Source organism: Fundulus heteroclitus, chromosome 7 (assembly GCF_011125445.2).
Source record: "Fundulus heteroclitus isolate FHET01 chromosome 7, MU-UCD_Fhet_4.1, whole genome shotgun sequence".
In the NCBI taxonomy this organism is placed as follows: domain Eukaryota; kingdom Metazoa; phylum Chordata; class Actinopteri; order Cyprinodontiformes; family Fundulidae; genus Fundulus; species Fundulus heteroclitus.
In genome coordinates this window covers 14,568,675-14,640,763 of record NC_046367.1, presented here as the reverse complement: position 1 = coordinate 14,640,763, position 72,089 = coordinate 14,568,675, and the positions used below count along the sequence as shown (strand labels likewise).

Sequence of the window (72,089 nt, the reverse complement as noted above, 5' to 3'; positions counted from 1 at the left end):
GATTAAAAGTTATTTTTTTAAACAATTCAGGTTGAAAAGCGAAGGTCCAAACTTTAAAATAATCTCCAAAATAAGCCCATACAAACCATAATAAAATAATTACTATGCCAACAAATTAAGCAAAACGTTTAATGTTAAAACAAAGAAAGGTTTCATAAATTATAGAGCGTTATAAAGGGCGTTGCATTCAATGTTTTAATTTTTAACAATATATTTGTTGTTTTGAGGAAAACTTCAGATTATTTGGTTGGTGAAGGAAAACTGCAAAAGCTTAGACTACAAGCCTTAAGAGTCGGACTTGTTCACAGCTAGTGCATTTACTTTGAAATCACAGACAAACAAAATTCCTAATAGCTCGCTCGCAATGCCCTATTTCGACCTTGTCTATGGTAAAAAAAAAAGAAAAAAGGTAGGAATAATTCTTGTCCATGCCAGGCATGCCATGTTTTTCACTGTACCACAAACAAAAGCTTCCTCTCGGAGAACAGGCTCTGCGCTGGGTGCAGCTGCCACCGTAGCCTCGTCAGTTGTATCAGCTTCGCAACAAAACCCCAATCATGTCAACAACGCTGATTTTAATACAGAAGACATACTCTATTTTTTTTTCTCCAGAAGACCCTCTCCCACTTCCCCCGTGCCCTCGGTAACGTTTTCAGCTTCGTAGCTCAGTTTCTTTTGGCTCTGGCACAGTAGCAGAGGCTGGCAGCTGCCTATACTCTCTCTTTGAATTGTTTTTCTTTCATTTTTCTCTCCTTTCAGCGATCTTTAGAGCTGCTGCTGCTGATTGCACAAACATCACGGGTGAACCAGCAGTTCTGCTCACTTTCTGTTTTTCTTTGTGAATAAAGGTGAAATTTGTTCACACAAGGCTTCCAACGGAGCAGATGGCTTAAAAAAAAAAAAAAAAAAAAACAGACAAAAGGGTCGTATGGTGAAAAAAAAAAAAAGTTGAATGCTTGGGTGATGTCGTTAATGCAGACGGGGATGGATCAACAGGTTTTTACTCCTAAACAACTGGAGCTGATTGAAAATGATGCAAAGTTGGAACAATCTAAGTTAATGTTTTCCATTCTGATGCTCTGGGTTAAAAGTAGGTTTTACTGTCAATATGTATTGCTGAATGTAGAAAACTAAGCATATCAGGAAAAATGCCAGTTGAGGTGGATTGTCCTTCTTATCAGGATACCCTGATACCCTGGCCGCCTCGCTTTAGGGATTTCCAGACATGTTGCACTGGGAGGAGACCCAGGGGAAGATCCAGAACTTGCTGGTGGGACTATATATCTTGTGTGGCCTGGGAAAGGCTTTCAACCCCCCAGAATGAGGTTGAAGACGTTGTCTGGCCTTCTCACCTGAATCTGTTCCCCCTGTGATCCAACCTTGGATAAGCGGAAGTCAGTGAATGGATGGATGAATCAGGATTTCCATGTCCAAATCACTCAGTATGTGAGTAGTCTGATGGAGTAACTCATATATTGTAAATGTCTTGCTCGACATCTGTGTGAATCAGAATGCCTTTTATTGTCATTATACAGATGCCATTATACACACGTGCAAGGAGATTAAAGCCATGCAGAAATATCAAAATATCAATATCAAATATATATTAAAAAAAATACATACAGTGTAAACATTAAGACTTATGGTGTGCAGTCCTGGGTGTTATTTATGTTGCAGAAATAAAATATATTTCTGCATTCAGTTCAATAAAGCTGAGTGGGCTCCTCCCTTAGAGCCACTGCCTCATATGGAGCTGTCTCACCTGCCTTGTGTAAAATATAACAATCTCCTTGGTCTGTTGGCGTTAATTTTAGTGGATGGTGGAAAATGAAGTTGTGGTGTGTTGCTGACCAACTTCGTTTTTTTCTGTGTTTCTTGGTGCAGTGCCACCACAGGCGAGGGCTTGAACAGGTTGGTCGAAAGGTTTGGTTCGTTTGACAAAGTGGAGCGTGGAAACAAACTACACCAGCTGAAAATTAACAATTTGGTCCCTGATCAAACCTAGTCTACAAGACCATCAAGTGTGAAAACTGGAGTGGAGACTGAGGTGTAGAACCCCACTGACCCTGAAAAGTGAGGCATTTAGGACAGGTTCTGAGTGAATGAATGATGAATAATTTGTATTCCTGTCACTGGGTCCTATTTCGGGCTGGACCAACTGCAGACATGATTAACATGGACACTGTATTTATCAAATTAGAAGTGATACAAGCTTACAGAAAAACACAACAAAAACAGGATGAGGAATACAGGCAGATTAATATGAAGTATATGAGGAGGATTCAGCGTGAAACAACGGCCAACAGTGAACTAAAGTACTCAGAGAAGTAAAGAAAATGGCATCCATTGCTGCCGTGTTGATGTGAGGATAATGAGGAGCAGCTGAGACAGAAGGTAAGCTCAGAGGCTGAGGGAAGGAGACTAATTAACAGAGCTGCTGAATTATAACACAGGGAAACTTCTCACAAAAGTAAAAACGTTATCACTGAAAAGAGAGAAATAAATCCAATAACATAAAATAACAAAACACAAGAATGAAATAGGAACCTAAACACAAAAGCGAGAGCTAATATGGTAAGACTAAAATGAAGATAAATAAACAAAAAAGGAAATACTGAAAACATAAAAGAAAACAAAAACCCAAACACCAGGAGAATGTGACATATTAATCAAAGATGCTAACTTGGTTGGTTTTAGCCAATCACAATATCAAATGAAAACATAAGAAGCAGACGTCATGATACACCACGAGAAGGTAAGCTAGTCATGCACTTCTTACTGTTCTCTCAAAGAAGTAATCATGGATTCTTAAAAATCAGATGTGATATTTTCAGCTATATGTGCGTCCTCTTGTGCTGCCATGTTTATATTGGTTCGGCTGTGGGCTCAGTCGCTCCTGGTTTCACAGCATCAGTATGTCCCGACTTTAACCATAACACTGCGGTATGATTGGCCCAGACCGTTTTTTGGTTCGGACGCAAACAGTTGAAGCCGGAGCGGTACAAAATTGATTCTCCTGTGTTTGTGAACGCACAAACACCACGAGAACTCATCTTGCAGGCAAGGTTACAGAGATGCAGCCAAAAGACCCACGGTAACTCTGGACTAGCCGCAGAGATCCATAGCTCAGGTTGGAGATCTGTGGAGAGAACAACTATAGGCCGTGTACACCACAAATCTGACTTTTCTGGATTAGCGCCTATGTAAGTCGTTGTTGAAAGAAATGCATATAAAGTCCTGTTTCCTGGGTTGAAATGTGGTGGTGGCAGCCCCATTCTATGAGGACACTAATCGTAACATGGATAGAGCTAAATACAGGACAATCCAGGAAGCAAACCTGTTAGAATTATTTTTTTTAGCAAAGTTCAAGCAATATGAACACATTTGCAGTACACCGTAGTAGCTTCTGATCAGTGTTAGCTGGAATTATCTTCATTTAGTCATTAAAATAATCCAATCCAAAGTTAATGAACGCTATAGAAAATATGTATTGTGCATTAAATGAATACAGAGAAACATTCAAATGACTCCAACTTTGACTCTTACCCTTAGTGAAAATCATCCACCTTGAAGCACTTACTAGTCTCTTGTGTAATTAGAGAAGAAAGGGGCATGATCTCATCACCTGCCGCAACAACAGGTTTCTCCCACAAGAATCTCTCAGGTTTTACCAAAAGGGTGTGTGCTGTTTTAAGGTGGTTGTGTGGCATTCAAAATACAAGCGTATGCGTGTTTGTGTGCTTCCACTCCAGAGTGCTCCTAACTGTGAGGACAGCCCCTCCAGAAAACACAGGCCGGGCTCTCCAAACTCAAAGGACAAGACCCATTCACCGCCTGGCAACGCCGCTGAGAAATGGAGAAGAGATGGGCAGAGCGGAATGGGTGGGCAGTAAATTATCCGCTTTCACAAAAGAAGACAAGATATTTATTTATAGCATTCAATCGGGGCACTCGGGAAGGGCTGAAATGGGGTGGGGGTTACGTCTTTTGCTTGGGGCATCTTAGGTGGTCAGCTCTGACCTGCACTAACCTCTTGTATCCTGTCTTATTCTCCCGCCCTTCCACTTGTCTTGTACCCGAAGCGCCCGAGACCTCCTTGGCAATTAGGGAACGAGTCACACCCACTCCCTGCCCCCAAAAGGTAGTAAATTTTCCCCATTTGGCCGGCCCTATGACACACACACTCAAACATCCCTAGAATTGAGGCTTCAAGACACCATTCAGCCCAATGCCTGCTTGCTTTATTCCCCACTCTACATTTTATCACCACCCCTTGTTTTGTTTTGCTGTCTCAATCCATCAATCTTCCCATTAGCCCTCCATATTACAGAAACCATTGGGGAACGCCCCCTTTACACCAGCCCTCCATACCCTTCTTCCTCTCTGCACCTCCCTCAGCCTCCTCCACTTGCTTCTGACTCTCCTTTTCCTCCACCTTAAGAGTTTGCTCTCCCTCTTACACCTGCCTGTTGCTTTCACATAATCACACAGCGTCTCTGCCAGTTGTCGCCAAGCGATCCGAGAGTTAACGCCAGACAGAGAAAGTACAAAAATGGAGAAGATGCACAGAAAAAGTACGGGATCGGGGATGGTGAGGGTGGAGAGTGGAGGGGGGGTAGTAGCACTTTGGGTGGTATGTTTCCTGCGAGGGTGGGACACAATCCCCCAGTGTTCAGGCGGGCCCGTAGGAGCTTGTTTTACAACAGGGGAGGGGCGGCCATCAATGGCCAGATGATGTGAAACACCCTGAGCCGATTCACAGTGACAAACAGCACCCTCCCGCCCCCCCCTCATGCAGACCCCCACCTCCTACTTGTCCTTTCTGCCTTCTCCCATCACCTCCCTCCTTCTCTCCCCACATTCTGTTCTGTTGGACCAAAACCAGGACAGCCACAGAGGGCAACAACACCACAGCTGAATGGATGGGAAGTGAGGGGTACACACAGCCATACGTGCTCAAAATTTCTCACATACATAATGTACACACTCATCTTCACGCGGGAAGACTGCCTCCTTGGAGACGCTTCAAGCATCTTTCTATAAGATGAACTGTAGCCGAATTAGATGGGAGCAGACCCGCGTTTATTTTCAGCTCTGCGTCCATTAAAATGCAAAATGGCTTGACAAAAGGATAATTGGTAAAGAAACTAGAGCAAGTGTGTTGGACTGCCAACTGGATGCAAAACCTTGCCTTTGTTTTAGAGTCCTTTTCATCTGGAGACCAGTTCCCCCCTCTGAGATGTTGAAGTTCGTTGAAGCTGAGGTTCGTCTTGCTCGGTACATGTTATTCAAGAAAATGTTTCCTCCCTATAACCTCTTTGCATGAAAAGGACAATCCTTTTTTTTTGACGAAGTTGGAGCGAACGGCTAGTTTTAAAGGGGTAAAGACCAGAGCAGAAATGTATCCTCGTAAAACAACTCTAATCTAAAAAAACTTTGTAGTTTATGTAAACTCTATTTTAATTTAATTCAATTTCAATTCAATTTATTTATATAGCGCCAATTCATGAAACATATAATCTCATGGCACTTTACAAAGTCAAATTCAATTATATTATACAGATGGGGTCAGATCATACAGATTGGTCAAAAATTTCCTATATAAGGGAACCAGTTGATTGCATCAAAGTCCCGACAAGCAGCATTCACTCCTGGAGAAGCGTAGAGCTACAGGGAGAGTCGTCTGCATTGTCCACGGCTTTGCAGCAATCCCTCTCAGCAAGCATGATAGTTAATAGTAATAGTTTTTCAAACCCAATACTACTTGCAAAGCAAATAAATTGAGTGGGTGCCACCAATGATCTTGTGTTCAACGCGTACTGAGAATAAAAAGTTTGCATAATTTGTTACCAGTTTGAATGATTTGCCTGATATAAAAATAAAGCAATCTAAAAATCTATAAAATAGCATTATCTTAACTTCCCTATCTTGGAATTGGTCAGAAAGGGTTACTTGTGTATGTGTATGTAAGTGTTATAAATAGAAGTACCATTGGTGGTGCACTGCTTCCAACCTTTATTTTCTGTGATAATATTTTCAGAAATTAGGGTTAGCATAAACCGTTTTTATGGTTTTGAGATCAGAACTGTTTGTATAACTACTTCTATTCAATAATCTAAATTTAATGCATTGACTTTGAGATGAATCCAAATAGGGTGAACGTGTTATCATACAAAGACCTTTTGCTGAATAAAACAGCCTACATTACAGAGTTTGCCCTGAACACATCGTTGGAACGGTGAGCAGTTTTTGCTATTCAAAACGGAATAATCGTGGCTGAAAACACAATGAATCAATCTGTGATAGGTGTCCAACCTATAGATCGTAAAACTCACAGATGTTGACTCCTCTTCCTGGATGGAAAGCTCATTTTGTCTCTCAGAGTGCATGCGTGCCTGTGCTGTGGGTGTGACAGCTGGTTAGCAGTGAGGTGGTAGTAAAGCAGTCCGCCCCCTTGTTAAGGATGATGAGCCTGTGCATGTGACGGGATCAGGCGGCCCGTAGTGAGAGTGAAGGAATGTAACCCAGCCTCCTCTGTTCCTCCGTATGAAGCTAATTGCGGCAGAACGGAGATGCCCTCGGCTGCCTGTGTACGCCATTGTTATTCCTCAGCCTATTGTTTTCTGGTTTCTGACAATAACCATCTGAATGAAAGCCTGTTAAGTCTGGCAGATCCCCGTCATTATTAGAAGCTTCTACGGCCATTGTGATGCAGGAGTGTGAAGATACTGTTGGGCTAACACCGGCTTTGAGCCGGCTCCATCCACAGCAACCTCACATGTTCTCTTTGGGTTTAAACCAAATGACTCATTTGTTTTAAAAAAGGGTCTTTTTAATTTGAGAAACTTGACGTTGTTGCTCAGGAAATAATTTATTAGACGTTACATGAAAATTGCAGGAGGATAAATTGATTTGTGTTTATTATTGTTTTTGCTTGGGAGAGCAAGAGGTCCCAAAAATCCCCCAAATTGAAGGCCCTCTAAAGTTATTATCTCTATCGGCCTAATGACAGGCCAAACTTTTCTATTAAAAGAATGAAAATGAAAATGTAAAATCTTATTCATTAAAGAAAATATACGTTAAGCTGCTGCAAAATAGCTTCAAAACAACTTTGCTCAAGACACCTTTGGGGTTCAAATACTTTGCATGCTAATTAAAAAAGAAGAATTAAATACGAGGAGACTGAGTTATGTGCCGTGACATTTCTGAGCAACACAAATCATGGGATCTGTTTCATTTTTAAATCCGCATGCAGGACAGAAGACCTCTGATAAAAGAATGCTTTCATGTATACTTTATTTAAAAAATAATGGTATCTATTGCATGAAATAAGCAGTAAATTACTCTTTTTTGCTGCAGCTGATTTCGAAGACAATTGTTTGAAATTTAGCCTACATGTGCCAAGTTAGCTTGTCGTTTTGTAGCTTAAGATATCGTTGTTTAGAGCTTTTATTTATAATGGAAATGCATGTTGTATACTTTCTGGACAGCTGTAAATGAAACTAGTAAACTACTTTGGTACAAAAATATATTCAAAGTGGACAATGCCTGCTTCATTCCAAACCTGAAAAAAATCAAGGATGTCAATCCAAACCTATTCTGAATTTATGTAATGACATCATATGTATTTCAATATTTTTTAAGGAATTATGGAATCTGAGGTTAATTTTTTTTTTTTAATACAGCGGATTACTATAAACAGTTAATGGCTGAAAATTGAAGTGATTGCCACTTTTTGTAATATTTCACTGCAGCCATTTGTCCGTTAGCTTAACAATAAAATTATGGGGAAAGATTTGGTACTTACAAATATGATTATCCCTGTTTTGTCTTTGTGGTGTGTGCAGCTCTGTTGTCCTATTAAACAACTACAAAGTGTTTAGTGAAACTGATGTGTTCGTTCAATGCAATCCAAGATACATTTTAAAAACAAAATGCCCCGATAACATTTAACTGCACAATAAACATGAACCATTTTTGTCCACATAAGGACGTTGTGGAGGTGCCTTGTATGGATTCACGCTAACAGCTGGCCTGTTTTGGGCAAAGTGAGACTGAGTCTAGTCTTCGTCTCCTTGAAACAATCATCTGGAGGGCCCGGGGAGTGAATGTGGGTGTGAATATATTCATCCCCATGTTAAACCTCTGAGCGTAAAGCTGTTGTACCCCCATGCCCTCCCGGGTGACCCCAAAGGATCAGAGACCAGGTTGTCGAAACATTTGTAACATTTGGCCAAAGCAAATCTCAGGCTGCCTGTTGAATTGAAGCTCAGACCCCCAAAAAAGAGAAGAAAATCCCCCTGGAACCCTCAAAACACTCCCCACGGTGGACCAGGACCCCCCCCTTTTTTTTGCTTATCCTTCATGCGCTCACATTCACCAACCGAGCATGGAGGCTCAACCCCTCACAACCTCCAGCAAATCCCCTTTATCTTTTCCCAGCCAGATGGGGCCGCTGGAATAATGGCCGAAGCCAATGAGTTCCATTCAATTTGTCATGCCGTCTAAAGGAGCTTGTAAGCTTCCCATTTGCAGTTATGTTATAGTAACCATGGGAGGCACTGCAGTGTTAGGACTTAATTACCTCCTAATAGCTGTTGTGGAGATAAAGCCCCTGGCCAGCAGAACCCAATCCGTCCAGCCCCTGAGACAAGTAAATCTGAAGCCTCTGGAAGCAGCTGAGATCCACATGTCCCCTCATGTGTTAGATGTCCTGCACCTGAATGTGCTGGTGACCTCCTGCCCTCACATGCCCTTGTAGACAGAGCACTTGCCGCTTGCGGCGACATACTAGAGAGTTTAGCGGTGAGGGACCTCACCGATATAACTCTTTTGAAATGCACATGGCTCACGTGGCTCAAGAGGTTCGTATTTGGATTTTGCTAGACTCCCGTTAAGAAGTTGCCAGTTGACAGGTGTTGACCTGCATCTTGAGATGTTCAGGGTCAGATATGTGAAGATGCTTTCCCCCATTACGCCATGTGTACTGGAGGGTGGAAAAACGTGCTGCCTGGGTCTAAACGTGAGTAAAGGACATTTTTTTGGAGCATTAAGTCCTGTCATGCCTTTAAAATACGTGCGTCGAATGGGATGTATTCTTGTGCTGAAGAGCACATACATATTTGGATCAGCGATGTGACATTTACAGCGTTCTGATGGATCATGACCAGGTATGCCAATTTTCTGTGACATACCTTTTTATTTATTTATTTTATTTATATTTTCACATTTTTTCCTCATATAAACTCACCCTCTCTGAATAGAGTTAGTTCAAATGCTCTATGATTGTCCGCTCCGCCACTTCCAAATGACCTGATAAAAATGAGCTGCAATAATTGGCATGTCATGTACCAGCAGTCTAAGTCTCCTATAAGTTGAGATGAGTAAAACATTTCCATATTGGTGCATGAGAATAAATAATATTATCAGGTCATTGCTTTATCTCAGTTGTAGTAGCATTGATTCTGTAGCGTTGGCAGGCATGTGGGGTGTATGCGACGTGTGGGAGCTGCAGGCTCTTTAGTCAGATTTTTCAATATTCCCCAGCCTGACTTAGCTGGTGATCAAAATGTTTACGCAATAGTGTTAAATGCATAGAAGAAGTAGCCTGGAGTAATATTTTGCAATGGCATTGTGTTTTCCTACCAAAGGTGATACTAAATGGTGTGACAAAAATTTAAACACCGTCACTCCACTTGAACACGTCCGAATCCTACTACCTTTGGAGAGTCACTGAGCTTTTCTGGTGGGTTGGGACAATTAGTATTGACTTAATGAAAAAAAAAAGAGGAACGATAAACAACGACAGCAATAAAAGAATACACCCCGAACCTCTAACCTTTTGTTGCCTTTGGACCATATTTGTTATGCAAGCGAACTCTATATTGAAAATCCCTATCTTGTTGTTGCTAGGGTGAATATTTTCTGTTGGCGGACAATTTAACCCAATATTGCACACTTTGTTTGAAAGTGGTTGCTTTGGGCTTGAAATCATGACGTTTCTGTGTTTTAGGCTTTGAAGGGAGATAGGAGCTAATTCTTGTGTTGACTGAATTGTTGGAGGTCGATAATTGGTTAAATAAAGCATTGCTACAAATGCTGAATTGCAACATTTTGGGTACTCTGAAAATGGAGCAGTCACAAGGTGACAGAAATGTTTCTGAGCAATGTGAAATTCACCTGGCTAACCATAAGCCACTAACTTGGCAAAGGTTGGCATGTCTTTCAGAGTTTCCTATCGCCACAAAATCAAAGGGCTATTTCAAGGTTTCTAATGGGTTATACTTAGACTAGCCATCCTGGGGTCCGTTCTTCGAACGTTGCTTAAAACATCCGAGATCAAATGACACATCCAAGATGATTTCATCCGGCTAATCATGATCCGGCTAATTGGGTTCTTCGAACACACCTGTTGTTTATGATTAGTATGGCTGGATTGAGTTATCTGAGACAACTGCGAGTTGATGCGTTTGTTTAAAAGGGGAAATGTATCGATAGTAGAAACAATGATCAGCAGCGCTGCTATTGGCTGTTCAGCATGGCCAAAGAACGCCCACAGTTTTTCTCCCAAGCAGAACAAGAGCTTGGAAGGTTATGCTGAATTTGAGTCATTAATTAAAACAACAGGGAACACCTCAAAGTCTGTTAAAGCCAGGAGAGAGGGCTGGCAATAAGTAGCCGACAAATTAATGCGTAAATACTGTCCATGGTAGATGTTTCTATCACTTTCTACAGTATTAATTTTTGCATTTTAATAATTTCATATTTACTTTGTTTCTTTATGTCAGAGCCTCCACGGGACCCACTAGAACATGGGGACAAGTAAAAGTGAAGTACAAGAATATTCTACAAAATGGTAGCCTTTAATTACTTTATTTTAAAAATCCACTTGTTATGGCAACAGATCCAATATCGGTATCATTCCTTAGGCACTGGAATTAAAGAACACGTGCAAACTGGGAATTTTAACAAAGAATTTCTTTATCTATAAAAAATGAAGTTCTTCCTTTTCCAAGTCATCCACAGTTTACACGGTAAAACTGTATTGCTCCGTGTCTAGATAATCCATCCATAGTTTTTTCTAATACGGCTCGACAGGAAGCAAGCCTTTCAAAGTAAAACTAAACTTCACAATAAAATGGCCCGAACAAATCTTCTTACTGAATATGATAAAAATAAAAAGCAAACCATCATACAAATAACTTAAATATTTTCTATTTATGACTTTAACACCACTTTTTCCTCTTTAAAAGCCACTGTTAAATGATGTGTTTGTCTGTTTATAACAGCCACCAAGAAAAATCTCTCTACAATTTCACTGTCGCGCTGCGCTAAAGGATCCTGTCTATTGCGCAATACGTGATTATTTATTCTTGCACCTTCCGCAACAGGTTGCAGTCGTAAAACTAAAACTTGTAAAAACTCTGTGATGGCTTTTTGGTTCTGCCCCCCCCCCCCCCCCCCCCCCCCCCCCCCCCCCCACCCCCTACCCCACAACTAATAGTGACCTGCATCTGGGCACCTCTTTGAAAACTTTGGAGCCACCCCTGTATACTGTATTTCTAGGTCCATTGTATGAATGTTTATCTTCAGTTAACCCACAGCTGTACATTAGATGGTTTGTTGTCTGTGATGCTAATTGTTGCTGTGTGACAGCGGTAACAATCAGGCCTCTATCCTGTTGGGTCTCTGGGAACTGTCACTTGGATTACTGTTAATTCTCCTCAAGCACTTTCAGAAATGACAGCTTTAGGCACAGCACTTGTGTAAAACAGGTAAATAGCAGATTTATTGCCTCAATCAGGCTAATGCACTTCTCCCAAAAGGTGCACCTGCTCACGAACATCAGGCTGAAGCTGGCAATTCAGTGACACGTTTCTGTGCAGTGAAACCAGCTAGCTGAGTCTGACTTTAAACACACTGACTTGGTGAAGCATCTAATAAAAAGTTAAATGGTTAATGTTTTTATCTTTTTAGGAAAAAAAATACGTCTTGACTGAACATGTCATTTATATGTTTTTTTTAATGTCACCTAATAAGTCAGTGAAAAAGTATGAGCAAGCTCACTTGCCTTTGTCTAAAACCTGACTGAGCATTTTCAATAAAAAGTTAATGTCTGCAGTTTGGGAATCACATTAAAACAAAATTAAATTGAATTGAGAGTTGACATAAAAAAATTGTAAGCAAAAGTTTTTTTTCAGCAGCTCTTGAATTTTTTAAAATATACTACTGTATTGTTCTGGCTCATATATGTCTCCTTAATCCATCATCTAAATAATGAAAGTAAGTTTATTCTCTCTCAGGTTTTCTTTGTAGAACCTATTTTACTGCTAAATGTTGGATCTGATATTACACATCGGATCATTTCTAAACTTAATAGGCTGCTATTCTAAAGATGGAAATTAAATCAAAAACTATATTATATTTACATTTAATTTGAGGGTTTAAAGTTAAAATGTTTTTTTGTTAATTCAAAGTTGCTCTAATAAACCCTAGCATTGATATTCAGACTTTTGACTCTTCATCCTCTGGTGGCTCTTTACATTACATGTACAGTTGGAGAGCTGCATGTGCGTTTCGGAGGAAGACAAAGGGCTCCATCAAAAAACTGCAGCAACTGTAGTGCTCGTGGAAGGCGCCGTCTCACGTTCCTCACTTCAAAAATGTTACAAAAGCGAGAATTTTGCTTTATTTTGTTCCAAGATCTTGCACAGAAAAGGACCCTGGGGGACTGCCAGGACGTTATTCATGTCTTTCAGTTCATTTGGCCCAACTGGTCAGCTTTCCAGACAGAAAGAGAAACCTTCTCTCGTTTTCACACCCACCTCTCCTCTCTTTTTTCCTTTTTTTTGTTCCCTTTCTTTTTTTTATTCTGGAGGAAGATTAGCAGGATTAAGTATGGCTCACATATGCTCCTCCTCACTTGTGGCGTTCACCACTACTCTGGGCTTACTGCCACCCAGACTGATGGACAGGGCGGGATGACTGAGGTGGTAGCCACCGATAAAATAAAAAAAGTAAAAAAACGTCATAGGTGATGGAAAATAGGAAATGAAAATAAAGTTCAAACTGTTTCTTTTTTTTGTTTTTGTGTAGCTTTAGGGTGAGTTTTGATTGAAAGTACACTGGACTTCCAAATCTGAGAGGGTTCTGCTTTGCTTCAGTAAGTTGTTGATTGCTCATCCAAGTCCCTAGAGAAATGTTTATGTGGAGAAGAACTTCAGCAGAAAAGCTTTGTTGAGGCTGGAGCAGGTTGGGACCAAGGCACAAGCAAACTAAGCTGTTGCTTATATGGCCAGCAGGGGGCTCTAAACTTCCCACACCGAAAACAAATGTTCAAATCTGTAGTCATACTTTGAATTTGCTTCAAAGATTTATAAAATAATGTTTTTTTTCCCTATTTTTCCAAATTTGACATTATAATTTTTTCCAGGATGATAAAGAAACATACTGTTTTTTTTTTTTACTTTTTTAAAGCAATAATGCCACCAAAACAAACCTAATTATCGCCAGTCCCAGAGGCAAGAACTTAAACCTCTGCTGCTTCTACCGTCACCTGTAAGCCGCCCATACTGAAATATTTAGGGAACTTTCTCAATTTTTTATTTTTTTATATATTTTTTTTTTATGTGGACAACACCTGAACACTTTGATACTGACGTGTGGTCTACCTGTCAATCTCATGTACCAATGCGCAGGCCGAATTGGCTCTAACCAAGCATCCTCCCGCCTACATCCGATCCTGATTATGACGTCTTCACTGGCTACCATAACCTGAGTATACAGAAGCAACAAAAAAATTGTTAAAATAATCCCCCCCCCCCCCTTTTTTTCCCCCCTTAGGACAAACATGGAGACGAAAAACAGAAACAGATGCGGTGATTCGGCAAACCTGGAAATGGTGACAACTTGTTTATGTAATTATTTTTCCATTAAGATATCTGCACGGCACAAATGTTCTGCCCTTTTTATATATATTTTAACCGATTTAAATAAAAAAAATCGTCTCACTAAATTTGAAAACGTCATAGACCTAATTAACATAAAAAATTGAAAATGTTTCAAGTCTGATTTTAGGGGGAACGGTCCATAAAACCCATTTTTCGGGTTTTATGGATAAGGGTTCTCCCACCTCGCTCTTATGAAAACACATAAACTTGTCGAGGCAATTAGCGCTGATTGCGTCCGACCGCGCACTACTTGCCGCATTTTGGGGACAATGCCGCTGTCAGTTGCAGTTAGTGTGTCTGAGAGCACAGCACCGGCCCGGGCCCTTCTGTCGGCCAGAGCCAGGCTGAGCGCCAGCAGCACCGGCGGCGGGCCGCACTCCGCTGTGGCTCACAGAGCTCTAATTGAAATCTTACGGATCATGACGGTTAAAGACAGTTTTGCACACTTCATTAATTAACGTTTAAAGATGCTCCCAAACAGCAGCTGCCGGCCCGACAGCGGGTGGAAAAAAAAAAAACACACAACAACGGAAAACTGGTCTGCAAGCTGGAAACATGTTATGATGATTATTAGACTTTGGTCGATAAAAAAAAAAAAAACGCACGCATTACAAGAACACTTCTTGCAAAAGACACAACAAATATTGTACTTTTATTAAGATTACAATTCATGGCATAGCTACTAAAATGCATATTAAAGTTACATTTTAGAAGAAATAAATATATAATTAAGTGTTAAATAAATACGATTTTTCAAAAATTAAATAGCATACATTATTATAGCTTGAAATTGTTGTTTCTGGAATAAATGTTTTATTTTAACTTTCCCCCCTACTCTCTAAAGCGGTCTGAGTTAATTTTTTCACCATTTTTTTTCCCGCTTATTGGGTCTTATTCTGAGTTTTTTTTTTTTTTTTTTTTTTTTTTTTTTTAAATCATGAAGACATTTTAACAGTAGCGTGCCATGTGTTGGCAGGAGTGTGTCAGATTTCACTTAATACTGGCTCTGTGTTGGTAATTACATCAGGCTAAAGCGCCCCCTCATCACCTCCTCCTCCCCCGTGCCTTTCCCACCCTCCTCCCCTATCCAGGCTCTGATTGGTCGCGGGGAGGCCGCCGGGACAGAAGCGGCGTTGTCCCGGTGACCCGGCCTCTGCTCGTCCCGGCCGCGCTATAAAAGCCTGCGGCCGCTCGAATGCGCGCCTGATGGGCTGTCAGATGCGATTTGGAGTAACAGGTGGATTTGACTGCAGACACTCCCCATCATTGCGCTTGGATAAACTTGGTAGGTGTTTTTTTTATTGATTTATTTGTATCTTGTAACGTGATCACGCGAAGTATTATTGATATGCGCGTGAGTTGCAAGCAACTTTAATTTATTCCGTGCACCCGTATGATGGAACAGCGTGCAGATTGGCTATTTAGGCACAATGTAAGTCTACCTAACAGGGAATAATGTGCAATTGATTTAAATATTTAATTAAACCCCTCGTTGTTATATAAAGGCTTTATGCAGTTTTATTTGAAATGAGGTTTCAGAAATAATCGGCAACATCCTCTTCTGTTTTGGAGCGCAGTAACCTAAAAGTTTCTCTCGTCGCAGAGTACCGCGCAGGAGCAGGACCATGGATTCAGACACGAGCCGGGTCTCAAGCAGACCGTCGTCCCCGGAGGTGGACGACATCTTCCTGTCCACCCTAAAGAAGTCCGTGCACGGCTTCTCGGGCGCCGTGTCCTCCACGCAGAGCGACTCCCCGTCAGACATCCCCGGTCTGCGCGGCCTCTCCGCCGCCGACGAGGAGGCGCTGGCGCTGCGCATGGCTTCCAAGAAGGACCGCAAGCTGCTGTCGGAGAACGAGCTCCAGGCCATCCGTCTGAAGATCAACAGCCGCGAGAGGAAACGGATGCACGACCTGAACGTGGCCATGGACGGGCTGCGGGAGGTCATGCCGTACGCGCACGGACCGTCGGTGCGCAAGCTCTCCAAAATCGCCACTCTGCTGCTGGCGAGAAACTACATCCTGATGCTCAGCAACTCCCTGGAAGAGATGAAGCGGCTGGTGAGCGAGATCTACGGCAGCAGCGGGCACCACGGCGGCTTCCACCCGTCGGCGTGTGGGACTATGACGCACGCGGGGCCCGTGCCGGGACACCCGGGGGCTTCCCACGCCTCGCACCCCGCAGTGCATCACCCGCTCCTCCCCCCGCCGCCCTCCACCACCTCCCTCTCCGCTCCCGGCATTTCCGCCGTCACATCGGTCAGACCCCATCACGGACTTCTCAAAGCGCCCGCTGCAGGCGCAGGGCCCCTGGGCAGCAGTTTCCAGCACTGGGGCGTCGGCACCGGGATGCCCTGTCCGTGCAGCATGTGCCAAGTCCCGCCTCCGCATGTGTCCAGCATGAGCTCCGTGACCATGCCGAGGCTGGCGGGCGACTCCAAGTGACTCTGAACTCAAACGAACTTTTTTTCCCCCCCTCAATGGGTTGTACAGACTATGTTCCACATTTTTATTTATCTCCGTCTGCCGAATCCGCTGCATAACCGAGAGCTCATACCAATGCATTGAATTTCCTCCACGGGATTTGCAAATTTTGATACTAACTTAGTGTTTTATTGTGATTAATCTCTAATGTGACAGGTATTTATGCACAAGCAGCTCCGAAAGCACAAAAAAAAAAAACAAACAAAAAAAACACCTTTGGGCCCAGGATTTGTCTTTAGATATTTTGCCGTCCAGAAGAAGAAGAAAAAGAAGTCTCAAGTTAAAGCAACAAGTCCCAGTTTTTAATTGTAAATATGTAGATGGATTATTGTCTTTAAATAGTTGCAGATGTTATATATTAGAGTCTTGTTAAGATCCTCCTGTCTGTTCCTTACATTTTGCACCTGCTTCATTCATCTTATCCGTCTTTGTTCAATGTTTTTATTTTTATTTTTTATTTTGTTTTGCTTCTTCTCGCTCCACTGCCTGACTCAAACAATGACCACTTGTTTATTTTTTTAAATGTAAAACAAACAAAAAAAATCAATAAATGAAAAATGATATTTATTTACTTATTTGGGTGGAAATTTCAAATCAATCCCTTGTTCTGTTGGGGACTTGAAATGTAAAAAATAAAGACGATTAATAAAAAAAGAGAAAAGAAAACGTGTTGTTGGTATTTTTTCTCCTTTCTCCCTAATTTGTTCAGCTATTATTATTATTATTATTATTATTATTATTATTATTATTATTATTATTATTATTATTATTATTATAATTATTATTATTATTATTATTATTATTATTATCTTTTAAAATATATATTTTTTACATATTATTTGATGCAAACTACGGAATTTGGAAAATAATAAATTAGACACTGGCAATAATATAATATATTATTGTTAATAATTAATTTCTTTTGAGAAAGCATATACCATCGACAAACAATCTTACTGAAGTCAAACGGTATTTTGGTGTCAAATATATATTTTTTAACAAACAAATAATAATGCTAAAACAACAACAGAAAAACAACTACGTGGCTTATAAGGGGTGCAGACATTTATTGAAGCCATATAAACTAAATTAAAAACATAAAAAGCTCAAAATAATTTTTTCTCTTTCACACAAAGAAAAATCTCCTATTTTTAGAAACTGTTAGCGAATATTTAAAATTTGACTAGGAAAATGAAAAATTATAAATAAATAAACAAATATCTGTATGTAGGCTGCTCATATTGGTGTAGCGGATCAAGTCTTTGACTTTGATCCGGGGGATCGGTTGCGTCTGGAAGGCCATCGGGCTTAACAACTACAAAGTCTGTGAGCAAGTTGCATTGATTTGCTGTGGCAGCCCCTGAATCAGGGAGCAGCCGAAATGACGCTCACTCATCTGTATATACATATTTAAATATACTTATTTTTGAGAAAGCCTGTTAAGAATATAATACATTTTAATGGATGCAGATATAACATTTGTATGAGTTTATTGGTGATATATCAAACTCCCATATTTGTCCATATTAGCCCAAGCTAGTATGCTTTCAGATACAGACGCTGCTCAAACAAACTTGTGTTGCAGCAGTGAACATTGCACCATTAAAAAAAATAAATAAAAAATAACTCATCTGTTGCAAAGATTTTCACAGCAAGCAATAAAACTGTCAAAGAAAAACAATTATCCTGGTTTCAAAGAGCGGGAAAACAGCTCCCAGGATTGTCCTCTTTACAAATTACAAAGGCGCAGAAAGCTTCTGCTGCCACAGACAGGCCAGTAATAAGCAAAGGCCGTAAGACTTTAGGAAAACCAAGCAGCTGCAGAGCAGATTGTGCATGCTGTAGCAATATTTTCCAAAAGCTTTTGAAGCTGGAACGATACTCTCAAGATCCCTGAATATTCATGCAAGGATTTGTTTATTTGTTTCATTAGTGGACTTGAATTATACAGCCCTTCATTGTTTTTGTAGGACGTTTGCGAAAGGGAGAGGTCATTTTGGTGAGATCCAACAAACACTGTTTGTCTGTGAATAAGCTGCAAGAACTCATCCCCTCCAAAGTATGCAAAACAAAAGGAGCAGGTTAAGAAACACTGTCCTTATTTCTCACTTTAATAACCTTTCAAAATAAGAGCCAATGGCAGCAGAAACTATGCATAAAGAAATCCATTTGCGTTCTACCCAGTCTACAGCCTCCATGCTCATCCCACACTGAGTTAGATGTCATTGAAAAGGACAAGCAGGCCCGAAGACATTGGATGGCTTGCTCTGTGAAAGACTCTCAATGAGCCATCAGGAAAATATAGCTAAAGGGGAGGCCGACGGCTATTTGAGTATTTCCTTTTATCATTTCTCCTGCAGCACTTGCCAACAGTTTAATGTTCTAAGCCTTCTTGTGCTTACAGTGTAAAATGCTTTTCAAAATCTAAACCAAAATCACATTTTCTACTCGGTATGGCTTACACAAAATTATCATATTATACATTTTTTCCAGAAGAAATACGGACCCTTTTCTCTCCCCTTCTCTTTACTGAAAGTAATAATGCAATTTACATTAACTGATCTGGTGTTGGTTTTAAGATGCATTTACACCATTATCATCAATTAAACCTTAAATCCACATCCTGAGTGTCACCTTACAAAAGATCAAGAAGTACAATTTACCGTGCGAGTGCAGCCAGTTGAATTCCTCAACCTGAAACATCACCCGATGAATGTTAGATGTGGATGGAAAACTGGACCAGTCAGAGAGCTGGATCTGACTGGTCAGAAACTGCAAACGTCAGGGTTGGAGATAAACGTTTTTTGACTCATGCTGTAAAACCGCTGAGCACAAGAAAAAGCAGCTTCAAAAGGTTTATTGAGGAGATGATGGTTGTTCTCTGTAGGAAGGATAGTGTGAGTTAGCTCCAAAGAGTTATGAAGAAACATGAAACGTGGAGAACAGAAAAACGTTGGAGAGCTTGGAGGAAGATTGAGAATGTCGGCATTTGTCTTGAAATCTAGCCAGCAAGGTCGGTCATCGGTCAGTGAGTGATCGGGAGACAGCTCCTGAAGCACTAAGGGGGGGGGGTAGAAGATCTGCAACTCAGACAAACGCCTCAAGCATTGGCATTGCCACTGGGCAGACTGATGGGTAACATAGGGATGATGTAGCATTGTGAACAATTTTAAATCTGGCTCATTCTTTAGTGGTTGGTATTCATCATAGCTTTAGATTGAGCTGAACAAATCTTTTACGCTGAATATGATCTTTGATAGAACACCATATATTATCAAACTACCTGCAGCTGTTTATTAAGAGGACTCGTAATCCATGCCAAAGTATTTCTGGAAACGGGTTATCTTATTTGTCAGTTTAGAACTACATAAACAGGGATACGTGCTCGTGCTAAAGACTGAACCCAGTTCATGTGTCAGGATCACCTTTAATGCTGTCTCTACAATTTGGTTCCCAGGTCTAGCCAGGAACCTTCTGGGACATTCAGACACAAGTTCAAGGAGAGACCTTCCCAACAACTGTCACAATGAACCCCTCTTCCAGTGTTAGAGACAGGTGTGGTGAGGTCCATATTCAGTCCCCTGAGAGAACCGCCACAAGAGGTTAGGATTTTGGATCAGAGTAAGGAGCCTTCAGTTTTATCGTGGTGGTCAAGCTAATGATGGTTGAGTTGGAGTTTGTTTCCTTCTTCTTTCCTTTCCGGACCACCCAAATGTGTGTGTGTGTGTATGAGAGAGAGAGACTGATACAATGTTATCACACAAACATAATTAAGTAGCTTTATATGAGGAGATAATCATGATGTGTTAAACAGCACATCTATAATTAAAACAATGATATCAATACTGGCAACTGAAGCAGCAGTGGGAAGAGTCTTGGAAAATGATACAGTTTTCCTTGTTTTGTATGTAGATATCCTGGGTAAAAATTATACAATCAATTAGTTCAGAGTAAATTAGCAAGCTAAAAACCTCACAACCCTATTAATTACTACTACCTAAAGGAGATGTGGCGCAAGTTCCAGAGTTTATGCAGACGTCTGCTAACCTGACCCTAGCCAGATCGATATCGCTTAGCTTTGCCTAGCTTCACTCACATCCATCAGGGACCTCTCCCATAGAGAGTGATTTCTCCAACCAATTTTATTGTCCAGCCCATCAGGATGCAGGGCTGGAGTTTTATAGATGTGACGTAGTGGAGAAGCGACTGTGACGTGAGACTGTTTTGATTCAACAATGGCGGCTCGCATCGAGGAAGCAAGCGTTAACATTGATGCTGCTATTTCTTCCGTGTTGTCCAATCTACCTAATATTGTTTCATTAAAAGAACATCAGAGAACGGCTCTGAAGGCTATTGTTGGTGGAAACCATGTTTTCGCCCTTCTCCCGACCGGATTTGGCAAGTTTTGTTTTCAGGGGCGCGCCCGTGGCGGAGCGGTTAGCACGAACCATGTTAGGAGGCCTTTAGTCCTCAACGCGGTCGGCCCGGGATCGACTCCAACCCGCGGCGCTTTGCCGCCTGTCTTCCCCCTCTTCCTGTCAGCTCACTGTCAATAAAACGCGTGCCAATACAGCCGCAAACACATTTAAAAAAAAAAAAAAAGTTTTGCTTTTTCCTGCGTCGCTCTCACAGCATCACGGGTTAGCCTCAGCATGAGTGGTTGAAATAGCACGTCGATAAAGATGACAGACAAGTGGCTTATCCAATCATATGCTACTTGTCTGTCATTTTTGATAAGGCCCAGCCTTTAAAAAACGCCATTCCTATGGATCTGTCCCAGATGGATGAGTGGAGCTAGGTGGAGCGAAATACATCTGGCTAGGGTCAGGTTAGACGTCTGCCCCCTCTGGTGACAAGTTGTAATGACACCAGTGTTGTGGAAGCGCATGGAAGAAGAGGAAAACCTGCCGCTGCTACTGCACAGGTCTTTTTGTCTTTTGTCTTAGACTTCTGCAGAGAAAAAAAACTACAATTGTTGAAGTTGGCGGCAGACATTAAAAAAAGTAGGGCACATGCACGACCAGAGAATTCATCCCAAATTACTCTCTCATGAACTGACTAATGGAGCGTATAGAGGCTGCTGCAGAAAATGGAGGAAAACTCATTTTACACGTCAGGCAATGGTAAGGGCATGTATGGGATAAAAATGTAACCTTTAAACTTGCGCAATGCTCCTTTAACCCGTGGACTGTGCTCCTCACCACGCGTATTCAGAACAAATTGAAACCTTTTAATAATTTCTCTGCATTTTTGTAACTTTCCAGGATAAGAGAACAAACACCTTTCTTCAAATCTATGGAATGCATCAATAGAGATAGATTCTGGGCTTTTAAAAGTATTTGTTCTCTTCAACCTTTCCACCATTTTTTTTCATGTTACAACCACAAATATCAATGTCTTTTACTGGGATTTCGTGTAATTGACCTAAACAAAGTAGTGCGTAATCAAAAAATAGAAGGAAATAACCATGAAAAGTGTGGCATGCATTAGCATTCAGTCCCCCCCCCCCCCACTTGTGGCAAAAGAACCATCTTTTGCCACAACAGCAAGTGTTTTGCAGCTTGTCGCCAACAGGTGACTGAACTTTTTTCTGATTCTTTTGAGTGAAATAGATCATAGTCAGATATTTACGTCTTGCCAGTGATTGTTGAATGACTTGGCTGTTCTAATGCATTATTATAGCCCCATTTACACTACTCTTGTTAAACCGATCCATGCCGAGCTCGGACCGAGCTTGGTTCTGACGACCATTTACACATCACGCTATCTCGGTTCCTCACCTCCTAGTTACGATCTACGGTACTACTGCTCTCTAGGATTGAAGGAGGGACTCAAGCAAATGAAAATGGCGGTACCCGTAACATTCAGGAAGTTATTCTTGGTTACAATTGTGATTTGTTTGTGGAGAGTCAGGCGAAGAAGGCAAACTTTGGTGAATTTACTTGACGGAGTCGGCTTTTAGGAAGACAAATGAACGTCTAATCAGGATTTACAGACGCAGGAAACAACGACAGACGCTGAGATTCATCACACTGCTAAGCAGAATCATCTCTGGAAACCGTGTGGCACGGTAGGGAAGCTAGTATTATTATGAATGTCTGAAATTTCTGACTGTAAGGAGATGACGCGGTCTGCTCATACGCTCTTCGTTATCAGAGAATGGAGCCAGGGAAAAACCGGGTCGTACCCACTGATCAAACTGGTCTAGATTTAGCGCGGTCCGGTTGTGTCTGGCACGGTTCAGTTCAGTTTGCGATCCATTTACACTCGAAAGTTATCTCAGTTACCGAGCTCGGACCGGTCTCAGCACGGTTAAAAAAGGATAGTGTAAACGGGGTATTAGCTTTGATCTACAGAAGTCCACTGTAGTTCTGGCAGTATAAAAATGAAAGGTGAAGCTCTGCTCAAGTCACAGTTTTGAACCCCTTACAAGTTTTCGTGTCTAACTCCATCCATCTTCACATCAACTCTGACCAGCTTCTCTGTCCCTGCTGAAGAAAAGCATCCCACAGCATGATGCTGCCACCACCCTGGTTACTGCTGGGGACGTGTCTTCATTTAGTGTTAACATGTTTGTTTCCACCAAACATTTTCTTTTGCATGTGAGCCAAAAAGTTCCGTTTTGGTTTCCTCTGACCAGAGCAACTCTATCTCTATGTTTGCTGTGTCCTCTGCACGGCTTTTAGGAAGTGGAGAGCGTGATATCTCGCAGTTTTCCTCTTTCCACTTTCTCGATACAGGCCAGATTTGACCATCCTCCCTGTGGATCTCAGAGGCTCCTTTAGGCTACGTTCACACTGCAGGTCTTAATGCTTAATTCCAATTTTTTTGTGAAATCTGATTTTTTTGCGTGGTCGTTCACATTTCCAAATATATGCGACTTGTATGTGATCTCCTGTGTGAACTGAATGCGTTCAACTGAAGTTTCCCGCATGTGCACTCGAGGACGCGATGACGTCACACGTAGCAAGCGTCCTCAGTGTTTGTGGAAGTAAACATGGATTATAATGCTGGCGCGCATTTTGCGGTCATTAATTTATTTTCTAACTGGAGCTTTCCGTCCACTGACTGCTCTTCTCATTGTTGTCCGCTATGGGTGTCGTCTTTCTTCCCGCTTCTGCATAGCAGGACGCAGAATAGTGACGTTTTTCGAGTATCGGTGACGTACAGGTCGGATTAATGCGACCCGGCCGTACAGACACAGGTCGCATTTGAAAAGATCAGATACGTGTCGGATTCAGGACCACATATCCAAGCGGCCTGGGTCACATTTGAAAAAATCCGATCTGTGTTGTTCAGACTGTCATAAAAAGATCAGGTTGCATATGGGCATTTCAGGCTGCAGTGTGAACGTAGCCTTAGATCTGCCGTGGAGCTATTGGCTGTTTCTTCCCTGTCCTGCCGCGTTCCTTGGTCTTCATGATGCTGCTTTTTTGCTAACGTTCTCCAGCAAACGTCTAAGGCCTTCACAGAACAGATGTGGTGGTTGGGTGTGTTGGCCTATAACTTAAAACCCCATCTTCTCCGAAGCATCCAGACAATCATGGTGCTAAAGATAAAAGAACATTTGAGTGAGCGGACTCTTTTCAGCATTGTGGCAGACAGCGGCCTGGCTCCCCATCCCGGAGACTGGATTTGAATAAAAAGCTCCCGAGGCACTGCTGGTGGCAGGCTGAACCTCCCACCGCCGCAGAGAGTCGCAGGCTGAAGCCGGCGACGCTTTAAATATTCATATCTTTGGACAGACGGGGAGCCGGTCGGCCTTACGCGGTTGTAACTGGATTTAAACACCGCACAGATGTACACCCTTTCAGCTCCGCGCATCATGTCGTGTTAGCCGAAGGGATTAAACGGTGGTGGAATGCATCAAAGGTGGGCGGAACAACAGAAAGAGAAACTGAGTCCATGACAGAGAAAAGGAGGGATGAGAGAGAGAGAAGATAAACAAACAGATAAGCCGTCAGAGACAAAGGCAGGATTTAACTCTTACACGGGAATAGATGGAGCTCTGAGGTGAACATGAGGCCTCGGAGGTCACCCTTTCCCCATGGGCTCGATGTTTACTCAAACCGCTCCTTCTGCTCCTTCTGTATCAGCACATCTACACACTGTAGCAAAAAACGCCTGTCCGTAAAGTAACAAGTGATGGCGAGGGGAGATGTAGATGTCTTCTTTAGTCTGCAAAAATAGTCAGCTTTCGAGTATCAGTCGTTCAATAATTACACTCTTATATTTAAGATCAGGAGAAAAGATAGATTAGAAAACCCAACATCATAACCTCGCGCTAAAAGAAAATAGGAACATTAAACTGTTAGAGTTAACTTATTTGATAGGACAAAATAAAAGTCTTACACTGTTTATCTTTAACAGAAGCTCTGGTGTCACAGTTACGTATGCTGTCAAAACTGTGTATTTAATCTAATTCTGTGTATTTAATCTAATTCTATAACATTCCACACAGTGTGGATCTTATAGAGAGAGGGATCTTTGACTTTTCCTCTTTGCACAATCTCTTTCTAGATCATTTAGAGTATTTGCTTGAACTTCCTTCTCTTTTGATCATGCCACAGGTTGCTGCGCAATTCAAAGGGACTAAAGAAGGTTATAGAAGGTTGATTTTGTCCCCGGTGAAACCATCCTTATGTTTGGTTCACATCGTCGTCCTGTTAAAAGATCAAGTGATGGCCTGTTTTCAGTTTACCGGTCCACCCTGTTTCTTTTTTTTGTTTTTTTTTTTTAAACCAAATTCTTCTGATAACTTGAAGAGTTTATGATGCCATGCACAAAAAGAGGGGCTCTAAGGAAGAGAAACAGACCCATTGCATCATGGATCCTACACCGTGTTTGCAGTATCAAAACGTAGTCTTGACTTTGTGCGATCGAAGCATATAGTTCTAGTAAAAATCCTATTAATGTTGAGGATATATTGCATGTTTAAGATAGCAGGACAAAAAAGGCTTTTTTTTGGCATGGCTACTAAACAGCTGGTTGGCACATGTAATGGTTGCTTTGGGGACACGGTCACTCTAAGATGCCAGTGTTTACTGTGGTTCTTTAACAGCCAGCGTTTGAATATTTTCAAGGTTCTTTTCAATCCTGCTCACTGTACATGATCGGAAGACACATTCAGGTCCTTGTCTGGACTTTTCTGCCACAGCTTCAGTTGTTTTAAACTACCATATTTATTTATTCCTCTAACTGGAGATATGGACAAGTTTAGTGGAGTATTTTCTGCACCTGTTTAATTCAACATGTTCTCAAGCATTTTCTATTCTGGAATTTGGAAAGAGGAAATGGGACAGGTCGGTGTCACATAAAACTCTAACAATATTGAGGTGTTTGAATTCTGGTTTTCTAGTGTGCGTGCATTTGAATCGTTTCTTTGTTATGTTTTGTTCTTTTTTTTTTTTTTTTGCCACACTCAGGGTTCTTTAGTAGATGTTGCCTTATTGGTTCCATTTATTTGTGCTTATTCTCCTGGTTTATTCTTTTGTTTTTTGTTCATGTTAGAATTATTCCTGTTTGTCTCATCTCGTTGACTCTCAGTTCAGAGCTGAAATGATCAGCTCATCAGCAGGACTCTGGACAACTTGCCTTCATACCGAGGAGCTCATTTAGCCTTTTGATTCAGGTGTGTTGGACCAGGGACATCTAAAAGCTGCAGGACTACGGTTTGACACCCCCGCCATATTCTAGTCAACATTTTATGACTCTTTTATTCAATCATGCCACATGCTGCTCTGTCTGTAATCATGTATAAAGCACTATTGAGTTTGAACATCTCGTAGAGCACTGTTTTATTGAGCAAATGTATTGAGCCTCACTATACTGGGGTTTGCTGATTGAATGATTATTTGATAGATAGATTTATTGATCTGTTCTTGAAATCTGCTGAGAAATCCGCACTTTATGCGTTCCTTCAGATTTTTATTTTATGAAACTTTCCTGTTCTGTTCTGTCCGGTTTGGGAACAGTTTGGATTAAATACGTCGAATATTTTTTTATGTTCCAGTTCAATTTCCATCATTTGAAAACCAAGAGAGCGTGCTGCACCTTCAAACCTACCAGTGAATGAACTGACAGAGCAGGAGGCCAATGGCAAACTCTGGAGGTCTCAGATGGGAGAATCAGATCAAACCCGTGGCTTATGATGCTGGCACTTTTCTTCAGCAGGAACAGTGAAGCCCATCAGAGCTGATGGATCTAGTCAAATCCTGAAAAAACACATTCAGCTGGAGCTACAGCGGGATGGTTTAGATCAGAGGAAGCAAAGTTTTAGATTGGCTCGGTCACAGTCCAACTGAGGATGTATTTTGCAGAGAATTAGTGAAAATATTGCTGTCTAGATGTAGAAAGCTGGAAGCGAGAAGTTGCAGATGTAACTGCACTGAAAGGTGGTTCTACATAGCATTGACTTAGGGGAGATGAATAGAAAGATTTGTGTCTGTGTCACTTTCCTTTCATCAAAGTTATGCACAACTTTAACATTCCTCGAAGTGTGTGCAAAAGGTGTATTAAGTTAAAATGCGCAATGTTTTAATAGATATGCATACTTTTCCAAAGCACTGTACAAAGTCATATAAACTAACCTAGAGCTGATGCCTCAATGATTCTGATAGACTTCTAAGCTCCAACCAGACGTTTGATCCAGAATGTGACCTGAAATTTAAGAAGATGGGAATCCCGGCCTTTTTGTGAAAATGCATCTTTTTTTTTTTCAGTTCAAACATTTTCGGTGCAGGAATAAAGAAAAGTGCTGGAACTCCGTGGTGTTCAAAAAGACACGGAGGGATTTACGCAACTCGGACCTAAAATACCTAATAAGCCCTGAGTGGTGCTCGTGCGTATGTTCATGGGTGTGCCTGATTGTCAATAAGGAGCAGCAGATGAACTGTTCGATTGGGTGGATCAATGTGTTTAGCAAAGGCCCAGAGGGACAAAGACAAGAGAGAAAGAGAAAGAGGGAGAAAAGGAAAGCGAATGAAACAAAGCAAGAGAGCAGAAGATCCATTGAGAGTGTTTTTTTGTGACCGAAGAATCGTCCCCAGTGGCTTTGAAAGGAGGGATAATCCTGTCAAGTAAGCGGACCTTTGGATATTCATGACTGGCCGAGCGGCTCGGCGGACTGAAGGAGGACACAGTCAGGATGGGATTAAACATCAAAGTGGATGTGACGAGCGCAGGACTGGGACGTGAATCGGCCGCTGAAGAAAACACAGAGGTCTCAGAGGGGTGCGGTGGGGCCAGCGGAGACCAGTTGTCTTGTGTGTGGACAGGACTTTCAATGACTCAAAGATGAGGGCCTCCTAAATGACATTCAGGGGAGTGACATGGCGTGGTACGTGCACCTGTCTCCGACGCAGGCATACCCATCAGATCTCTGAGAAAACGAGTTCTCCTTATGGTCATCCTCCCAAACGCTGAGCAGCTGAGATCAAGAGTTGTCAATACCAGCATGTGATTGGCTCTCCACCAATTTATACCTCTCCAATAGAGGACCATCCACCCATGCAGCAGAACATTTCTAAATTATAAAGATTTAGAAATGAACTTCAAATGGACAGGAGGAAAATTTAAAACTTTGATTTGGCAGGAATTGTTTAGTGACTTGGATTCACGCCGTGGACAGGCAACCTGTGTCTCCTGCACTTGGAAATCTTTGCACTGAATTTGCCCCAAATGACAAAGCCCTCTCTCACCATTTCTCTTGCATTGACTGATAAATGCATTGACGCTACTGCTAGATGGGATCTTTTGCGACAAAGACTCATCCTGAGTTTTTTTTTTTTTATAATGGTCTACTGCAACAGAGGAACTGTCAAAAACATGCTGTGGAGGACAGAGGGCAGGCAAGTGAAGACAAACAATATTTTTGATTTAAAATAAAGAAAATATTGCAATAGGAAATGGCCTGTGCGATGCTACACCACAGAGCGAACTGCTTCTCGTATTAAGGTACAACTCGTCTTTGTGTTGGGAGAGTGTGATTGGTTAATTTAGCATTTTCAATGTTATCAAAAACAAAGATCCAATCTTCAAAGGCATATGGTCATCATGCTTCACAGCTTTTCAGATGTATTCAGGAATAAAGAACACAATAGTAATTTTAATTTCGATGTCTGAAAGGGAGAGTTATGAAAAAAAGAAAAATGGAAAAATTCTGCCAAACGTTTCTACTTTTTTTTTTTCTCTCACAGCCGTAACTGCTCCTTCATCCACTGCGTCTTCTTCTTTTATGGATACATTAGCAGCTAGCAAGGCAACTAAACGTTGTGTTTCTGCCACCAACTTGGCACTTTGCTCTACTTCTGTTTCTTTAAGCAGAACCTCCTGGTGCTGGAGCGTCCAAGGATCACAAACAGGCAAACCTAACAAGACGGCAAACATAGCGAGAACAGACAGAGGACATGGGAGAATAGCGGGTCTGAAGAGACAATAGTTCTAGAAACATGTCAAGGAAACAAAACCAGAAATAATCCCAGAGAATAACAAGATAAACAAAAAAAACAAAAAAAAACATGTAATCTGTGAAACTTTTTCTAAATACTGAAGAAAAGAAAAACGTCTGATGTATCTTGTTAGTTTAGTGAGAAGCACAGTCATTAAATCAGCAAAACGGCCACGTAAAAGAATCCATTCACTCTGAAACGTTTCATATTTTTTTCAGGTTGCAGCCACAAAGTTCTGTGTATTTATATTGTGACAGTGCAACACAAAGTAACACTTAATTGTGAAATGGAAGAAAACTGATTCATAGCTTTCAAAATTTCTACAAAATAAAAAACAATCTGAAAAGTTTGTATTTGCATTCAATAACCTTCCTCACTGCTGCAGAGGTTTTCCCTGCCTGCACTAGTTTTTTTTTAATAAACCTTTTAAAGCACAACGTTGTGTCTGGCTCGAATATCAGGTTGTCTGTCAGTCTTGGCAATGGTGGGCACAGCTACCCATAAAGGTAGATTCACTAACCCACTTTCCACTTAATAAAATATTATCTTCGCTAACGTTAAAACCCTAAACAGTAAAGTTATACGCATATCTAACAGCAGACCTCAGCAAGGCAGAGTGGTGGGCTGAATATTTCCGGTAACGGTGAATTTTTAAGTGCGTTCAGGAGGAGGAGGGACAGAGAGGGGGCGTGGGAAGGATGAGACATTGAGGGAACTGATTGGTTCTTTCCATTCGAACCGAATGGCAGGGATTGGTCAGAGCTTTTACAGGCCTACAGCTCTCACAGAGGTCTGATTTTTTTTGTTCCTTTTTTCTGAAAGTGTTTCTGAACAGCATTACCAACTATAGCTTTAAAGAAATTAGTGAAAGCTACCACTAACAGTTAACAGCTAAGACCACCGTCACTCAGGGTTACCAGATCTACGTCAGTGATGAATTTGAACAAATCCAGACACACGTCGTCTCTCAGTGTTGCTGTTTTCTTTCCTTCTTTTTTTTTTTATTGGCGTCAGCATAAAATCATCAAAGTTTATGGTAGTTTTGTTGGGTTGATAAGAGTAATTTCTATTATTTTTCACCTGGAAAAGCTCATGAATGCATTTTTAATGGGGTACTTTCTGTGTCAAATGGCAATCTGATATAATTTAGAGCACGAATTGTGGACTCGGCAGCGGTCAGGCCATCATGAGACGCTATAATAGCTACAACTCCAATTTGTCAAGGTGGTAAAGCCTGCTATCGTGTTGCGCTGCAGCATATGTCAGCTCTCCGAGTTGTTTCTTCCCTGAGGTCCTCTGTTTCCTAAATCAAATTAGCACTGCACTTAGACCGGCAGTCATCAGATTCACACACATCAGAAAATAAAATCACACTAAATAATATACCTGTTTTTACCCAGAAACCCACTGTTTCGTTCCTAGCTTCACTGTTAGAGGCTATTCCTGAGCACAGCCAACATCTGTGATAAAGGTATGGCAGTCTGACGTGTGTGGAGGCCCAACCTGAATGGGGAGTTGCTGCTTCTGTCTGATTTTTCAAGCGCCAGAATATAGTAGAGAAGGAGCACAGCCGGAGGGGATTGAGCTGAGGAGGCAGAGGTTGTAAGGCAAAGATTGGGGGGGGGGGGGGGGGGGGGGGGCTTTGCATGCTGGCAGATGTGTCCATCAGTGCCTAAAAGAATCATCTTACATCCACCGCCTCCATCTGCCAGCTTGGTTTGTCCAAGGGATTGTAACTTCTTTACATGTTCAATATTTGCAATTTAAAATTCTGACATAGTTGGCGGGTTGCAGAGGTTCATCACAAAACGGCACATTGCTCCCAGAAAGGGCTGCAGTAAGCATGAACTCGAAGTAAAATAAATAAAAACAACAACACAGGTATATCAATGTGAAACTTGGTTCTTAAAAATATTACATAAATTGACAATCTGAGTATTTAGAAATGAACAAAAACTGTTTTTTTATGTCAGATTTTGGTGGATATGAGAAATATTGACAAGCTCAAAAATGTTTACCAAGACTAAAATGGGCATCAATTAAAATCGATCCATGAAGTCTTTATTTCATATAGCTATAGCACCTCAAAGAATAAAAAATTAACCAAAACAGCAGGAACCTTTTCCAATAGATTTGCACCTTTTCAGTCAATGGGAGATGTGAGCCGTCCTCTGTTAACTTATCTTCCGCTACCTCATGGTCTCCAAGCTAGTAGAGCACAAAATGTGCCTAAAGAGATGCATTCAGGTGTCCTCAGAACCACGATTCTACCAATACTAAAGCCGTATGATGTGCTTTTAATAGGTTTTCAGACATACTAACATGTTTTCTTTCACATTAACAGATTTTTTATTATATCTTGAAAATTTAAATAATGCTTGGAATGAGCAATTTTGTGAAAATTATGAATAAACATATCTTGGGTTATATCTAAGTTTCATTTGAATATTATTTTGTACCTAAATGTTGATTCCTATGTGGTTTGTCTGATACTGGTGTTTCTCTCTTTGCAGAGTAATCCCTGCACTTCCAAACCCAACCTAACCAGAGATCCACCCATCACAGTTTCTGCTGTCGAGTTTTTGAATTCCTGACAATAATTTTGGATAATTATAATTCTTTGTTAGAGAAGTGTACATGATCATCTAACATGAACATTAAAAAAACTGTTTCTACACTGTCTACTATGAGTGGTCATTTATTTTTTGTGTTAGAAACAGAGGTGGAGTCTTGCTACTGGTGTGAGAGAGAAGTAGTCCTAAAAGGGAAGTCTACTAATCAAAGACAAAAGGATTACAGAGTTGACATTTTAAACTGCCTTTAGCATTTTATATGAATCTTTTGTCTGGTTATTACCGATAGCATTGCTTTAACAACGTTCTCTGTGTATTTCCACCAAGGAATGAACATACTTACCTTAACGTTGAGATTCCCAAACACACGTCGTTCCACGACAGACAGAGGTCGAACGCTCAAAGGGATAAAACGGAGCAATGTTATGGAGCTGTTGTGGGCTCCGCCTTCCTGTTTTCTGTTGAAAGTCTTGCTCTCTCTCTCTCTCTGGCTCCCACGCAACCTCAAAGCAACTGCAGTCTCAAAATGAAATGCAAAATGCATTTCCTTTCAAATAGCTTCCTACGCTTCCCTCGACTTCCCTTGAAGACTCCCCAGACGCTGACGTTAACTTTAAGTCTTCTTCCCTTCAAAAACAACTCGACATGAAAAGTTGTTGCTTCTCATCTGGCCGTGCTTCGCTTTGGTGCATTCACTGATCTGTTAAAGATCAGAGTTGGGAGTTTTGCGCATGCCACTGATCAGATTCCAGTGATCAGCTGAACTAATGAATGCAATAGGTTTTAAGACCAACCTGCCAATTGTAACTATCAAACTGAAGCCCATTGGAATTTTTTACTTAATTTTAAACCTATCATTTGAGCATTGGACACAGGGATTTAGTGTTGAATACAACACTTTCCCTATTTCGCCTGCCTCGTTCCAGAAACCCAGTTTCACTTGAATGTGTCCTCATCAATCATACTGGAATCAGCTTTTTCCCTGACAGTGACTTTGGTCTAACTGCACCGCCCTGCACATAGATGGGAATAACCCCTGTAAACCAAGCCTTGGCCTTGTACCACCTATAAACCCCAAAAAGAAACATCACACCCCTTAGCACCCACCCCCCCCACCCCCGACATTTAGACTTTAACCATTGCAACCCCCTCGCCGTCCTCAATCGCTGCATCTGAACAAGAAGAAGAAGAAGAAGAGGAAGCTCTGTGTTTGACTTTGGACAAGGATTCCTGTTGAACTCTAGTTTCCGTGAATCCATCATTGTCACAGTTAAATAGGACCGGGGGCTTTAGGGATACTTTGTGGGGGGACGGGTTAACTAACACCCTCCTATTAGCAGACACCCAGCAAATCCCTGGTGGCATTGTCTAAGAGACGGACATCTGCTGTGACAATAGACAGTGGCTGACTCCGGGTTGTGTTCGGGATGATTTTAAATGACCACAGAGAAAAGGTTGAGGCGGGCTTTAGGTTTGACTCTCGCAACTATTTAGCGTGCAAAAAAACCCAAGTTTGTTTCACTTGGAAGTTAAAAAGGTAACAGCGCCTGAAACTACTGCGGGACTATAGACCCTTCTGCTGAAATGCCGAGCCGAGAATCAGTAAAAGTGTCACGGGAGCTGTTAGCGAGATGAAATATGAATGTGGTAAATGTCCATCTGTTTTGGAACAACCATGACCAACTAAGCGTGTGCAGCTATTGAAAGTGAAGCATTTAGGCTCTCTTTCACAAAAGGCCCGAGGGCTAAAACCTTGCACCCCTCCTGCAGTCATTATCCTTGCCACACTATGATCAGCACCAAATGCCGACTATCCCAGGCCAGCGCTCACAAAGCATGCTGGGAAGGACAAAAGCAGACCTTCAGCCGATTGGTTCCACCTTATTAACAGCTTGTAATCTTCTCATGTCTTTGGCCGGGCCTTACCGAGCAGGAGCTGGGGCAAATAGACGAGTGCGTCCTCTGCCTCCGCTTTGATGCAGAGCAGCTTTTTTCCTTCTGAAAAGTGCGGCTCTGTTATATTTCCATTGTTGCCGCTGCACCTGTTTAACACATTGAGTAAATCAGTCACTGGCAACTGTTAATTTCTCATTATGCTCTCTTTGCACATTGTAAACAGGAGACAGTTTGGGGATGTGAAAGCCCGCGGCAGGTGCAGCCCCTTGTTTAGTGGTTTGGCTCGCTGTGTCAGAAAAAAAATTATTTGAACCTTTCTTTAAGACTAAATTGGAAATTTTGGTTCTTTGTCGAGACAGCTAGTGTTGCTTTGCAAGACTATTCATACCGCTTAACTTTTCCACATATTGTCATGTTGCATTCATTCAGTTCAGTTTATTGATATTGTAGAGCCTCACAAAGAAGTGCATAATTGTGAAGTGAGACTGACACATTGTTTCATAAAAAGAAAAATAAATAAAATAAATCTGAAAAGTGTGGCGTGTTTTTGTATTAATCCAGCATCCAACTTTGTGCTTGCCATATTTTGTGGTAACTCTCTACCAGCTTTGTACATTTAGAGACGGATATTTCTGCCCACTCTGCTTTGCCAAAGATCCTGAAGCACAATCAGGTTGCTTGGTGCATCTGGCCATCTATAAACATTATATTTTAAGTCTTACACCAGAATTTTTGTTGGATCTATGTTGTATTGTAGCTCTGGCTGTGGGTTTAGGGACATCCCGCAGGAAGGCCAATGCCGAGCACCATCACAAGTCTTTTTCATTCTCTAACAGGTTTCTTCAAGCATAAACTTGCATTTACCTCCATCTATCCTCTCATCAACTCTGAAAAGCGATGTGTACCTACATGATGACACTGCCATCACCCTCTTTCACAGCTGGGTTGCTATGATGCAAAAAGCTCGTTTTTCACTACTGAAAGCCACTGATCTTTAAAGGTACCTAATAAGGAACTCCAAATTGCATTGGAGAAATCAATAACTAATATTAAATAAATAAAAAAGTGAGCATGCAATAAGTGGGCATTGTGCGGGTGATCTACAAAGATTGCACCTGCAATCGACAAGACGTGCAAAACCAATTGTCTCTGCCCCCATTTAAATGAGCACACTGCGTGTGCTATACTGGCGTTTTGGGAGTGGCCATAAAAGAAAGATGAAGTTCTAAGCAATAGGCAATAGAGTTGAATGTAACTGTGATAATAATTTTATAAAAAAGTAATAACATTGATCATAATGATGCATAGTATTCATAGTGCATCTTAAGTATCCCAAAGTGCTACAAATAAAAGTTAATCTGTGTTAGTCTATCATGTAATATCCCAAATAAATATGGTTGAAATTTATGGATAAAAGTTAAAGTCTGAGAGAAATCGTAACTTTTTGAGGGCAATGCATGTTTTTGATGCTCCCACTGAAAGCATTTGCAGCAAACAAACACATTTATTAGATCAGAAGAGACAATAAACGCATTAAACAGCAACATGAAAGCAAGTGGTATCATTTGTGGTGTATTTTAAGTATCTCAATGTGTTACAAACAAAGGTTAAAAAATAATAAAAAGCTAACAATACAAGTTAGATTTAAATATCAATCATAAAACTTAGGAAAAGTCTACTTTGTCAGCCCCTCCCGGACATCTGATAGAGTTTAGTCCAGAAAAGAGCCGTAAGGTCAGACTTACAGCAAGACTAACCTCTGATATACCTCCTCACGACAGCCGCTTGACCCAAAGTATTGCAAAACAAGGAAGGCCCATAAATAATTAATACAACATAGCTGTGCTTCATTCAGAGCCCACTGTGGGAGGGCTCGCCACAAGTTAAGGACGTGGACTATACGCCTCCCCCGACTCCCTGTGCAGCAATTTTGAATATTAGGCCCACAGTGTTTTACTTGCAGGCCAGAAAGAGCATCTTCTTCCATGTCTGATTTGTTCCCTACAAGACTTGTAAGATTAAACAGGACTTTTTTTTGGCTTGTTTTTAAAGGCCCATCATGTTCGTTTTTTTTAAATAAGATCCTGGTTGATGGAGTGAAAAATAAATGGTTACTAACCAAACGAGGAACAACTTCTCTTACCTGGGCTGTGGATCTCTGAAGCTCCACCAGATTTACCACCAGCCTCTTGGCTGCTTCCCTGATTACTGCTGTTATTGCCTTGAATGTCAGTGTGGTCGCTGGGTCTGTCTTGGTAGCTTTGCAGTTGGGCCATTTTCCGGATGATGAATCGAACGGAGCTCTGTGACAGCTTGAAAATCATGACCCAGCCAAGCTTTAAACTGCTCCACAGGTTTTTCCCTGACTTGTCTGCTCTGTCCCTTGCTCTTCGCGATGCTGTTGGTTCACTAATGTTACGTATCAAAGCCCCGGGGCCTTCAGAGGTGGAGAGATTAGATTTCTGAACTCTATTCATTATAATTTAATAATTTCCAAAGGCTGATCGGGAGTTTTAGGGGAATTAAAATAAAGGGGATTATATACAAATCCACGGCACATTTCTAAGGGAATTAGTTGTGCAAGAAAAATAAAATAAAACTATGCAACATTTATCTTCCATTTCACAATAATGCACTAATTTGTTAGTCTATCATGTAACATCCCAAATAAATATGCCGAAGTTTGTGGTTAAAAGTGACAGTCTGAGAGAAATGGTAACTTTTTGGAGGCACTGCACGTTTTTCGTGTTCCCGCTGAAAGCATTGGCAGCATCTCCAGTGTCTGGAGAAATGCAAATATTAGGTCAGTTCATATTTTGATCTTCAGTGTTCACAGCCAGCGAACACACAAAACAGCAACAAGAAAGCCAGCGGTATCATTCGTGCTGCATTTTCTACTCAGTGCAGGGGAGAGATGGACCCAGGAGTTTGGCCGAGGTGTCTTCCTGTTTGCCAGCCACAGGAAACGGCTGCACACAGATGAGGCATTTAGCTCCCAGGTGCAGACCCCTTTACTGGACGGCCTTGCCCAGATGGACAGTACTTCTTCCACCATAAAGACACTAGTCTTCCTCCTGCCCTGAAGCCACCGGTGCTCCAGCCCGGGTCCAGCCTCATCAAAAGAAGCTGCGAGCTGGAGGCGGATATGCCGAGCTGCGGCCCCCAAATCAAGCTCACTTTTCTTTTCCTTGTAAGTGGCAGCGAAAACGTGGGGGGAGGTGCTCCGTTTCTGGGGGACACCAGCTTCTTTCTTTCTTTCATTCTCCCCTATTCTGACTTCTGTCTGTGCGTCTCCTTGCAGGTGTCCCTTTCCCTCCCCTACTTGACACAGAAACAATCCTAAAATACGATCAAGAAAGAGAAAAAAAACCCCGTTTTTCTTTCACTACTCCGTTTGTTGCATCTCTTTGTTGCGACAGGCACTAGAAATCAAATTGAGCTTGCGGGCATGCGCACAACGGACGCCCGCGGCACGCACACATGCACGCATTCATCCTGGCCGCCCGCACCCTGTTCTCCTGCAGGTGTGAGGGCCATCCGCCTGGCCCCTTTTCATGCGGGCCTCTCTTTCCTGTCCGTCTGCAGCCGCCCATTCAGCTTCAATCGCAGCACCAGCCGGACGCCGCCGGCCCACCGGTGGGGAAGGGAAGCGCCTCCACGCACGCCTCGGGCGACATGGGAGGAACGGCTGAGGGGGAGGAAAAAGGGTCTTCCTCCTCTGCATCTCCTTCTGCTTTCATCGCAAACAACTTGCTTTCTGTTTGTGACGCTGCTGTCCCTCTCCTCTTCCCCCAACCTTTCTTTTCTCCCTACTCAGATGGGCTTTACAAGGACCGAGGGGATATATCGGAGGGGGGGGGGGCTACAGGGCAAGGAGAGGACGGCCAGACCCGCTGCGTGACGGGGTGATCCTGAGGTCTTTTTTTGTGGCTAATGAATGGCATGTTTGAGGTTTTCAGCCTTGCTCTGTGCCCCAAGCCAGCTTCACCTGTGCTTGGAGTCAATTGGGCTGTTGTCTGGCTGTCTGGATCGGTGCCCAGCTCTCTGCTGGCCAATTTGGTTAGCGAGGCCCGCTCAGAACTGAACAACAATAACCCCCCCCGCCCCTAAACCGTCAATTAACTTCCCCCCACACACAATGATGGATCCATTCACTGTTTGCCAAAACTGTTCTCCGACACAATTAATACCCACGCTAATAGCGCTTATACCTGCTCTCCGTCACTTAACAGAGTGCTGACGGATTTAATGGCTTTTCACTTGTTAAATGGTTTTAGTGGTAAATTCCATTAAGCCCATAATGTTGTTTGTCTTTCATTCATTAGCGGGCCCAGCTTTAAATTAGGGCTGAGTCCCATTTCCCTCATCTCCAGATTTTGAGCATCGGCTCGGCCCTTAATTTGGAGCTACAAGGTGTGGCGATTCAAATCTTGCTGCATGAAATGGGACAAGGAGCCGATGCATCACCTAATAGGGCCAACCAAGTCTCCATACACAAACTGATAAGGACATATTATAATATGTTGTTAAGGACGCCTTATCATGACATAAATACTTGCAATAAACATATTGCCAATAAATCTAAGCTGACATGGTGACATGTACTGTGGCTGGAAGACTGAAATTACATTTCTGAGTTTCTCTCCAAGAGAAGTTTGATGACCAGAACCAGAGCTGATGGTTAGGATCCCAGCACAGAGCACGCTTACAGGAAAACCTCCCAGCAGGTTGACTACCCTTAACTCACAGCCAAAGCTACAATAAAATGGTTTGGACCAAACCGCATTGATGCGTTGCAGCTGGTCAGTATGAGCCTAAATCCAGTTAGGCGCTTGTGGCGAGCCTTGAAAGCTGCTGCTTACAGACGTCCTGCATCCTGTCTGACTGAGCTAAGAGAGGAATGAGAGAACAGGTTTGCTTCCATATGTTAAAAGGTAGAGACACACACCAAAGTGCATGCAGCTGTAATTGCATTGTTACGTGGTTCAACAAATTATGAGCTCAGGTGAGATTTTTAAGTGTTAAAAAATCTTTTAAAACCTTGAACCTTTACAAGTATGCACTACTTTGTGTTGGTTGATCCCACGAAATCCCAGTAAAATTCATAGAAGTTTTGTAAAGTGACAAAACGCAAAATGTTTAGGAATTACAAATGCTTTTACCAGACACTTTATAGCGTGTAAGCAAATGTGAAAATAAAACAGTTTTGTCATTCAGATTTCCAGAAATTCAGGGTTGAGGTTCAGACAGATCATTGTGGGAACACAATCATTTCAAATATTTGAAGGAAGAAACATCCAATTTTTACTCTTCTCCTACTGCCACACACATTGTTGCACACGTAATTGAATAAATTAGGTTCGGTTTGATGTGATAAAGGATCTTAGATCGTTTTTTTTTTTCTCAACTGTGCATCTGTGCGGCTGCATTGCAAATATGTGACACTGATCTGTTTAACTATGCATCATTCGTTTCTTCTTTCCGAGTGCGAAACTTCTGCTAGATGCCCTTTCACTGTTCCCATATTTCTATAACTCATCCGTCTTCGTTGCAGATCTGTCTCTGCAAACATATGCTGGATGAGTGAGTGTTAGGGAGGAGTTGGGCTGAGGTGGGGCTACGTAAGAGGAGCATTTAGCTCACTGCTCCGGCTCTTTGAGCTGCGATTCTTGCCTCTCACAGCTGTGGAGATGAGCTAAGTGAGCCACTGCTTTTAGAAGCTTGCCCTGACACAGTTAAAGTGGCAGGCACCTCTACAGCTGAGAGTCCAACTCTACTTGTCCTGGATGGCAGCTGGCGATTTTCTTCAAGCTCAGTCATCAGGACAAAAGAATGACGAGTTGATTTTTCCAGTTCGGAGTTTTTTTTACCCCCAACACTGCAATATTTTATCCATTCATTTTTATTTATTTTTTGTTTTGCAGCCAGAGGAGAGCGTGACTCTGCAGACGATGAACGTGCTGTCAAACGCCGCTGCAAGGGCCCAGGAGCCGTCTCTACCTCTCTGCGGCGCCGGCTCGGTGCACGACCTACCCCACTGCCCCCCGGGGTTCGGTTTAAACTCCCGTCTAAATGCCGCGCCGCTCCTCGGCCTGCAGAGCAGCCCCAGAGCGGCCAAACCCCAGAAGGAGCTGAGTCCCGAGGAGCAGCAGGAGTTGAGACGCAAGATCAACAGCAGGGAGCGGAAGAGGATGCAGGACTTGAACATTGCCATGGACGCCCTGAGGGAAGTCATGGTGCCTTACGCTTCCTCTTCTTCTTCTCCCGCTCAGTCCCACGCGGCCGGAGCTCCTCCGGGCCGGAGGCTTTCCAAAATCTCTACCCTGGTCCTGGCCAGGAACTACATCCTCCTCCTGGGTTCATCTCTGCAGGAGATGCGGCGGCTGCTGGGGGAGGTAAGCATCGGGATGGGGGTGAGCGCCGGGCCGGTGCCCCGGCTGCTGTTTGCCGGTGGGTGGCCCCTCATTGCCGGGCCCGGGCAGCTCCTCCTCACCCATGAATCCCTCATCTCCTCGGCCGCCTCATCTTCTTCCTCCTCTTCTGCCGCTTCACCATCCTCCACGGCAGCGAAATGTGCCCTGGTTCCTTCAGGCCCCATGGAGGCCTCCATGACCCCAGTGCAGTGGAGCTCTGTGGGGGCCACGGGTGTGCCCCCCTGCCCCTGTGGAGTCTGCAGGCTGCCCAGATTCAACCACTCCAAACCTGCTCCCAGATTCCCAAAGTGAAGCTCAGACTGAAGGGTTTATGAAGACGGGACCTTCTGATTGTAACACTTACGGAAGCTTTTTATAGGAATTAGTATTTTTCTAACATTTTAATGTCCCTATGCTACTCACCACTATGTTCTGACTTTCTCTGAGCACATGGCGCAACTCTGCAATGAATTATCTGTGTATTTAATCACACATTCTTGGTTCTCGGTTCAATATGGGATGCTTTTTCTTACCTTCCCGACATCATTGATGAGCTTTTCTTGTTTCGTGAATGTAACTGTAACATACAGTATGTTTTAAATACTTGACTACAGTACATTATTTGGATGGGAACGGCTGACTGCCAGTGAAATGATGACTAGAATCTAAAAGCTTAGCCTGACTTTAGATTGAATCAAAGGCTGTTGCTAGGTCCAAATCATGGAGGAACCAGTTTTTTTTTTTTTTTTTTTTTTTTTACATGTTGCTAATGAACTTGAGCATGTTCAGATTTCTGCATTCTGCTTTTTATCTATACAAATTTGAAAGTAACATGTTCAGAATAAAGATTTCCAAAATGCAAACGCATTTTCTTGATTTATTGGTTCGAATCATACTCTTAACAATTTATTGAATTTCTACCGCACCTTACATTTTTCAGTGCTCCAATATAAAAAAAACTAGACAACAGAGCAAGAACTGAAAGCAGCACAAATAAAAAAATGCATGCGAACACTATAAAATCTTTTAAAGAGAGGGAGGTCTTCAGTTTTTTTCTTAAGGCTCTCTATAGTTTGCGGTTTCGTCAGACGGCCCGGTGGAGGGTGTTCCACAGGCGAGGTGCAGCAGATAAAGAAGGCCCTGTCAGCTACAGTAGAAGTAGAAGATCAGAACCACGTTGATGTCTGATCAGTCAATAGTTCTTTACGTATGGACCATTGCCTTAGATCACCAACATGGTGCCCGCGGGCCACAAGTAGTCCCAGAGGACCACGAGCCTGTTCTAAAAACATCACAAGCCGCCACTGAGCTGCATCTAAATCTTTATTTTATTCCATTATTCTTCCTGTTTATTCATACTTCCTTTTTATATAGATTTAAAAATGACAATATCTGTCACAAAGCATGAAAAATGTGTTTATTTTACATAAAGTTAAGGTGAACCCTGACTCTTCTAGTTCAAATGGTCACTACTGGTAGCTCTTCGTATGACACAACACCAGTAAAAGTAGCTCTCAGTTTCAAAAAGCTTGGTGACCGCTGCCTCTGATGGATTGGTGGGTGAGTTAGAAAACCGTGTATTCAAGGCGGAGAGAGATGGGAGGCCATTGAGGGGTTTGAGGATTAGGGTATTGGTCATTTTGATTTGCTCCTTCAGGATTTGTGCTGCACTGTTTTGTACATATTACCAAAGTGATTTACCTATATTAATTAATATTATATATTTTTTTTACTTTTGAAATGAAAATGTGTGCTTAGCTAATGAAATGTGTTGTTTAGCTATAGACTAATATATGCATCCATGTGATGCATTCACCGTCTCCCTCGGTCAAGTTCCAAGTAAATATAAATGTGTTAAATGCCTCTTCATAAAACATCACAGACATATGACTAATAAAATACAAAAGCATTCATTTTTTGGTCATTTAATTTGGTACAAGAAGAGCATGTTTCTTAAATATTTAGAGTGCTCTCATCCATCTCTCCCCTGAATAAGACATTATAGGTTTACCCATTTCTTTATCCCTGCATAACAGTTAATTTAGCGTCTGAAGTACATCCTGAAAACTGCTGCGAGAAAAGCAACCAAATGGGATTTATTCAGCGGCCTCAGTCCTACGACGGATCGGACTACAATGAACCGCTTCAGTGCTGAGTTGATTCCACTCAATGGGGACGGGGTATGGCTTTGTTTCAACAAAACACCACGAAGGAAAGTCTAAGCTGGGATTAGAACCAGGAACCCTATTGCTGAGAGACAACAGATGCTGACAGCTGCTGTTCGGTTTATAGCCCCAAAAGACTTCAATTTACTTTAGCTCTGGATTAAAACTAAGGAAAATGAAATAAAACAAATGCAACAACCTCAATAATGTCTACTAGTACTAGTTTCTAGGGTTTACATGTGGGCCTAAAAAAAATTTAGACTTTCATTTGATAAGTGAATTAATTTCACTGACACCATTCAAAAAGCAAAACCCATGCATCATATGGATCTATTAGACAAAAAGATATGTTTTAAAATCCAAATACTTTCACACAAGACAATAATAAACATGACATCTTGTGTCCATGTTATAACCTACACAATCAAGGGGAAGACTTCAGAGTGCTACTTTAATGCATGCTTTGGAAAGTTTAGTGGAAGAAAAAAAGTGAGCTGGCTTAAGGTGGACAAGCTACATAGATAACCTTACGCTTAAGAAGACTGAGAAGCAAAGACCTTCCAAGAGTTTGAGGAGATTCGCAAGGTGTACACTGTAGCTGGAGTCGGACTTTCAAGCGGCAAGCAGACAGGGGCAGGCTCTCCTCTCTTCAGATGGATGTAAGTGTTGCATTTATTCTGAAAATCAAGGTATCAGAGTCTGAAGCAGGAGTGGAGAGGCAGGCAAAACTAGTTGCTTGAGGTCAAAAGTGAAGCTTTCCCAGTGAAAAGCTTTTTTTGGGGGGGAGGGGGGGGGGGGGGGGGCATGTCACCTGCTGGATCTGGTCCACAAGTCTAAAGTCATTGTAGCTGTTTATCAGGAAAATCTGGAGCACTTCTGACTTGTGTTTATATATATCTGCGGTTTTTGCTCACTCCTGTAAATAAATAGTCAGTGGTGTTTTTTTATGCATAATTGCACATATATGTTTTGTACATTTCTTAAAATTACCCACAAGGTTGCACACTTCTTGTTGCAAGTTTTTTTTTTAGTTACATCAGACTGCTCAAATAATTAATACACAAATGTGGGCTTAATGAAAATATTTTTAATACCTGGCAAAAAACTGAAAGGTCAAAAGGGCCCAATTTTATTTGATTTTATTGAATGTGACTGTATAGTAAAATGTTCGACGAAACTGAGTTTTAGTCACTCACAACCCTCTGTGTGTAATATGGAAATGTTGCCTTTTAAACTGAATTACTGAAACACATTAAGTTCTCGATCATGTTGTAATTTATTGATATGCGCTTGTAGTGCAGAAATCAGCAACACACCCTACTGATATTTACATAATCATACAGCATGAGTTTACCATATTAGCATTTCTCAGTTGATCCCGTGGAAGAGATTCAGTGACGTCTGCTCAGGCCATTGTTCATAACGGGAGTCTGTGAAGAAAGATCAGTCTCTACTTTAACTCGACACTCTGGGACACAGTTCTGACCCAATCGGTGTTTAAAACTCCCCAACCTCTGTCCCCAACGGTCTAAACCACCCAGGGTTTGGGTTGGAGAAATAACCCAGCAGACTTTTTTGACTGTAATTGCATTACAATCCCACTCTGAAATATTTTTGTCACAGTTTCCATCCAAGTTTTTTCCTGTTGGTTTTTCCGAGGCGCTCGGTTTACAAAGGCTTCAGTAATAAAAACCGGTAAGGAGCAAAGGTCTGTTTATGGTATTTTTTTTTTTTTTTTTTGGGTTTATCATATGCTTCACAATTTCTGACATACCGCAGACGCTGACAAGATGCCGAGCTGAAAAGCGCTCCCCCTTCAAATCAACTGAAAACAGTGAAACAGTCCTCATCTTTACCCCCCCCCCCCTTTCATTGGCCCAACAAGCAAAAGATCAAAACCTGCCCGAGTAATTACTGCAGCCCTGAAAGAAGGCCTTTTGATTATTAGCCTCCTCTCGCTCCTCAAGCCTCAGATTCTTGATGTTTTTCTGTGTTGAAGAGCCAGGACGGGTGATTCGGTGCTACTCATTGCACTCCTTCTACAATATGTTCAAACGCCCAGAAAATGTGTTGCGCTGAATGGAGGGTTCACTCCTGTAAACCCGCCACCCCTCTGGAAGAAAGCAGGCAGCCTCCTCCGCAGGAGGGGGGGAGCCCGGAGAGGCGCAGTTGGGGACGACATTCTCACCGAGAAGAACCAGGCCCTCCGCGTGGCCTGCATGAATAATAAGAATGAGAATGATCATAATCATAATGCTGATAAAATGCTCAAAATAATTGCCACCCTGGAATAAGAGGATTATGGACGGGAGATATGTGAATGGCGGAGAGTGAAAAGGACGGGAATCTGTCAGCATCAGCGAGGACAAAAGAGGAGCTGGATGCTATTAAGTGAGATTAAGCTAAATAAGGCTTGATTTTCCTTAAAGGAAAAAATGAGGAAGGAGAAGTGGGCGAGAGTGAAAGGGGAGACGCAGGGGGAGGAGGGGTGCTTCTGATTTATAGATCAAAGAAAGAGGGCCAAACTTCACGTCTTTCATTTACATATAGCTGCTTTATTTCTCGGGAGGGATTAGCTACCTTGCTATTTTCTCCGGGTTGGCTCTCCATTCTCTTACCTTTGCCCACCATCCATTTCCTCCTGCTCTCAGGATGGTTTGGCCCTTCTTCTCTTTCTCTCTGTTGCTTTCAAGCCGGTCTCCTTAATTTCTCCCCCCTCTCATTCTCTGCTCTTTCCCTGAGCTTCTCCAAGAGGCTCTCACTTTCTTGTGTTTGGAGGTCCCATTGTCGGAGCGACGCAGGGGTCTGGTCAGTCTTTGTGTGAGCACTTTAACTCATCTCCATTTCATCACTGTTGTTCAATGGGCCGAGGAGTGCGTGTGGGACAATGCACGCACACAGAGGACCCCCCCCAACGCAACCACACACCAACACACACACAGCACACACCCTAAAAAGTTGGGCAATTTTTAAATTGATAATTAAGAAAAAAGAAAAACACAGATTCGTTTCTGTAGACTTTTGAACGAATATGGCTGCAGCTGTTTTGACAAATCTAAAAATATGACTGCTACAACCACAAATAAATTAGAAGGCTTTATTTATAAGACATTTCTACTATTTAGAAACATGACTTAGTTTCTAATAAACTACAGTGCTTCACAAAGTATTTTATTTAACATTTTGTCTCATTACAACGGCAAGCCTCGCTTTCTTGGAGTTTTACTTGTTAGACCGACATTATAGGGCACATTTTTGAACTTCCATGGTTTTCATGGATTTCAGACCGTTTCACAAATAGGAACCTGACAACTGTGTCGTCGCACGTATTCACTCCCCTTTCAGACCCATAACCCCAGATAAAATCCAGTGTAACCAATCGCCCGCATAAGTCACCTGAGAAGCAGCAGCATGAAGACTGGCGAACACAGCAGTGAGGTCAGGGTCCAGGGATAAGTCTGCTGAGAAGTTTGAAGCAGGGTTAGATTATGAGGTAAAATCCGGAGCTTTGAACATCTCCTACATCCACAAAGGCAAAACGTTGGCACCAACCTAAACGCCAAGGCTGAGCAAGGAGAGCATTGATCAGAGAAGCGGCCATGACACCGGTGGTAACTCTGGAAGAGATGCATACAAACACATCTCAGGTAGTAGGATATGTTTAAAGGAACATTACTGATAGCACACTCTAGAAAGCTGGCTTTTATGAAGGGTATTGCATAGAAGAAAGCCATTATTGAAACAAAGCAACAGGACGATGCTCGGTTTGGATAAGAGTCCAAAATGAAACTTTCAGGCCTGCATGCAAAGCCCAGTGTGTGGAGAGGTAGGAGCGCTCATTGCTGTGGACACACCATCCCCACGGTGACACATGGAGGTGGGAACATACTGCTGTGGGGATAATCTTTTTCTGCAGAGGCAGGGAAGTCGGGCAGAGGATGGACTGAGTTAAATAAAGGGCAAATGTAAAAGGAGAAAATAAATTTAAAAAACCCTGGGAACAACACAGTCCATCACTGGATTCAGCAATCGCTCGTCAGAACTGTAAAAAAATCTGTGTGCAAACTTCGCCGGCCACTATCTGATGTCCAATGGTTGGAAGGAAAGCGGACAAAAGTTCTGTGGTCGGACGAGTTCATGTTTCAGGTTGTTTCTGGGAAAAGTAGATTTTGGGTTCAAAATGCTTAAGTTGGAACAGACAACCCAAGCTGTACATATGGGGTAAAGCCAGAAGTTTTTAATGCTATGGGGGAGTCTTTTTTCCCTTTACATTACTCTGAAGAAGCACCAATAAAGTGGCAGAAACTTTTACCTCCATCAAAATGACTTATCATCCCTAAAGGTATGCCAATAGAAGTCTGACCTCTGGCTTGGCAACTTGTCACGATGAGCTACTTTGAAACCAGGTTTATTTACTCAAATAACCTCACTGCAATGCAGTTAGTTGATTGCTGTAAGCAGACAAAGCATTAATAGACAAATCAGACATCTCTACTGATTAAAAAGAATGAATAAACAAATGTGTTTGCAACAACATACAGTCCTTTAGGTACGCAAAAAGAGAGACTGATCCACCAGTACAGCAAACAAATATCTTGGTAATTAGTTCAAAGTAGTAGTTTTGCGTTGGATACTCTTCCCTATTATGACCAAGACTTGGGCAAAAGGCCTTGGTTATGACATTAAGTTGATCTAAAAGTATTATCTATCTCACTGATGGTGTCCCTTAGTGTAAGAAAGCATGCAATGTTATCCTGATGCTGTAATGATCAAAAAACTGTTAATTTAAATGTCTGTTAATGCACTTTAAAGGTGTTTGCAAAATCAAATGGTATTATTCTGGTACTTAGGAGCATTTAGAAACGATCCATGACTCCGCACGGTGATCATAGTGAATCATGTTTGGGCCCTTAAATCTTATTGATTCTTTATGATTACACTTGCAGACCTTGAATAATAGACTGTTGATTCCAGCTTGAAATACACCACATTGCCAAAAGTATCCCTGATTTTCTACCCTTATGGAAAGGGTTTCCCTCAAGGCTTAAGAGCATGTTTGTAGGACTTTTTGACAAGTTTTCCATAGTTGCATTCATGAGGTCAAACACTAATGTTGGAAAGGAGTGCCTGACAGGTAATTTCAACTTTAATTCATCAGATCAGGAATGCGTACAGCCCAGTCAAGGCCTTTCGCACCTAACATGTTTCTGCTAACGCGTTTCTAATGCTCTGTCTAGGTGCATTGTGCTTTATGGCACTGCATTCTGTACTTTGCTATGCACGTGTTGATGCCTGGCTCTCTGCTGCACTTCCACACATGCTGATTGCTCTGTGATTTTACATGGCCTACAGCTTCTTAGCTCAGTTGCTGTCTTTCCGGTTCACTTTTACCTTGTTGTAATTTCATGAAAAGTTGACTGTTGAACATTTAGTTGTGGTGAAATGTTATTATTGGACTTGTGGCATCCTATCGCAGTAGCATTCTGAAATTCGAGCTCATTCTGTTTATGCTGAATTCTTTTTATGTTTCTTTTAACATGAAAATGTAGAAGCAACATTAATTAAAGGTTAATAGTTGATTCTAAAAGTGACTACTTCTGATAACGTTATTCAACTTCAACCAAACTGCCATTGGTGTCATTCTAAAACAAATGTATATCTTCACATACAAAAACTTTTTACATTAATATACAATAAGAGGTTGGTGATTAACTTATATCATGTTTGCCTGGCAAGGTAATTAGCCCGATTATAGCCCTGATCATCCTCTTCCGACAGGCTGCCCCGATTATCATGATGGCTCTTAAGATAATCTTATGTTCCTGCCATGTGTAGTGTGTTAAAGGCTGGTTCACACGGCAGGATTTTAAAATAATCAGCCGATTTTCTTAGCCTGAGAGACACCACACGTAGCGATAAAAACTCGAAGATAAATCAGACGGTAAACGCAACGCACCACACACAAACAGATTTCACTCAGGATCATCGAGATGTCAAATGGAAAATCTTGCAAAACCTTGGCAGCACATCACATTCAGCATGTGTGGTGTCCTTGGGGAACACCACACATGCTAGGATATCGGGACAAGACAATCTAACATGTTGACCTTTGAACGGTCGCAACGTTCTACCGAAGGGATCAGATCACTCTTTCCACACCACACACGGCAGGAATATCTCTGAAGATTATCTCAAGAGACACGCTGATAGTCGGCACCTCTCGGAAAGGGAAGATCTGAGCAAAAATCAGGCTGAAAACCCTGCCGTGTGAACCGGCCTTAAGAGGGATGTAGTTGGCACGGGAGGACGTCGGAATCTCATATCGGGGACATTCAGCGTGTTGGATTAACTTGGCCTGATGTGGTGTTCCCTGAGGACCAACGAGCAGGCAGCCTGTTGAATGTGACATGTAGAAGACCAGAAAGCGAGGTGAGGGAAACACGGAGAGAAAAAAACAACAACTCACCTCCATATCAATGTGTAGCAAATAGACCTTCTGTTCATTCTGTCTCTACTCATTCAACCAACACCTTTCCCCTTTTGTAACTTCCCATTCGACATCTTAAGGTTCCTGAGTGAAATCTGTCTGTGTTTGCCGTTTCTCCGGACACCACATATATCTTAGGTCTTTTATTTATTTATTTTTTTGTGTGTGTGTGGGGTCATTCAGGTTATGAGAATCTGCCGACCATAATCAAATCTTGCCGTGTGAACCGTTCTTTACCCAGTAGATTGGTTTTAATAGATTTATCAATTTTGAATGCATATATATCATTTTAATTTAACTTTTATCATTAACCCAATATATTGGACTTAGTTTTGTATTTTTGTGTTGTGTTGTGTGTGTGTTACCACTAGTTTTTGTTGGTTTACGCCGTCCTTGGTTCTCAGTTGTGACCGACCTTTGTGGTTCATTAGTGTTTAATGGGATCTGGACATGCTTTAAGTTTCTAACTTTATGCTGTCACCTGTAAGCAAAATATTTTAAACACGACCTCTCTCTGACTCTTTCGAGTTTGTGTTCAAATTCTGCATACAAATCGTTAAAATAACTTTGTCTCTGCAATTTTCAACCATAGTGCTCTTTAACTATACGAAGCGACTGATCACACTCTATAATAAAGTAAATTTAGTCACCTGTATTGATAAATGGTCCTCTCAATCACATTCTGCTGTGGGCCCAGTGCAACCTTAGGCTGGCTCTGTGTACATCGTAAAACAAAATGTGTTGGCCAATCCAGACATATTGTCACAAATATTCTAGCAGGCGTTTTTGTCTCATGAAAACTTAACGAATCCGGAGGGTAAGCGGGAACTAAGCTCTGTGCTGGAATCTGTCTCCTACGTAGAGGGTCCGTCTGAGGATTCCACAGACATGTTTCTCCACACAGACGTCAGCTTAGTTGTTCTGTTGTTTCTAAATGAGGACAGTAGACATTGTTTTCCACCGTTCCCTCTTTTCCAGCCTCTCATCTGGAAGTGCTGCTCGCCTCTGGCCTTTGTCGTACCGTTTCATTGCACTTAACAAGTCAACGTGGGGAGTCCTTGGCTAAGGAAGTCTTCAGCCATAAATTTCATGTCCACAATGAGTGGAGCACAGGGGCTGGTCAGGACCCCCATTTACTTTCCAACTCAGCTTTTATTCGTTCCCTGCCTAAACAACATCAGGCCCTCCTGTGCTGTCCCACCCTGGCGTTCCCCGGTCCTCGCTGTCACCCCCTTCTTTCTCAGGCCTGGTAGATACAACGGGGTTAAAGCTGAGTTTGCCGGCCCGCTCATTAAGCTTCGTGTTCTCTCCCATCCATCCCAGCCCTCTGTCCTATTCACGCCACAGCCCTCATTACAACTTTACAGGCCACCATCAACCAACACTTCATTTCACCCATCAGTCCTCTAAAAGACGGGGTGAAATGTGCGTGGGTGTGTGATTACTTTACAAAATCTGAAACGATTGACAAAGATTTGCTCATTTTCTGATACTACATGGATGGCTATAGGTTTGAAAAGAGGATTGTCCCTAATAAACGTTAAAGGTATTTACTAATGGTTTAAAACTTGACTGGGCAGAGTAGTTCCCAGAGCAATACTCAGCTTAGTGTGAATTTAGCTCCCCAGCTGTCAATACAAATTCAAGTGTTTCAAGAATTACCAGAGATGTTATTAATTAGTGTGGGTCTGTAGATGATGTTTTAGGTTTTCTGGTACATTTCCCATAATAAATGATAAATGCCTAAAAATGCCTTGAGACCCTTTATCCATATAAGTGTAGGCATTTACTTACAAAATCTCTTTTACCAAATGTCAGTAACATTACTCAGTAATTAACCTCTTAATAAATTGTATTAGAAGTTGTCAAACGCTCTCAATGTAAAACAAAACTATTTTGGTACAGGTGGCTGTAATAGTTTTTAATTCTGCATGACACTAATGATTTTATGGCGTAGATCCTGGACAGCTCTTTGTTTTTCTAACTAATATAAAAATTGACCCTGCTAGAAGACTCTGGTAATATAACTTAACAATTAAAATGGAGGAAAATGAGGACGGGGGGCATGTTTCATATAAACCAAATACGGTATTCCAGGGAAAGAACAAGATCAGGGAATCCATTGGCCATTGCTGCACCAGGATCAGTCCATCTCACCAGCATAACTCTATATGTATACTAACAGAGGGTGCTTGAGGACAATTTGTCTGTAAAATAACTATTGCTGATGCAGAACTAGACTCTGCAGCATGACGACGACCCAAAATATACCAGTAAATCCACCAAGGAACGGCTAAGAATTAAGAAGTGGAAAGTCTTGAGTGGAGTCAGAGCCTATATCTTGCTCTCATTGAGATGCTGTGGGGTGACCTGAAATGAGCTGTACATGCAAAAAAAAAATACAACAAACAAACAAAAAAAAGCGCTTTAGGATTTCACAGCTGAAAGTGAGAATTGGAGAAAATGCTCCTCAGACTGAAGCCAGAGAGTGCTAGATGGTTAAAAGAAGTGCCTCAATGACCTGATTTCAGCTAAGGGGGAAAACAAGGTTCATTTTCTTCAGAGATAAATTTGAAAATAGATGAAACATCAGTAGGAAAGCATTCATTTTGGAATAACTGAATATTTAACAAGTTGTCCTGCTTTTTTTAACATAACTGTATACCTTTAAAAGACCAGATATCTCTGATTGGTCAGTATATCCATGAACAAAACTAACTGCATTATTTAACTTTTGAAGTGACTACTGAAATGTTTAAATCCACAGAGACCTTTGTCTGTTAAATCTACTAAATACTGCTGTAAATAACCCAGAACCAAATATGTTTGTTTCCTTTTTTAAATAAGTGCATTCTATGTAGTTTCTCAGCACCAAATTAATAACATTCCAGGTATAAAAGCATCAAATATGAATTCACTTTTAACAACAGATCTCACAATGAATAAGCAGGCTTCCTGCTAACATTCAAGCATTTCTTTTTCTACAAAGTGAATCATCTTTTTTCTAACCTAAAAGTACGTAAAAGGAACTTAAAATCTTAAACAAGTCATTGTGAAATGGAAAAATATTGTGCGAGGCGTTTTGAACGAGGTTAATATATGTAGGAACAAAGCTTTCTGGTGCTTTGACGGTGTGTCTATGCATGTGAGCATCATTGTGGTAATGAACCCCCGGCCCTTAGTTTGCCCTCTGAACCCTCGGTGGCCTTGGAAGCAGGAATTCCAGTTAACACATCACAGATCCGTACTCTTTTCTTCTTATTTTGTGTTTCTGACGTTTGTCGCCAAACGTCGGCTGGGCGTCAACGGGGCCTGACAGCCACCAGCCCTCTCCCCTCCTCTGTTTTCCTCTCCTCTTTCTCCCCTTCCTTTCTCTCATTCTTCTGTTTGGGCTTCTCCTTTTTGCCTCCTTTTCTGCTTAATTGAGTTGTTTGGCAGGCGGGCTTGTCAGACAGCACCGTCTATGTGGGGAGTCTGGGGGGGGGGGGGCACAGGGGCGCCCGTCATTGTGCTCCCAAAGACGGGTTAGTTTTTCACCGTTACTGCTGCATGAGTGAACATGGCCCAGATCAGGCCGGGGCGGGGCTGGAATTAAATTTGTGAAATATCAACAAGTTCTTTGGTTGTGTGTTTTTTTTTCTTCCAATAACAAACGAATTAAACATGGATAACTGTTCCGTTTAACCTATTTATTTTATTGGTTATCCAAGACAGCCTACTCACCTGATACAACATTTTACAAATTATGTGGCATAGCTCATAGAATAAAAATAAGATTGCACAGAAATGGGTAAAATCCTAGAAAAAAAACACACATTTTGTAACATATATTGGAATTCAAATCATGAAACAGTTCTAGTTTCCTAATTAAGTTTTGTGCCTTTGAGAAATGAGAGTGTCTCCTCCGTTTTAAAGTGCTCTGCAAACCCATAAATATCGTCCCCATATGAGAGCGGAGAGCGTTGAGAAGAAGGCAAACACTGACTGTGAGAGGAGTCATCAATCATGACAGAGCGAAGACAGAGCTGTGCAGAGAACGATTCTTTATCCTCCTCCTTTAAACACAAGTCTCAGAAGAATCATCCTCATGCCAGCAAACAAGTAAAGCCACAGGGTTAGAAAAAAAGAAGACAGGCTCCTGGTGTAAGAAGGGGTATAATACATCCAGGGCATGAAACGATACTAAAGAACGAGACGGGATTTTAGAAATATTAATGAGAAAACTTAAAATGTGCCTTTTTTTTGTCTCCCCCCAATCACAAATGTTTTATACAGTCTGTTATCAGTGTAAATATATCCATAGCCACGTTTAACTGGTGCTTATTTTGTGGTTTCTATGCTTGCCTAGTTCTAAGGCTGTCATAATGCAAAAAAAAAAACTTTTTAGAATTACGTATTAAATATACTAAATAATATACTTTAAACTCCTTTGATAAATATCTGTTTAGTGCAGAGGTATTCAGTAACCGGTAACTGTTTTAAGTTTTAAGCAAGAGATTAAACCTATTTTTAAATAGGTCAAGGAATAAAGTTTTTATTAATTTTAGGTTTTAAAGGCATTCTGTAATCCAGACCAGGTTCGCTTGGTCAAATCCATTTAGATGTTAAACTATAGAGTCCCTACATAAAGTGAACAACTTCTTTAATTTAGCACCAGATCAGAAGCTGTGATTAAGATCTCTTCTGAATTATAATAAGCGGTACAGACTCTCTTGTTCTCTGCTCCTTTTTCCTCGTTACAGGAAACTCACAGGGCATTCCTTTAACAATTTGAAAACAAGTATTTTCTTCTATTGTCAGTCATTGTTTCTTTCTTTCTCTTAATCTTGGCTGCTGTTTTGGAAACTAAACATATGAACCAGGAAATTCTAATCAAGGAGAAAGCTGGTTCTTTTGAAAATAATCCAATTTACTCACAATGTGAAAGAAGAAAACAAGGTTAAAATAAACTTTAAAATAAAAAAAAAAGTCTTAAAAATAAATTTTTAAGACTTCTGTGCCCATATCCACAAAAAAATCCAAAGAAAAAGTAGTTTTTAGGGACGCCATTTTAGGAAAAATCTTGAAATTTCCCAAATTCTAAAAATGTTCTTAGAATTTTACCTCCGCAAGATAAAAGTTATTCATAAAGCATCATAGGCCTAAAGAGTGCTCCTAAGGTGGAAACATGTTTGGAGTAGTGAGGAGAGAGCTTACCTAAATAGTGGACAAAATGAGGACATAAACTTCTATAACAATCATACAATCATTATTATGCAGACAAGATAAACTTTAGGGGGACAACATTTTGATTTGCAAAAAAGCGGACACTTGACCCAGTCATGAAACATTTTCTAATACAGAAGAGATATTATTTCCATCCTTATTTAATTTCAGAAATGTCATGTTTCTACTTGTTGACAGATGAATGGCCATCTGAAGTTTGTTGCTTAACTATTGTTTTTAACCACACACAGCAAAGGTATTAACAATCCTGGTATTGTCAAACGCTTTGCTCTCTGTAGATGTAACCATTACCTTTTGTACTCTCAGGCAAACTCTCTGGTGTGCTGCTGGGGGACTAGGGTTATGTCTGGCAGACATTTTACTTACTCCATTCGCAGACCCCCAACAGGATCACAACACACCTAACCCATGCAGGAACAAGGGCCCGCATAGAAATGACATTTGGCCTTCTTAGCAAGCCACTAGGGGGGTTAGGGTACTTCAACTACCTTTCAGAGGGAAGAAAGAAAGGTGGTTCTGTTAGCCTTGGTCCTGATGCTGAAACACATCATGAACTAAAACAAAACAAAAACAACAGGAAGGGTACGAATGTGGAGGAATAAAAAGTGTCTAACAGATTACAGAGCCTTCTCAGACCTTGGTCTTAATACAGGGTATAATATCTATATCTATATATAGATATAGATCTATATCTATCTATCTATCTATCTATCTATCTATCTATCTATCTATCTATCTATCTATCTATCTATAGATAGATAGATAGATAGATAGATATATAGATCTGCGCATGTTGAGGGCCTTTGGTGTCAGTCAGAAAGTTATGCTGCTTTTTTATCGTGCTATAATAGAGAGCATCATTAGGTACGGCATTTCTGCCTGGTTTGGTAACCTGTCTGTCCAAATAAAGGCCAAACTTACTTGGCTGACTCAAAGAGCTATGAAGTTTATATGAGTCAAGCAGCACCCCTCACTTCAGACCATCTTCAATGAAACAATAACCAGGCAGGCCCAGAACATCATCTCAGACCCCACTCACATCCTGTATTCAGAGGATCAGTTTCTTCCTTCAGGTCGACGTCTTAGAGTCCCTGCCTGTAGACTGAAGCGCTATAAGAACTCATTTGTTCCACTTTCCATTAAAGCAATAAACATTATCAAACAGTAATCATCATCGATCCCGCTATAAACGTGACATTTTCTACAAGCATCACATCAGTGAATTCTTTTCCATTATGGATTAAATTAAAGCATCTCCACAGATTGATATGATACCTCCAGCATTCTTCAGCTCACAAAGACTCTTCTTGTCTTCATCAGAAGTTTTCTCACCCTGCATCATTGACCAAACTCATATTAAACCAGTGTTGAAAGGTGTCTAACGCCTGTATTCCTTTAACAAATAACACTCACTGGATTAATCTTATCCTCTAGTAGCTCCACAAGAGAAAGTGTGTTGGCTGATAGTGGAAGTCGTCAGTCAGTCCACATCGTACTACATAAATGTTTGATTATGTTGAAAATGGGATAGTGGAATGATGTACCATGTATGAAGGGAGCAGTTTCTATGGGTGGGGCAGAGTCAGTGGGTGTCCCCCCATGGGTCCCTTCTAAAACAGGCCTCCCTTTGTTTTTATCAAGGGCCAGCTCTTCTGCTGGTGTGAATTCTGGGGATGGTGGGTCACCCCCTGTACCAAACATATGAGCGTCCATTTTTTAATGGCTAAAATAAATAAGATAATGAAATATATGAGCAGACACCTTCTAAGGCATTAGTCCGAGACATTTGTACATCATAGTCAATGTTTTATCCAGATACTTACCAGTCTGCAAAATGTTCTTATATTTAATATTGAGCTGTTGCCAGGTCTTCTTTGGTCCAGTCATGTTTGTTCTGTTCACATTTCTGTATTGATAACATTTTTAACAAAACATAAATAAATCAGATTGATCAGATTCACACATTACTCTATTGACTTCAACTGTTCATCTTTAAATGTAAAGTTAATTTGAGCTAATGACAATTAACTCTTCGAATGGTATGATTATGAGTTTTTCCAGATAACAATAGTGGTTAGGAAATGTATATTTTAGGCTACTTACGCATGCAGTCGATCCGCTATTGTTTGCCATGCCTTTTTATCTCCTTCATAATAGCGTCAGTGTTTCCTTTCTATAGTATGATTTGCTTCAATTCTTGATAAACCTCCATCAAAAGATGGTGCTTGTTTGTTGTGAAGTATGGCTCACGCAGCTTATCCATTGTAGCGTCAGTGAATCTGTGATCAACCACATGGTCTGTTGAGGAGAGTTGCGGGTGCACATTAACCTGAATTATCCTGATGCATCTCATTAATCGAGGTAGAAATATACAATAGAAAAGGGAATTGGATAAGTTGATCTAGACGGGTTCTTCTTTGTTGAAAAGAGGACCATCAGACTACCAATTGATCGTTAGTGCTCCGATGGATGCTTATTGTCTCACCTCCTGAGATTGATTATGCCTTCATGAAACGGATGAAGCCAGGATCCACTGATCACACATGCAGCAGCGCTACCAGAACGGCCCCACTGTTCTGTCCGTGAGTGGAAAAAGAATTACCCACAAGGCAGAGGCTCATGGATGATGTCACATGCAGGAAATGCATCATCAGTGCATACCTGTTGGTCAGACAGCAAACGATAAAAAACGGACATATTCACCAGTCTATGAGTCACCCCCCCCCCCATGCACCTGACAGAACGGGAAAAAGGGACATGTCCAAAGTAAAAGAGGACGTTTCGTCATCTACTGTACACACTTGGTTTACATTTAAAAAGTAATTACAAATCTTAGAGGAGAACTTTATTGCCATTACTGCCTTTTTGTGTTATGTCTGAATCCTCCTTGAAATTCAAACCAAGACTGATGGCGAACAGAGGGTCAAAAATGATGAAAGAAATCCAACAGTGTTAACACACAGCAAGATAAATAGTAAAATGAATGCAACATAAACCAGTTGGGTGCTACAGTTGCTCCTTACTCTTCTTGTTTTGCATGTTTTTTTTTCCTTTTGGGACCTTTGGAAGAACACTTTGAGGCGTACCAGTAGAGTCCACGAACCTTTCCATCTGCTCGTACACGTGCATGCCAAAGCACACAGACAAGGGCAAAGGGGCATCTTGGGGTGTGTGTGTGTGTCCGCGCGTTAGAATTGTTTTTCAAAGGGGGAACCGTGTGAGTCAGTTTACATGATACAAGGTCTGGACCAGAGCCACAAGATTTCAACTTACTCCCAAAGGCTGCTTTACCTTTCCTCACTTTTAAATCTCACAGATGCACTCACAAACACACACCTATACACACCCTTAAGGTTGCTCTGACAGCTACATCCTCCCCTCCTTCCCTAAAAAACACACACACACACACACACACACACACACACACACACACACACACACACACACACACACACACACACACACACACACACACAGCCGTTCCCATTCTGCTGACCAGCAGAAACCCTTAATACCTCATCCCAAGGACAGCGTGTGTGTGTCTGTGTGTGTGTGTGTGTGGATGGGGTGGGGGGTGGGGGGGTGTTTGGTGGGGGCCTGCTGGGGTTTCTGGGGGCCATGGCTCTATTCTCCTCTGCTCCAGCCTGCTGGAATGCCAAAACCAGCCGGCAGGGTCAACTGAGGAGTCAAAACACTTCAGAGGAACGAGAAGAGGGCAAGCGGCGTTGTGCATTTTTATCACACCGTTACATGTTTGTGACTCGCTGAACAGTAAACTAAACTGACTTCAGTTTGAAAGCTAAAAAAAAAAAAAAAACACCCAACATAAGTTAAAAGGTGGGTCATATTTGTTGCGGCAGAGGATGAAAATAATTTGGAGTCGGTGGTACTGAGCCTGCAGGTTCTAATAAGCAGCGTTTTAAATTGAAATCACACTGAAATAATTACGGCCACTGGTAACGAACAATTCCCAGGTAAGCTGTGGTGTTTAAACAATGCTCAGCTGCTACTGAAGGAGCCATAATGTTCCAAGAAACATCACACATGCCAGCAGCCTGAACCGTTGATTCAAAGTGGGATGGATCCATGTTTTCATGTTGTCCCACCCGTATAGCTAACATTTAGTCTCAGTGGACCCGGCGATCGCTTTCCTATCTGCCAGTTTTCCATTTCTGTGAATTCTGTGTGAATTCCAGCCGTACTTCCCAGTTCTTATCTGAGTGGAATGGCAGCCGGTGCGTTCCTCTGCTGTCACAAGATTTGAGGGGAAGATATAATGAGTTTTAGTCGTGTGACCGCAACGACAAATCAGTTTTCCGGTCAGAATAAGAGAAAACCTTTCTCATTTATTTCGAAGAAACTTTAAAGGGTTCCAAAATAATAAGTGAGTGGAAAAAAAAAATCCCCAGAACCTGGGCAGATGTGTACAGCTAATAAATAGCGACAATGATTTTGCAAAAATCTACCTCAGTTTTACAAATTGCATCTACGTCTTGTTGTGCACATCCAAAATAAGACGTTTGCCATGCAGGCAATGGTTCCTTCAAATTTATAGCTGAACTTTACTAGTTCTGCGATATGAGGGTGAGCTTGATTTGATTAACAAATTAGTGGATATTTCTAAATCCTTAATTTGTTCACCTTCCACTATTTAGTTAAACCGCTTCAACCAAGACCTGAAATCTTTACCTAATGGCCTGGATAACAATTATCTATGTCTATATAGTGCCTTTCATCCTTACGTTATGTTTCTCATTTGCCCTTCAGATTTATTTAAGACGATAAAAAGGCAACAGCAGCTCAAATAACCACCCGTTCAAACCACAGTAAGAGGAAACCATTTCTGAATGCTGGTGGGCCACAGCAGCTGAAGACTGCACCATGCACATCATGTCAGCTAAGAACAGGGAAACCTAGGCTTAGCACAGGTTTACAATTACTGGACAGAAAAAGACTGTAAAGTCCCGCATGTGTCTCAATTTCAGCGGGAGAGACACGAAAACATGGATCAATCCTGCATGATATCAGCAGTTCAGGCTGCTGGTGGTGCAATAGTATGAGGAATATCGTGTTGGCACTTTTTGGGCTCAGAACCAGCTCATAATTATTTAACATCCAAAGTGTATCCGAGTATTGTTGTTGACCATGTCAGTCCTTTTGTAACCACCGTTTTTCCAAATTGCTGTTGGCTACTATAGAGAGGATAACATACCCTGTCACAAAGTTTCCCAGTGGTCTCCTCAGTCCCCAGACCTTATTCCGTCACACCAGTTCAATGCAATTCAATAAAATTTTATTTATATAGCGCCATTTCATGAAACATGTCATCTCAAGGCACTTTACAAAGTCATGTTTGGGATGCAGAGGAAGAGAAAGTTCCCATCAAAGACGGTCACCTCATAAATCTGCAGCAGCTGAATGTGTCACATCGACACCTGTGAGGCATGTTTCCAACACCTTGTTGAATCTATAAAACGTTAGGGCAGTTCTAGAAATCAGAACAGTCACAAAGATTTCAAATCACATCCACCTGTCTCACTTCAGATTTTGTTTTATCGTGATGGATTGCAACAATTGATTAGGTTTTTATCTTTTCATGCCTTCATAATTTAATATTTTTGCCCCTTTTCTCTGGAGTTCTTACTTCGTTCTTGTGTTGTTTTGTGCAGAGGAGCAAGTGTAATTAAACATAACAAAAAACATTTTCCACCTTAAACAGGTTTATTTGTTGGATTTAATATGTTCAAGCATGGTTGCAGTTTTTTGAGAAAAAAAAATGTAAAACAGGCACCAAAAAAGCAAAGACTTACAGGCTGTGAAGGATCGCTGAGTGTGTGTGTGTGTGTGTGTGTGTGTGTGTGTGTGTGTGTGTGTGTGTGTGTGTGTTTGGATCTATGTGTGTTGAACGGTGTATCCACCATCCTGAGTCCTCTGTTGGGAAGGGCACAGTCCATTCCTCCTGTGTGCAGGTGTCATGGCTGGACCTCTTCATTTGCATATATTTGCATGGTGTCAAACGGAGCGGCTGCTGACAGCTTCCAGAGCCGACTGTCTTCCTGGACCCCGGCCCAATCCTGTCGGCATAGTTACACGGTGAGGCGAAATGTGGTGCGGCCGGCTCACAGCCAGGCAGATCAGCCTCAAAGAGAGCTCTGGTGAAGGGTTGTTCGGTCGACAGCCGTCAACACCGGTGACCTTCAAACATCAGAGGGGATAGAACAGCCGTATCGGTGGCATCTAAGGATTCAGAGACGCAAACTACCAGCACTTACTTTAGGACAAGCCCAGTTTAACACGTTAAAAACCTGAGGGGGCATCTTCAACCACATCATCACTCCAAACTCTCGTCGGAAAAGTCTTTCCCAATAAAACGTTCAATAAGAGAAGAAAAACTGAAAAAACTTCTGGAGACACAACAACAACCATCTCAAGTTGCCTTTTTATTCAAGAGAACACAAATTATTTGCACACATGTTGTTTAAAACTACAAAATTACTACCCCTATATATATATATATATATATATATATATATATATATATATGTATATATATATATATATATGTATATATATGTATATATTTCTATCTATCTATCTATCTATCTATCTATCTATCTATCTATCTATCTATCTATCTATCTATCTATCTATCTATCTATCTATCTATCTATCTATCTATCTATCTATCTATCTATCTATCTATCTATCTATCTATCTATATTTTTTTTTCTCCAATTTGCAGAAAGTAAAATAATCTAAAATATTCTTGTTATCTGTAGTGATGGCACGTTTCGATCCATTAAGAGTTCAGTAGGCCTCTTTAATTTTTCTCTTTTGTCTTTGCTCAAATGTACGTTGTGAAGGTGGAGTTAAATGACAGTAAAGTCTGTTGTAATCAATCGTGATTCAGTTTAAGCACATCAGCTGACAAAATCTTCTCTTGCCTTAAATAAAAATCGACATCTGTGCTGTTACTTCAGCAATCTGTACCTGCACGACGGACTGACTTAAAAGTCAGATGTGGCTGATCGCAGCGTTATTCCTTTGGTTTTCTCGGCAAACCTAGAGTTGGACTCACTGCCTCTCTGCAGCTGACTCCTCTACAGAGACAACTGCACATATGCTATGGGTTTTAAAAGTTATTGATGTGAGTTTCAATTGATGTGGAATTTCTTAAAAAGAGATGAAACATAGTCATATTCGATAAATCAGAATATTATTGAAAAATTTATTTATTTTAGTAACTCAATTCACCAGGAAAACATTAAAACAGACAGATGATATTTTTAAGCCTTTATTTCTGTTAATTATGAGTTTTTTCCACCTCCATTTAATAAAAACACAGCATTTAAGATTGGAATATTTTATCAGACCAATAAAAAAGCAAAACTTTTCATGCAGAAATGGGGACATGTTTAATACCTGCTTAAAGGTTGTTGTTTTTTTCCCAAAAAATGCTTTTAATCTGAAAAACAAGCTTCTTAGAAATGCATATTCTAATGTTTTAAATATGACATATGTGCATATTATCAGCAACGGGTCTCTGGTCGGCACACAGACACGCATGGTCTCATGAAAACCCCTTTGCCCCCTTCCAGATTTCCCATGTTTTTACTGATATGCCATACTTAAATGTTTCAGATCATTAAACAAATTTTAATACCCATGTCCTTGCACTCTTTCCCTTCACCCTCGTAAATTAACACAACAAACTAAAGGTGATTCATCTGTCCGGTCTGCGTCTGAAATAAACTGCCCTTAACCCCCCCTCCTTCCGCGTCCTTCTGTCCCCAAACATGCTTTTGGCAGTCCTGCCTGGACCTTTCAGACGGACTTGTTTGGTCCCAGATTTCTGGACATTGGGTGCCAAGAGAGCGAAGCCAAGGAGTCAAAACGGGCCCTCTCTCTTTAGTTCCTCCCGCCCTCTCATCTCTGCCTCCTCGGCAGGTGTTTGTCATCCCCCGCTGAGCCAAACAGACATGTGTTTACCAGTTTACTGTAGCTGGCCGGGGAGGCTTGTCGGCTCGCCGGCCAGCGCTTTGTCTCTCACACTGTGAAACACAACAGCAGTTAGACTTCTCCCTGACAGCATGCTAATCGTCTGATTTAACTCTCCCATGTTTAATCATGAGGGGAAACGGAGGGAGAGAGAGATTATGATAATTGCTTCAAAGTTCTTTTGTGTTGGATCCCATCTGTACACTTTTCGAGTAAGGTGTCACTTTCCGCATATCTGTTTCGTCTTACTGATGTAGTTTATAGGAGACTGAGCCAGAGCATTTTCTCCGCTTTGTGAAAGAACGCAATTGTTTGGATCCTCTTATAATAAGTAAATTTCAGGTAATCGGACATCAATGCACAGTTACTTAGCATGCTTATAGTTATGACTGGTGACCCACTGACTTTGGGCGCACTTTTTATCTAAGAATAACGTTGCTGTACTCAAAGATTTAGCGAGAACGGACAAGCAAGTCCAAGCAGTAAATCAAGGTGTAGGTTTACCAGCCTTGGACAGTGCATCGAGACATTAAGGTAACATAGGACAAAGATGGCATTTCCAGAGGAAGCTTGGTCACTTCTGGAGTCAGATGTACTCTCAACCACCAGAACCTTTGGAGGTCCACAGACACTACAGTGTGGCGAGCCGCAACAGTAGTCAGAGCTCTCTGTGATGGAGACAATGGCGGGACTATTTGACCGCAGACGCAGAAGTGTCGCGGCCATCTGTCTGCGTGCTCGCACAGAACAAACATTGTGCTACACACAAAGACCCACCCCCTTACTGCACCTCTGCCCCCCACCGCAAACCAACCAAAATAAACCCACAAACTGACATATACTGTAGAAATGTCGTTAGTAATTTCAAGGGCATTTTAAATATGAAAACAGACATGTTTTGGGACTTTGAGAGGATGCACAAGTACCCAAAGAGAACCCATGCATTCACACGGAGGACATGCAAACTCCACGCAAGTTAACGAAAGTTTGGGAAAGGCTGGACACGCTACCTCAACAGAACTCCATTTAAAAGTTTCTGGCAGATGAAAAAGTACCACTTCCCTAAAAGGCTTTTTCTGAACTAAATTTATACCCTTGTAATTTGTTTTTAAACCCTGCTGAGAACAGTGGAAATGAATGGTGTTGGAGGTTGGTAGTAATAAAGGGCCTTTTTTTTTACATCAATATTGCTTTCATTTAAGCATGTCTACCCACTGATGAAGCTAAAACTGTCTTTGTCATTATTGTAGACACAGGTAAAAATGTATTTAAAAAATCTGTTCTATTTACGAATCGTTTTCAGGTGATTATCACCGAATAATGCACAGCTTTTGCCATTCTGTTCTTTAAAGATTAACACAACGTATATTAACTGACCTTAACTGGTTAATTTATTGGACTATCAGCTTGGGTAGCTCTCCTGTGATCAACTGCTTAACAGTAATGTTGAAGCCGTTTGAGAAACAAAAGAGTTTTTTCTCCAAACAGCCAAATCAAGAGAAACGTGTACTGACCTTATTTATGCCAGGTGACTGGCAGTGTGCAGAAGGAGAGGCAGGACTGGAGTATGTTATGCTCCCCACAATCACAGAAAACCTTGGCACTGTATGTGACATCTCCTTTCAAATCAAAGGATTTTAAGCCATGAGAAGAATATAAGGGAAAATTTTAGTTATTCAAAAATTGTGTGTTTTTAATACATCACCCTGCCTTGATACAAGACCGTTCACTGCCTGCTGGATCTAAGCAAAAAGCTTTTCACTCACACAACATGCCAAAGGAAAAGATTTCCTGTGGTATAATTTTGTTGTCAGAAATCAAGTGAGTTAACTTTATTGTTGCTACTTTTTTGTGGCTTTACCTTGTGTGGAATTAGTTTCAGGGGAAACAAGTTCAGGAGGAAAAAGCAGTCTAGTGGCAATTTCTGGAGGATCCCGAAGCTTTCCTAAGATGTGAGTGTGATTTGAGTGTGCATTTTGTGACCTGTCCAGAGTGTACCCTGCCTCTCTCCCAATGACTGCTGGAGATGGGCAACAGCAACTCTGCATGGATAAGCGGCTATAGACAATAGATGGATGTAAATATTAAGTAATTTACATAAAGAAATAAAAAAAAAAACTTTACATATCCTCCAAATTGTAAATTATGGATCTGGTCTGCTGGACTCTTGATGCAATTGATAAAATTTTCTCAATGAGAAGACTGGGCGAAAGAGAGCCTCTATGCCCAATGGTACATGTGCAGCTGGACACACGGTGGGAGGGGATTGTGTGTCTGTCGATTTTGTCGGTTGAGGGTGTTGAAAATCCATTCAAAATGTATTTTATGATAACAGGATTTCTGCTTTTTGGAGCTGGCGGTTACCTGGAGTATCAGAAAATTCTGAAAACATCGGCAGCTGTTTTGGCCCATGTCAAGCCTGCCTGAATTATGTGAGGGATGTGTCCGCTACCTGCACTGAAATGCTGTGACTGAAAGACTGAAATGCTGTGTAAGCAGAACTGCAGGCCAGCTGCGGTTCCTGAACTTGTTGGCAGAATGGAAACAAATCGAAACCTGGAAGCTGGCAGAATCACTTCAGATGTGGCTGCTTTGGAATCGCTGTTGAAATGTACCAGTAATACTATAAGGCAGACAGAAAAACAAGAGTCTGCCTGACCAAAAACAAATGCTGTTATCAGAATCTGGCTTGTCAGTCTTGAAAGGCAAACAAGCTTAATTTCTCCTGGATGTTATGTAAACAGATTACTCTGTGACATCTGTGACCTGGAAAAGAGCACTACTGAACTACCTGATGATGTTCTATACCTTAAGTTGTAGCTTTGAAGACTTTGTTAAGGTATGAATAGAAACAATTAAGCTTTGAAATTTTAGTGGTGAAGTTTGTTCCTATGAAACAATGAAACAAAGCAAGTTATTCTGGTTGTAGTTTTGGAAAAAACTACAACCAGAAGTTACTTTAGATCAGAAAACTCCAAGGGTATACTTAGCTTATTTGCTATTATGAATGGAAACAGTTAAGTACTGTGATTTTATGCTTTCTGTATATTTGTAAATGTATGAAAGAAGTCTAGTCAAGGATTTACTTAGGTTATTCCTCTGTTAATGTAATGTTTGTCTTTTTCTATGTATTATTTAGCTCTGTAATGTTTTTCTGTTCATGTACAGCACTTTGAATCGTCTTGTTACTGAAAAGTGCTGTATAAATAAACCTACCTTGCCTAAGATAAACACATACAATCCATGTTATGAGTTCTGAGCCTGCCACCGGGTCTCCTCACAGTGGGACATGTGCTGACGAGCTCCAAAAGGATTCACCCACATCGGATACCTGAACTATCTCACCCAGTGTTTTAAAGTGAAACTGCAACTTCCCTACATCAAAATCAGTAGCATTGTAAGCTAAACTTGTCGTATTTTGCCTTTGTGGGTGCTGATATCATTCTGTTGATTTTGGAGCATGTAAAATATGGGTAAATTCCATCCATTCATGTATACCCCATTGTCTGTGCAGGGTTGTGGGGGCCAATGCTTAGCTCCAGTGGTCAATGGGGGAGAGGCAGAGTACACCAGTAACAGGTTACCATACACTCACAGGGCAACACTCACCTGTATGCAATTTGGAGAACAAACACAGAGACAACAGTAAATTTAAGAAGGTTTATTGGAAGAGGTGTAGGTGGATGATGGAGGGAACCAAGGACAGGTTCTGGCAGACTGGGAAGGCTCTGGTCACTGACTAAAAGTGAAAGGGGAAGAACACCAACCTTAAGATAACCTAGCAGAGACTGACTTATGGACAGAGACTGACTTATGGACAGTGTGGGAATGGTGGCTTGGAGGTTAAGTGACGCCTTGTTCCAGTCAACCCGCCTACATTTGCTTCACATTCAGTTTTAATAGAAAACCACCCAAAGTGAACGGAATCTTCCCATTCCCTAGTGAACTGCCCTAAAGGCTCCCACATACTTGCGCTGCTGAGATATCAGGCACCAAGTTACAGTCATAGGTCATCACTTCGGTGTGTTTCTTATTACAGAAGTGTTTAATCCAGTGTATAGCTGCATTGCATGATAATATGATCTGTTGCCTTGTAGCTTGATCTTCCTCTGGCAACATAGGAGAAGACCGTTTAGAACAAAGGTTGTTGTCAGACCATGTACAATGATTTCCCATTTTGATTTTTAAGTTTTAATGGTTCCATCTCCATAGTCTGACTACAATTAAACTAAATCATCTTTGTGACAAATATCCTGGCATTTTTGCCCATATTGTTGTAGTGTAAATGCTAAATGTTTCACAATTGTGCTCATTTGCAAAGTGCATGAGAACAGAACCAGAATTTCCTATACAATTCCAGCTGATGCAAAAGTACATCATCAAGAACACCATGTTGGGAAAGAAAGTGCTGTTGTGTACTGTAACATCAACTGAGGTGAACAACTGGGATGTGCCTGCAGTTGTTAATGAATGGCCATCAGTCAATGATTTATCATCATCTTGGTTGCACTGCTGAGACCATGAAGGATGACAGTTTACTGTTGATAAACAGTAAACAATAAGCAAAGCTTTTCAGGGATGTGGAAAGCTTCAAGTTGAATATTACTTCTAGATTTGTTCTCCAAATCTAGATTTTGAGTCTGGTGAAGCACTTCTGTTCTTTTCCCAAACTTGTTTATCTATCTATCTATCTATCTATCTATCTATCTATCTATCTATCTATCTATCTATCTATCTATCTATCTATCTATCTATCTATCTATCTATCTATCTATCTATCTATCTATCTATCTATCTATCTATCTATCTATCTATCTATCTATCTATATGATTTGTTTTTTTTTAAAATATTGCTGATTTTTATCAACTTCATTTTAAAGTAAAATAAAGAACAGAAGAGAAAAAGGAAAGCAATAGGATTACATAGTGAAAGGCTCAGTTTGGCCAATACTAACACAACGTACCATACGTTCTCCCACTGAGGCATCTCAGACACACAGAGACCTTTATATGTGAAGAGGCCATAAAGCAAGAAGAGACAAAAGGTGAATGTGTTGCTGTATGCATTCATGTGCACACCAGCAGAATAAGATCGGGTCACCATACAGTCTCAGTGACAGTTGAATATTGAAAAGGCTGCAGCTTAAGAGAGATGCTTCTGTTGGGGCCAAACATGTGTGAGTGTGTGTGTCGGAGAGAGAAAATACAGCAACAGAATAAATAAACAGACTTTATTTCTTTATAATTGTTTATAATTAGTCTATTCCTCTTTATTTCTTTTTTTTACATGTCCTGTCTGGCAGTGTAGCACTTGCTTTCTTAATGCCAAAGAGTGCCCAACAAATTTACTTTCACCAGTGGAGCATTACTGCTTCCACTATAGTGCTCTGCTTGATGTGTATGCAAAAACACTATATTAGATATTATTTTCAGATTGTTTCAAATTCAGTGGACACAGAAATGGAAAGGTGGAAAGGCTAGAGACAAGCGCCGAAGCCCGAGAACCAACTGCAAACCAGAACCAACACCTACTGCCCCCGGACCCCCCCCCCCCCCCCCCCCAAATCCCAACCCCAACCCCGCAGCTCTGCAGGACAGCACACACATCCAGGACATCTGAACCCACAAAAAAATTGTCACAAACCACAACTGAGACAGAGAACCGGAGCCAGACACAGAGCCATCCAAGACTGCCCACCCCCTCTCCACCCCAGAAGCAACAAAAATGCTACACCCAACCCAACATTCGAATGACTCGGCAGACCACCTAAGACAATAGACACCCGTGCGGAGATTCACAGCTTGAATGGAAACTGACGTCGTGGGCAGCCAAGCTGTATGCACATAATGAGGTGGGACTAGAAATGCCTTTAGATGACTGATCGATTATTTGTAACCTGTGTGCCACAAGGGTCCACATTAGCCAGAATTTAGGATGGTGTGTAGTGGCTCAAATTATCACTCAAAGATGTGCAGATCACATTTTATTTTTACCTTCTGTAATGTGATTTTTTTATTTTATTTTATTGTCTTTTTCCAATTTCTTTTAAGTGAGAAAGATAAGATAGTCTTTAGTTAATCAGGAAATCCACGCCCTCCTATAGACGAAACACGGAATATCTTTACACTGAGAATTTAAAACTGTATCTGTTATCTTTTGCTTTCAGCTGACGTGTTTCTCTGAAACGAGAAACTTAAGCCACAAAAACATGAAGACACCAGCCCAGCGGTCACGATAAACAGAAGACACAACATGCCTATAAAAATACTCTCTTATTGTCCAAATGTTGTTTTTTTCTTGCAGCAAAGACAGTCTGCTTGTCCTGACTGTAAACACAGGCTGGTCTTGTGCACGTGTCTGTGTGCGTTTAAAGGCCTCATTCAGTGCATCATATTAGTTTAAAGACAATACCACCAGAGACCAAACACACACCTGCCTCCACACAAACAGAGCGGCCTCTCATGTCACACCCTGAATGGTGTCACTTCTTTCTTTATATGCCTTTATTTTTCCGTCTTTATTTCTGTCTGCCTTTCTTTTCTTTCTTTCTCCGATTCTTAGACGGGCAGCAACAGGCCGACCACTATAACTCGCGTCCCCTCAGCCTATCGCGCACAGAGACGGCCCTGTGTTCAGCGTACGAGACAGTTGGCGGTAACAGTGTAATTCACAGTGAGTGCTGTCACAGTGAGGGAAGCAGAGACACATTCACTGTCCAACAGATGGCTCATACACGCTGCACACTCTGAAGACCTTCTATTCTCCCACTCAGATGTTTTGAGGAGCAGCAACTGTTTCAATGCTTGTTTGTTTTGCGCAGAGGTGACAGAAAACACATTTACCAGCTGGAAAAGTCGCAGCCGTAAATCTTCCCGTTTTGCGAAGACAGAGACAGTTGGACCTTGACTTGTCTCATACGTACAGTGAGCCAAGTTCAAGTGTTTTTTTTTTTTTTCATGGCCATAATATGTTTGACCAAAGATGAAGAATAAATGTTTTGGTCAGATTTTCAAAATCTGCCACCCTATTATTGTTTAATAAAGAGTACAGTTAAAGTCATGTGAAAAAAAGAACACACCCTGTGAAAGCCTGCAAGCTTTTTCACCTCATTTATGTATATGGAAAGCTATTACAAATTTAAATAAATGACAAATTTATGACTATAGTAAATTAGAGAAATTTAACCAAACAATTAAAACCTAAGAAATGCCCTTTATTTTATTTTTTAAAAATGTAACCAAATGTACTGTTTCTGCTCAGTAATAAAACCACCGCCAACATGCCCAAGTATGACCATCCAAGCAAATCCCTACCAAGAGCAGGACACAAGATGCTATAAGAAGTTCCAAAAAATGTTCAATTATCATTGAGGGACCTACAACAGACTCTCTAATTGAATTATTTGGACACCAGAAGGGAGATGTTTAAGACAAACCAAATACAACATTCCAGATAATCAACCTTCTACCTACTATGAAGCGTAGATCTGAACATGTCGTGGTTTAGGGATGGTTTGCTGCAGAAGGACCTGGCCACCTCGCTATAACAGAATCCACCATGAATGCAGTGCATCACCAGAGTGCTTGGGCGCTGGACCCTCCAACGCGATAGTGACCCAATACAAAAATTAAGGGATGGAAAGCGCTGGACTGAGTCATAACCCTGATCTTGATCTTATTGGGATGCTGTGAAATGGGCTGAAAATAAATTGGGCTGTACATCCAAGAAAGCCCAGACAAATCCCAAATATGAAAGTGGGGAGTGGAGCTAAATTTCTTCAGACTGATGTCAGGTACTGGTAGATGGAAACAAAAAGCGGCTCATCAAAGTTATTCAGCCTAAGGGGGTACGACAAGCTAGTCAGGGATAGGCTAAAGAAATGTAGTTGTTTGTTTTATTTTATTTTTTGTATTTATAATATACAATGATAGGTTCATTTTTGCACTTCAGTGGAATTAAATTACTTTTTTTCCACATATAAATAATGATAAAAAAGGATCTGACATCAACATGTGATTTTTTTTTTTTTTGCAAAGACCAGAGTATTAATTGGGGTATCGAAATCTATTTCTTGACTGTATGTGCCCCAAGGTCAAATGTAGAATAAAAAGTAACTTATTCCTTTATATTCAAGACAACAGAAGGTGAGGTGGTCAACAAAGAGGAGTAAACCCCAAGATCAAAAGTGAAGAATCATCCTTTCTTACATTGCAGCCCTCTGCTGTTCCTTCTGCTCTTTAAAGGCCAATGAAGCTGGCTAAAGTTCACGATTGCTGTGAGGAGCGCCGCTGGAGCTCTGTGTGAGCTCTCGGAAAGTGATGCTGGTCAAGGAGAAAAACAGCAGACTCAATCTGTGCTTGATGTGACTAATATGCTCTGTGGAAATGATTAAAAACTCCTGTGAATAACAATGAGCATAGACTTTTACCCAAACCATTTTTACTTTCTTGCTTAAAGTAAAAAATAAAATAAGAAAACACGAAAAAAATAATTCAGTGTACCTTATACATGAAGAAAAGCATCTGTTATCTCATTTTAAACACAAAGAGGTGATTATAATTGATCAATAATTTGTCACCTTTCAAAAATAATGGACTATGTAATTTTTTTGCCCAAAACAGTTTTTCGTCTGAATCAACTTAATAACTTATTGCCATATTATTTTGTGTGTTTTTGGGCCATTCATTTAAGAGGGTGACAAATTGGGAATTTCAAAAGCAGATGTATGCTAAATAATCACTCCAGCCAATATACAGTTTAAGGCCAGATTTACTAGGTATTAATCTGTGTATTTAAGATTTTATCCTATATACGAATAAGGAAAGATCAGATATGTCCAGCAGCATAATAAGAACATAGTTTTATCTAAAGTCGACTCGTTTGTACACAACCTGATCCCCAATATTTAATGGAAATTAAATGTATAGCAAATGACACACATTAGCATATTAAGTATATAATACTGTGTTTTAAAATATAAACAATGGTAATGTTTATGCCAAGATCTTTTTTTTTTTTACAGCCAACTTAGGATCAATTGCCAGCAACCAATCATCCAGCATGTGGATGGTCTTCGAAAGGTTTTGGAGCAGTCCTCTAGGGTTAATCTAGAACGCAGTGTGTGTCTAGTTATTTGTAATGGAAAAGGTTTCCATAACTGTACTAAACATGCATAATTGTTTTGGGATGAGATTGTTCATTTTCATTATCGGGAATGCCGCTTTTAAGAACTTGAAAATAGCTTTGGTAGCTTTTGCATGACATATAGTTTGTGTAAACCTGCATGGATTGGTCATCAGATAATTTTGAAGACTGAAAACGGCGGTCTCATATCAATACTACAAATTCAACTTGCCCACACCCCGATGACAACACTTGAATTTGCCTAACTTATTGTACCTGTTGGCGCTGTGGCTGCTTTGTGGTTGGGGTAGTGTCATTTATCTGACAGCAACAACAACAAAAAATTATCTCACAAAAAAGCTGAAACCAACAATTCATGGTTTCTGAACAAAAAATAAAACACCTGGCACATAGAGATCACCTCCCAAGGAAAAGTGCTCCAAGCTTGGGAGAAATACACACACCTCCAAATTGTGCAGACCGGTTTGAACTTTCCCTCTTTTTGAAAATGTCAGCCTGCACAAATATAAAAAAATTATTGTATTAGCAATCTGTTTAAGCTAGAATTATAACGCATTAGTATAAGTTATAATTCTACAAGTTCTTCCTGGTATGCATGAAATGATACCTAATGGCAGCGAGTCAACTGTTTCCTACCCTGGACAAGTACATAGTTGAATAATGGATTATAGATTAAGTTTCCACAAGATAAAGACAAGCTTTTATTCATGTTTCTTATACTGTATAATGCTTTAACACGTACCAAAAAAATTAAGTAAAATAATAAGACCTAATGATTTTTATTACATCACTTCAGGGTTTCACACATCGTCCTCCGTAAGGATGCATAAATATAGTGACCCATCTCTGGATATTGGTTCCCAATTAGGCAGAATTGCGGTCATTTCTATTGAGACCTTTCCCAACATCTGAAACAACAGCCAGTGTATTCAGCAATTAGCTACAGTGGGGTCCGATGGGAGTGGGAGTGTCCTGGCAGAGGACGCAAACATCAGGGCCGAACCTGGAGACGGAGCGGGGTAGAGACAACTAATTTCCCTCAGGAGGACTCAGATGAACACACAAGCACAAACGCATGAATACAAAAATCCACACAGACTGACATACGCACGCAGACATACATCCAGCCTCACACACACTCCAACTCTATCTATCTTTGATAAAATCCCAAAGGGGTTCAGGGTTGGACCCAGTCGCTGCAAACTGAATGTTGACCAGTGTGTTGTGTTTTCACTGCCGTGAATCTCTTGTCTAATGAGGCGGTGCCAGTTTCACCAGTTAATTTACCAGAAGACAGTTGCACAC

General features: G+C 41.3%; 2 protein-coding genes across 2 annotated transcripts; both read left to right on the top strand.

The window, feature by feature from the left end:
- The first annotated feature begins 15,109 nt into the window (after positions 1-15,109).
- olig2 (oligodendrocyte lineage transcription factor 2) lies at positions 15,110-17,092 on the top strand. The gene is made up of 2 exons (XM_012868467.3): positions 15,110-15,234; positions 15,553-17,092. The coding sequence occupies exon 2, from the start codon at positions 15,575-15,577 to the stop codon at positions 16,391-16,393; it is 819 nt and encodes a 272-aa protein (XP_012723921.1). The 5' UTR covers positions 15,110-15,234; positions 15,553-15,574; the 3' UTR covers positions 16,394-17,092.
- Positions 17,093-36,863: 19,771 nt separating this feature from the next.
- Positions 36,864-40,166, top strand: olig1 (oligodendrocyte transcription factor 1). The gene is made up of 2 exons (XM_012868503.3): positions 36,864-37,255; positions 39,275-40,166. The coding sequence occupies exon 2, from the start codon at positions 39,302-39,304 to the stop codon at positions 40,073-40,075; it is 774 nt and encodes a 257-aa protein (XP_012723957.2). The 5' UTR covers positions 36,864-37,255; positions 39,275-39,301; the 3' UTR covers positions 40,076-40,166.
- The last annotated feature ends 31,923 nt before the right edge of the window (positions 40,167-72,089 follow it).

What these genes read in the sequence shown, in the direction of transcription:
- olig2 (XM_012868467.3), top strand. Translation starts at nt 15,575, where the DNA reads ATGGATTCAGACACGAGCCGGGTCTCAAGCAGACCGTCGTCCCCGGAG.
- olig1 (XM_012868503.3), top strand. Translation starts at nt 39,302, where the DNA reads ATGAACGTGCTGTCAAACGCCGCTGCAAGGGCCCAGGAGCCGTCTCTA.